General features: G+C 41.2%; 1 protein-coding gene and 2 long non-coding RNA genes across 5 annotated transcripts; 2 read left to right on the top strand and 1 right to left on the bottom strand.

The window, feature by feature from the left end:
* Nucleotides 1–14,320: 14,320 nt before the first annotated feature.
* Nucleotides 14,321–66,070, top strand: LOC128851962 (protein ELYS-like). Its single transcript, XM_054064279.1, has 13 exons — nucleotides 14,321–14,430; nucleotides 46,112–46,201; nucleotides 46,365–46,499; nucleotides 46,781–46,876; nucleotides 47,176–47,269; nucleotides 47,855–47,978; nucleotides 48,087–48,143; nucleotides 49,197–49,343; nucleotides 49,834–50,021; nucleotides 50,195–50,339; nucleotides 58,990–59,188; nucleotides 61,901–62,020; nucleotides 64,568–66,070. The coding sequence occupies exons 1-13, from the start codon at nucleotides 14,337–14,339 to the stop codon at nucleotides 64,816–64,818; spliced, it is 1,740 nt and encodes a 579-aa protein (XP_053920254.1). The 5' UTR covers nucleotides 14,321–14,336; the 3' UTR covers nucleotides 64,819–66,070.
* Nucleotides 32,976–36,857, top strand: LOC128851966 (uncharacterized). Its single transcript, XR_008449497.1, has 3 exons — nucleotides 32,976–35,013; nucleotides 35,884–36,114; nucleotides 36,685–36,857. It is a non-coding gene; the product is annotated as an uncharacterized LOC128851966 (long non-coding RNA).
* Nucleotides 40,967–44,082, bottom strand: LOC128851965 (uncharacterized). 3 transcript variants are annotated; one of them, XR_008449495.1, is made up of 4 exons: nucleotides 43,666–44,082; nucleotides 42,334–42,450; nucleotides 42,031–42,124; nucleotides 40,967–41,809 (listed from the first exon to the last, which is right to left on the bottom strand). It is a non-coding gene; the product is annotated as an uncharacterized LOC128851965 (long non-coding RNA). The 3 variants fall into 3 exon arrangements; XR_008449494.1 differs by lacking the exon at nucleotides 43,666–44,082 and adding an exon at nucleotides 43,410–43,629; XR_008449496.1 differs by lacking the exon at nucleotides 43,666–44,082 and adding an exon at nucleotides 43,099–43,357.
* Nucleotides 66,071–71,696: the final 5,626 nt, after the last annotated feature.

The raw sequence follows: 71,696 nt of genomic DNA, 5'->3' as shown, positions 1-71,696 counted from the left end.
ATTGCTAGCTCATTTTGTTTATGACAAACCCACATTATGATATACTAACAATTCATTTCCACTTCAAATAAAAGAAAACATTATTTTGCCTCTTTGAACAATAATAGCAGATATGAAACATTACATATTAATAGTCAAGCATTTCCTGGAATAGTAAATTAATTGTTTTTCCTGTGATCTTACTGTTGTAAATAATGTTACAGTTATTTATAGATGTATAGACGTATAGATGTATTAGAGTTACTATGGAGTGTTGTGTGTTACAAAAGTTTTTTTTTTGTAAATATTATGCAGTGGAGATGTAAAACAGTTGTTTTGTATCTTCTTAATGTTTCTTAATTTTCATAGGATCTGGGAAAAGAGATCTAGAGAAGGTCCTGAAAGATTAACTAGTGCACTATCCTGCCATCATGCACCATCAAGAACCCCTTTGTCATTTATGACTAGTTTCTCTAGCCTCTAGCAACAGGGGTTCTACAGTCACCTTGCACAAGCTATTCCAGTGCTCAATCTTTACCACTAGAAAGCTTTCCCTCATCACTGGATGAAATGATCTGCAGTTTAATTCTAGTACTTCTTGTGCTACCTGCCATAGAAATGAAAAACAGGGAGAGGGGATTTGGGGGTTTTGTTGTTTCTGGGTTTTTTTCTTTTTTTTTTTTTTAGACATATGCATTTGTTACTCTTTGCACATCACAGTGTGGTGTTACCTGATGTTGAGCCAGTCCCCACATTTTTGTTAGCTGGTTTGTTTGTAAAGGCCAGGAAGAAGGGAAAATGACACCGAAGGAAGAGGATTATATGCATAGGGCATGCAAGAAGAGATTAAAAGGTGCTGATAGGAACTAAAGCTGAACTGAAGTTATTGAGAGAAGAGTTGAAACAAACAAAATATGAATCAGTGCAAGTTGAAGAAAGACCAGCCCAAACACTATGGACTTCTTAGCTCTTTGTATGTTAGAAAGGTGTATAGTTGTCTGTGAAGTACATTGCTGCCCTAATATGACTGTGCTGCACTAAGACTTGAGCTTATTGTCACACTTCTTATTCCTATGGTTTGTTGCTCTACATGGATGTGGCAGTCTGAATTTCCTTTTTCCATTGATTTTTCTGTCTGGTAGATTTTGTCTCCCAATTACCTCTTTGCTCATTTTTGTCCTCAAAGGTCATGTACAACTATGTAAAGAATGGTATGATTTTAATATTCGTAGGAAACCTGGACAAATCACTATTCTGAGGTGTTAATGGTTGATGTAGCCTCCCTGAGGTTTATTGCATTGCATGTCCCTAGTTACAGCATCACCTTTCCAATCATTGCTGTTAGCTAAGTGCTGCTTATGGAAAGGCTATTCTTATGGAAACACCATCCACAGCACTCCAGAACCTTTTGTGTTTCCCTTGCCCTGTGTATGGTTCACCATTTAAGAACTTTAAGCATGAGTATTTTGGTTTTGAGCTCATGCTCAACACGTCTAGAATGGAACAAGATGTACTCAACAGATCACCCAGTGTGACTGGGGAAGCGTGGAGGAGCAGTGACAGCCCACAGGAGACAGGGAGAAGGTGTAGAACAGGGAAGACAGATGTATGTCAGTTTAGAGCTCCTTCTGTCTTCTGGACTTCTGGGGATTTGGCTGTTTTGACAAATGACTTGATGCCACAATCTTCACTGAATGCAGCTAATTTTCTGAACTCTCTTGTTAGAAGAACAGTTAATGAAACATTTAAATGATTCATGTTGGATTGAGTTTACGTAATGAAAAACTTTGGAATTCAAAGTGTCCAAAACTTCAAGATGGGTAGAATGGGCTGATGGGAGCACTGAAATAACTGTAAATATTAAAAAGAAATGGAATAAAGAGGTTTTCGATTTCTTGCCATCAAAGGTATTCTGATTATCTGCAGAAAGGTTTGCATGGCTTTCAGTAAGCCTCTAATTTCTTCACTGCATGTTCAGCTAAATTTTCAGGGAAGAAGTGTTCTCATGTATTCTAAAATTACATTCAATAGCTTTGTCACTAGGTGGCACTTTTGTTTTAATTTGTCTTGTATTTAGTAGCTATGGAAAGAAAATGAACTTGTAGTATAACTGATTAGAGTAAGCATGATTAGTAGATCTAAAAAGGATATTTTCATGCCTATAGCTGATAAATAATAGTAAATAATTAAAATAGCATCTTAATTAATAGAATTCTGACAGCCCAAATACGGTGGATAAGTATAACTCCAGTTTTCTGTATGGCACAGAGACATTAAGAGACAGTAGGACATGAAGGCCAAAATCCCATAGTATTTCACATTTTAATAAATAGACATCAAAGCTATTGAAAGCCACAGTCAAGGCCTCAAGCACATCTGCTCACAATGGGAGGCTTGGCTCAAGGTCAATTTGGGCACAGTGCAGTTGTGTGGCTCTGAATCAGGGAGCTAGAAGAGGAAGAGTTGGGGGAGACCTCTTTAAAAAGTGGATTTTTTAACTTGAAATATTACCAGAATATTTATTTCTTTGGTTTTTTTACCCATTCTTTAGCTGATTCACTCCTTTCATTGTCCTTTATACAACAGAATTTTTAATTATGGACTTACTTTCCATCATAGAATCATAGAATGATTTTGCTTGGAAGGAATCTCAAAGATCCAGGTTGCAGAAGGCAAAGGCAGGGACTGGGAGATCAAAGAACCGCTCACCGTAGCAGTGAATCAGGTTTGAGACCATCTAAAGAATCTGAAGATGTGCAGCTCCATGGGATCTGATGAGATGCTTCCGTGGTCCCAAAGGAACTGGTGGATGAAGTTGCTAAGCTACTACCCACCATTTTTGAGAAGTCGTGGCAGGCTAGTGAAGTTCCCTGTGGCTGAAAACGGGAAACATAACTCCCAAATTTGAAAAAAAGGAGAAGAAAAGGAAACTCAGGAAACTGCGGGCTTGTCAATCTCACCTCTGGGCACGCTAAGATGATGGACCAGATCCTCCTGGAAACTCTGCGGCACATGAAAAATAAGGAGGTGGTTGGTAACAGCCAACATGGTTTCACTAAGAGAAAAATTTGGTGGTCTTCTACAATGGAGCTACAGCACAGGTGGATAAGGGAAGAGGAATAAACATCATCTTCCTGGACTGCATCAAAAGAAGTGTGACCAGCGGGTCGAGGGAGGTGATTCTGTCCCTCTACTCTGCTCTCATGAGATGTCATCTGGAGTACCGCATTCAGTTCTGGAGTCCTTAGCAAGTTCCAACCCACCTGACATGGATAGGGACACTTTCCACTAAACCAGGTTGCTCAAAGCTCTCTCCAAACAGCCTTGTACGTACTGATATTGGGGATTGCCCCTACCCACGTACAGGACCTTGCACTTGGCCTTGTATTTCATGAGGTTTGCATGCGCCCACCTCTTGAGCTCATCCAGGTCCCTCTGAATGGCATCCCTTCCCTCCAATGTGTCAACTGCACCACAAAGCTTTATGTTGTTGGCAAACTTGCTGAAGGTACACTGAATCTGTCAATGTCACTGACAAAGAACAGTATTGGCCCCAATATCGACCCCTGAGGATGTCACTTTTCATTAGTCTCCACTTGGACATCAAACTGTTGACCACAACACTTTGAGTGCAACTATCCAGCCAATTCCTTATTCATTAAGTGATCCATCTGTCATATCCATGCCTCTCCAATTTAGAGACAAGAGTGTTGGTGGAACAGTGTTAAATGAGTCCAGATAGGCGACATCAGTAGAATCAGTAAGGAAGAATCAGTTTGGAGTATTGTTGTCCATTGATTAGAAAACAAGAAAGCTGCTCCTTTTGCAACTCTTTCTTCTGAATTCTTATATTACTCTGTGTAATACAACGGAAACTCATCTCAGTTCACCTCCAGGCATTACTTAATGCAAAAACGTTGGTAAAATAAATAACTTGTATCCTCATAAATACAGTTGACATTGACATATAAACATTTTTGCACTCTGTTTTTATTGATTATTTTTAAATTTTCTACAGAATGTGCTGTATTTGGTACTCCTTTTAGAGCTGAAGCTGCTAGATACATAGGACTGGGTAGGAAGGTCACCTTTATATGTTGAAAGCACGTTTCTGTCTCTTGTGGTTGCAGGGAGAGATGCTGAAAAACATGACCTATGGCCATCCTAGAGGCTTACAAGCTATCATTAGTACTTGTAAGCAGTTTTTCTGAACAAAAATCCTCCTGATATTAAAGCTTTTTCATTATTTTCAGAGATCTGACTCACAGCTGTCATGTGTGTGGCACTGACAATACTATGTAAACCTTCAGACAAGATGAAGGGCAAATCTCTTGAGCTAAAAATGCGGGCCATATGTTCCACCAGAACTTAAATTCAGCAAAATCTGACCTAAGGTTCTTGCTTTTCTTTTTTTTCTATAGCATAGACTGTTGTAAATTATTTAAGTCACTGATGTTGGTTCCTCAAAGGTTAATGTGCACTGCTGAAATACTCCAGACCTGAGAGTGGCCTCAGTAGACAGGATGATATACCAGGAGTTTGTGTTACTTTCCTGTTCCAGAAGTGAACTCTTTCTATCAAAAGTATCCAGATCTATAGATATACATAAAATTATCCTGGGAGAAGCACACTTGGAAAAGAAACAGGTAGAGTAATTCTGCAATTAAAACTGGGATTTGAAAGAGCTGATTCTTTGGAGCATGTCATTTTTTCATTCTTTGCTTCAAGACTGCCACTTATAATGCCTCTCTACAGTTCTTTGCTCTGGCCTGACTGTAGTAATCATCATCACCATCATCATCATCGTAATCATCATCATCATTATCATCTACTATAATTTCCTAATGATAAAACTGTTTTCAGCTGCTGGTTTTGTGCTTTGATGGATGGAGAGTATCCCTATTGTTGTGTTTCACAATGCACTTACAACACTGTGATGACCATTTACATTACTTTAGGGCAGACAAGATTAAAGAGAAACAACTCATGTTTCCTAAATGCATTGCCTGAACACAAGGCATACCTACGGTAAAATGACACATCTGCCTGGTAAAGGGCACACTTATTTTTCAGTGAATTGCTTTCAGAACCTTATTACTTGTAGTCACATGTGGCATCAATGCAGCCTATTTTTTGGTGTATGGTTTGTTGCACTGCAAAAGGCTCCTTTATAACACTTCTAACACATGATGTTTGATACATTCAATCACAAATCTAGATTATAGCCTATGAACTTAATGGAAAGGATTTAGTATGCTGTTAAGAATGTAATTTCTCAGTAATACTGCTACAGGATAACAAGTCATTATGAATGGACTAGGCTTAACTGTTGGACTTGACCTCATATGGGGGACATTCCCCCATAGTTGAAAAAAGCTGTATCTGCACCCAAGTTGGGTCATCTCTGAGTACAGTTCACTTCACTACCTCGTATCAGTTTTATTCTTGTTTTCTTCATCTCTAATTACAGCATTGCAAAATGTTTTAAGGCTAATTGGATGGGCAGAAAAGTGCTTTTGATGAGGTAAAAAAGACAGAGGTGCAATAAAATAGGAGTAAAAAATAGAGATGCAATTATGTTTCCTTAAGATAGATTGCAGGAAGAAAAGAAACAAGTACATTTTCTAGGCGATCATAAACTAGGCAATTCTATTACATGTGAATGAAAGGAAACCGACAGATCAATTAGAGGATAATTGAACAAGTTTTTTATGTGCATGTGTTGGCTCCTTTTTCAGAAAAATAAAATAGCTAGTCCTTGTTTTGGGGTGTGTGTATAGGGTAAGAATGTATAGTACACTGTCAATATTAAACTCGACCGCTAGCACTTTACTGGAGTATAATGCCGAGATGGATAGTGGACTTATGTTTCAGATACTATGATCATATTTGTAAATAATAGGTCTGCTGTTTTGTTCAGCATTGCTCATGTATCTTCTTTGTAATGTGCAGTCAACAGACATTTCTGACTGGTTGAGATCATTCCATTATCCATGCCATTAATGTGTAGTATATGAAATGTTCCCCGTTAATTAAAGGCTTTTCTAGGCATTGTAGAAACAGAAAAGAGGTTATGGCAATTTGTAAAATGAATGTATAATGCAATTTTGTAACAGCTGTGGACCAATTTTTCTTTGAGACACTACCTGTTAGATTTATAAGCATATGAAAAGTACGAAGAAAAAAAGTCTCTAACTAAAGACTAAGTATCCAGAGAGATGTTAGTCAAATTAGTGTGCCTGATAACCCTTCTAGTTAGGGTACTGTAAGAGCTTTTGCTGCTGTGTCTGCAGTTACTACAGTAAGGCAGAAAGTAAACAAACATAAAACAAAGTGGATTTTTGGACGTTCAGTGTTTTCAGACTGCAAAGATTTCTAATGAACTTTATGACTCTTAATTCAGTATATTAAGAGAGTATTCATTTGATATGAAGTTGGTTTTCTTAACTTTTGAGCTCAGGTTTATTTTAAAAAGTTTTGATTTTTTTCAGGTCAGTAGACAAATCAGACTATTGAAAAATATAATCTTTTTTCCCTAAATTAGTTTTTTTAAAAATTTTGATGACATTAATTAATTTCTTATGATTAAATGCAGATTTACTTGTACAAGGATTCTAAATTTAAAAAATTGGAATGTCTTTATTCATAACCATAATTTTTTAATTTTTAGTCTCTTTAGCTAAGGCAATTGGATGAATTTGACCCTTCTACTCCTTAAAAGATAAAATAATAAAGGAGCACCTGGCTGTCTACTTTTTAGTGTAGGAAATATTTGGCATTCTGAAAATGCCATCCAAGTCTTGAACTCTAAGCAGCACGACAAATGGTTCCTCGAGGGATGGCAGCCATCGAGCAAAAGGGCTGTCCCAAGAAAGTTTCTTGTTTATACAGGAAGTGTGATGTTTATGGTATAGATTACATTCTTTAGTCTTTTAGGGTCAGCTCTCCAGGATCTGCTCCTCTGGGTTCCATGGAAACAACACGTCATGGCTGACTAAAAAATGAAAGCACAATGTCTTATCGCTCTCACAGACCTTGAAACACTTTTGCTACTGAAAAGTGCAGTTACTCAGAAATGTAGCTTTCTGAGAAGAGAACTGATGCTATTCCAGCTGAACTCAGGACTAAGTGTCAAGTGAGCAAATGTGGCATACATATGAGCCCTCTAAGGGGTAACAAGAAATCCTGGATTTTCAGTCACAACATAGCATTATAAATGCCAAACATCTCTGAATGTAGTACCACAAAGCAGCTACTCATTGATGGGAGTTAACATCTCACTTGTGACTTATCTCACAGCCTGCTTGAGAACAGCTTTCACTCAAGGCAAAGGCGGCATAGGCACTGATGCTATAGGCAGCAGACTTTTGGCAAAGAGGAAATAAACCCCACACATGGGTAATATGTGTGGAAAGTCAGATTCTCAGTGTGTCTGTCAGGTCTCAGCTTTGACTACATAGGTTTTTATTTGGTAAATAGGATTCTGAAGATATTGTGGTCTCTGATAAACTTCTCCTCCACTCTATATTACATGCTGTTGTAGGAATGCAAACCTAGATAACCACATTAAACAACTTTTCAAACTTCTATGCTTTTATCATCGTCTTGTCTCCTGGCAGCAGCACCTTCACCTCAAAGACCATTTTTTGTGTTATCAGAAATGTTCTTTATACCAGAAAGGCTAAGTTGCTTTCCCCTCACTATATGAGTTTACAGAGAATGTAAACAATGTAGCAGAAATATTTGTATGAGAGGATTAAATAAGTATCTGCTGGAATTATTATTTACTAAAGATGAAATGGGAGCTTTGTGGACTTCTAACATCAGGCAAGGAGAAGAAGCTGGAGGATATGCTGGTGCTAAGCAGTATATGTAGGAAGACTGGCCCTTCCAGTACAATGTTAAACTGTAGAAAAGATTAAAATTTATGGCTCAAGGGAAGACTGGTGAAATATCTTACACAAAAGAATTACTGATGAGAAAAAAGAACAGGGATAGACTGGGAGAGCTAAATATACTCTGGCAGTTGAAGCATGCAAACATTGAATATATCAAACAAGAGGGGAAAATGAAGTACTTCTGACTTTTGGACTTTTAATTATTTCATAAACACTAGAAAAAGCAATGCATTAAAAGAGAGGAAATGCAAAGGCCTAATTCTGTCCATTAGCACTGTAAGGTAGTATATATAAATACATAATATATAGAGAAAATGAAAGACTAGTGATACAAACAATACTTTGCTGATGGATATTGAAAGTTCAAGGAAGCATAAGGAGCGCTGCCATTTGTGATTACTTTGGCACTTTTTTTGAGGCCTATAGATGCCGGTTTGAACTATCTGAGCTATATTTCAGCCAGGGCAACATTTACATTCTCCTCTTCTATCTTTTACTTGTCGTTTCTTCTGAAGAATTTTCCGTTTCTTTTCTGTCTGTAAAACAGCCTTGGGATGTTGCAAGTATCAGATGGCTGTCATGGCCTCTTGACCCTGAGGGTCTGAGCATTTCAGATGTGGCTGAAATGATCCATACACATTAAGCAAAAAAGTTCCATCTGGAGTGGACTCAGAAGTAAAGTATTAGGACTATAGAAGCAGCCGATGCAGAGTTGAACAGCTCGTGACTCTCTACAGGGAAATGGAAATTCTGTCCCTGTTCAAGTAGTCAGCTAATTCACCAGGCCCTTTAGCGGGGCCAGAGATTCTCTCTGCAGGATATAATCCCATACCTACTCTGTGCTCCAGAGCTGCCAAGTGACATCAACAGAAAGATTTGTAAGAGCTCTGCTGTATCAGAGGAAAGGGCTGCTGGCTGTGTTCCTGTAAGTGATCCTGAGCTAGATCTGTGAGCTCTGCCATGCCTGGGTGGTGCCATGGGTTGTACAGTCTGCTGCAAAGGCCCTACATGGGGTCTAGGAAAAATATAGTGCTCTTCCAGAGCAAATTAGCCCTGCTGAATAGCAAGGCTAAATACTCTGGGTACAGCATAGTCCTCATGCAACAGAATTCTCGCTCTTTTTGTTTTGTTCTGGTGCTTCTTCAGAGTTTAGGTGCTTATTCATGGTGCTAAATTGCACCATATGAGCATGCCTACAAATCAGAACCTTCCCCACTGCCTACACAAGTAGGAGAGGAGCTTGATAAGTGTCTCTCTTCATTCCTCGGTGGCTTTATCAGTTTTCTTTCTCAACATGAACTTTCATCATTACTTATTCAGCAGAGCTTCTATCTTTCATCTGACCTTGGCTGAGGACGTTGGATGTTCATTTAGCTGAATGAGCATTTGTTAGCTGTTACAGAACATCTCAGTGCAAGAAACATTTTGAAGAATTCAGAAAGGCATGAATTTAATCTGTTCCTGAGTGATGTAGCATATGTCCTAAGATATGCATTTTTTATATCTTCTGTTCTTGGAAGCCCAGTTTGTATTTGGAAATTAAGAAATTTATATCAATGGCTATGTACCGGACTACAGAGGCACTAGGTCTATCTCACCAGGATAGATTAATAGGACTCTAAAGTAAAATTTAAAAGCTGTGAGTAAACACTTCATTAGATATAGTATAACTTTTATCTAAACTCAAAGTCTCCATGTCTCCCTGAGGTATTTTATATATGTGACCTAAGAGAACATCCATATCTGAAAAACTAAAGTCAGAGATCTTCCTTTGTGGATGGGATGTCTGTTAAATACTTTTCTGATCCTTAAAGCATCATTGAAAGTAATGTCACGTGTCGAGACTACCTTATCTTCAAAAGCATGAAGAAATTTTGAATAAAAAAAAACAGAGTCCTTGGGCTTGAAACTAGGACCAGGTCTTGAGTCAGGTTGAAGGGAAAGGGTTAATCCTGAGTTCTTACCCTGACACAGGCTAAACCTGAGCTATACTTCCCAAATGTGGGAACTTGGAAGTGCTTATCAATCCCTCAGCTCTGATGCATTATGTACTTTGCCTATTCTTATGCTCGAAGAAGTTTCTATGTCAAACAAACAAAAAAAAAATATGAGGGTTGTAATAATTTAATGAGATTTAGCAGCACTGACATTAGTTTTAGAGAATACAATTGTGAAACAGATGTTTTTGAGAGCTTTTGGGTGAACTTATTTCACTAAGCCTGGTTAAAAATAATGAAGTCCAGAAATGTAACATTTATGACAGTATTAGATAGAAATTCTAAAGATTTATTTGATTACAAGACTATGTGAGTTATCAAGTGATTAATTTTTGAGCTTCATTGGAACAGGGGGTTAGTCTGGAAAAACTCATCACGGAGGTGTTCTCATTCAATACTCTAAAAACTACATTTCAGATAGTGTTTTTAGCACTACTTCAACGTCTTGTTTAAAACTGTTTGCCTTGCAAATAACCACCTCAGTAAAAAGCACTGAAGCATAAATTATTGGTCCTTAAACTATTTGAATCTAGGCATCTTTCTTAAGTACATTATGCATTAATATCAAACTGTAATTTTTTCAAAGACTTTTTTAAGCTTTTGGACATCATTTTGCTTTTCATAGCAAATTAGTGCAAATACTTGAGCAAAGAGCAACAGCCATGTGACTGAAACAGCTGTAACTTCAAGGTATGCTACACTTTGCAGCTATTTAGTTTGCTCAATGAAAGTAATTATCCCCTCATCTTCCTTTTTTTTATCGGGGCCACACTGTTAACACCACCTGTCTCCATCTCTGTCTTCTCTGTATTTCCCCTGTCTTCCATAGAAGTCCACCGGTTCGGTCTGCACATTTCAGCTTTGGAAATTACTTTGTAATTCTAAACAAAAATTGTGTCTCTTGTCAAAAAGTCCCCATCTTTTCTCAGTCCTGCAAAGAGAGTTTTGTTTTTTAAGAAAGCTCTGTTATTGTAGTGCTAAAAAAAGAAAATCCTTTTGAGTAACTTCTCTCCCAGAAGAATAGCAGAAGCAATTGCATGAACATTGGGAAAAATATTGACACCTCTCTCTACCGATTTCCCCTCATTCTCTGCACAATCCTGTGGCTTGCAGCATATCTGACATTGTAGTGACCTTTGTACAGGCACAGAGGACCCAGCAGTGTAAGCACTGAATTACGTTCATGAACATGATAGTAAGAGATGAGAAAGATAATACAAAAACAATTGGATGCCAGTACTGGAAATCAAATTTATTCCAAAGGGTATATTTGTTTGCTTTGTTATCTTTATATAAATCTACATGTAAGAAAACATACATAAAATCCCAAACCAGGCTTATTTTTCAAAACAAGCAATGGATTATATGTTGGCTGTAGTTCTTCCTGTCACATAAGACCTCTGGACAAAGAGCAGCTCTAAGAAGCCCTGAATAAGAAGTCTTGGATAGGTGTAGGTTTTTGGTTTCCTGTTTGGTTTTGTAAAAGAAGTGGGAGCTCTTGCATTTGCCAACCATAAGTTATGCAGCCTGCTTTTTTTCTGAAGTCTTTCTGATCACGAGATAAGAACCCAGATGGCAATTCTTAGCGAGATAATTTAATTCTCACCACTTACATGTCTGTTTCTCTTTCAAATTCCTGTGAATTATAGATTGTACAATTAGTCTGTTTGAACATTCCCCAGCTACAAGCTACAAAAAAGCTGTGTTTCCAATAACGAATCACATTTTATTTGCCAAATGTGGGATCATAGACCAATTAGAACTAAGTATTTACTTAGAAAGGAGTAGTTGTATTCATCCAGCAATCTAGTTGCATATAAATAGAGGAAAATGCAAACTTCCTTACCTTTTTACCACCTGTTGCTCCCTCGGTTCCAAGATTTCTTTCTTTGAGAGTGAAAGAAGCAGACAGTTACAAATTTAAAATATCAGAGTTGTTTGTTCTTTTCTAAATCAAATCTTATTTGACAATAATAGGGGTAGATAGGTCATAGATAGACCCATTTAACAGTTCCAAGTCTTGTCCTCGCCATCACCAAAGAGCAAGCACTGCCCACCCCGTGGGAATGCTGTATGAAGTGCTGACAGTCAGAACTAAGATAAAGACACCTTTTATAAAACTTTCGGAGCTGGTTCATGTAAGAGTATAATCAAGCCATGACATCTGCCTAGAGATTGTTGAGACATCTGCCATGCAGAGAAATATCTGGCAGAATGAAATTCCCCTATGTCCATAAACCTCATCCCAGTAGTAACTGACACCACCAGTAACTCACCACTTCTGTGTTGAAACATCTACCACCACATCCTGGTAGAGATGAGGGAGAGCCTGGGAATACCTCTGTCCTCCAACCACACAGAGTCGGATGTGGAGCCCCATCTGCCTAAAGGCTTCCCCAGCTGCAGCACAGCCCTGCCATGGGCAGAGTGGCTGCCCTTGCCTGTCACTACACAGACAGGAACATCAGGTATGAATTGACACAGGTTTTCAACAAGCGTGGAAAAAAATAAGTAACTGATAGTTTTATTTATCTTGGTCCTAGGTACAGGCGCTCATCTAAAAGGCAATGCTGCCCTCTGTTCTGTCTTCAGCAACTCACTCATGCATGGCTGTCGCCACAGACCCAGTTACTCCCACCACAGCTTGGGGCTTTTAATTGGCCTCAAGTCAAATGATGTGGAATAAAAGAAAGCAAAGCTGGCTCCTGCAAGAAGCTGCGCACCCTCAGTTCCTAATGAGCTTCAGAGACTTAGAGAAGGCGTTTTGCATTCACTAAGGAAAAAGTAATATACTGCAAGTTATTGTAATTAGTTCTTCAAGTCCTAGTCTTCATCCACTGCTTTTTCAATATATAACGCAGGTATTAACATTTAAATAATAATCAATATATTCACCTTTTATATTTCAAATTTGCTATAGTTTAAACCCTCAAGTCCTCATCCTAGTTGCCACTGACATGGAAAGTAGATTATTCCCTTCTTTCTTACCCTTACAGTGAGCTTTTACTATTGAAGCCATCAAACAAGGAAAATGGACTCCAAAGAGTTCAAACTCTAGGTTAAGATAGGTTTGTATATTGTAGCAACTGATGAATCTGCAATATTTACATGGTTAACAATGTCAAAATAGATTATATGTTAAATAGTATTTTCTCTTTAATACTACATTTTGTATTAGTAGCAGCCAACATAAGAAATTAAAACCTGATGAAACAGATTTCATTATCAGTTTAGAAGATAATGCTTATTTTATCTTTATTTTGTTGTGTTAACTTATTGATTAGTTCAATACAGAAATTTCAAGGCAACTATGAGTCCTATGTAATCAGTCTTTACAAAACTGTATGGGAAACATGTTTTAAAGTGAAAATGTACTAACAATATATTATCTCCACATTTTTAATACCTGACTATTTTTTAAAAGAAATTATAGAATTAACAGGAAATAAAGATCACCCCTTATTCATATTAGACCCAACTCCAACACCAGTAATACCATTGACTGTTAAATAGCTCCACAAATACTTTTCTTGCACTTGGTGGAAGTACTTACGTAGGCAAATACTGCTGGGCCCTCATAAAAGAGGGAAAATCCCGGCTTCTCTGATTCAAAGGTTTATTATTAACAAACCCCTCCGTTGCTCAAACCCCACAAAATGGTTTCAACTGAACAGCCACACCATTAGTCGGAGGAAAGCACACATGTGATAAAGAAAGGGAATGACAAAGCTCACTGACGTGTTGATACACAGCTGATAAGGAAAACAAAAACTCACTGGTAAAAAAAAAGAGTTGAGTTTTAGTTGAAGTCAGAAGCAGCATCTGGTCTCTTTTCTCACCAAGAAGATGTTTGCAATGATGCTGAAGATATTTCCAGTTCTAGTCATCCCTACAGGTAAGAATAACAAACTGATTGAAATAGCACTGGAATAAAGGAACCTGCTGAAATAAGGGAGAGGGTGAACCTGACTGGTAAACTTGGAGAAAGATTAATTTCAGGATGGAAAGAAAATCATGGCTCTAATGCTATGCCGTTCTGTGGAAACAAGCAAGCTGACCACTGACTGCTAAGAGTTGCTTGCTTGAGAACAGAATTTTGGCTTTGGTAAATTAATACTTTGCTTTAGAGCCAGAAAGAGGCAGAGAGCTCTCACGTAGAGTGTTCAGGTCTTTCAAGAGCTTCAGGGTTCAGTTTTCTCACATTTGGCTTTTGGCTTCCCTTGATAATAGCCCTGGGAAATGCTGCCTTTGTCCCACTCTCACCAACAAATTTTTGGGAATGCTTAACTTCAAGCATGAAACAATCCTTTGGATTACCCTGAAGTTAAGTGATGATGTAATACTTTGTTGAACCTAGGAATTATATAGTATATTGAAGATTATGCATTATTTATGTTTCAAGGACATTTAATTGTGCAAAACTTTATTTTTAATGTATACAGAAGCAGACATTTTAAGTCTAATGCACCACAGTGATGAACAGCCTCTGCATCCACTAAAGAAAATGGAAGTCAAGTTTCCACATTTTCTTTTTGAAATGGAATTATCTTGTTTGGGTGGGTGAGAAATATTTTAAATAGTTACTCCTGGTGTTTCAATGTTACCGCTCTTACTCACACATGAACCTCACAGATTTTTTGCCTTAGAAAGGAAAAGTAATGCACTGTTAGCACCGATACTTTTTAAAACAATGTCTTGTAATTTTAAAGCCCTGGATTTAAGACTAGGAGTGGGTCTGTACTGATAGGCAACTGGTTCTGGGGGTTCTGTAGTGGCGAGGAAAAGATCAGCAAACGTGGACTTCAGGAGCGTTAAAAACTGCATGGGACTTCAGTGAAAGTAGGCAATCCCCAATTAACTGCAATGGCTTTCTTCAGAGCAAGGAAACGATCTTACTGTAATATTTATCAGTAAAGGACGTAGATCAACCATTTTTAGAATCCCCTTCAGACTAGCCCTTTTCACTCAGTTACCTCTTACACATGTGCTTTTTTTGCACAATGTATGAAAGGGGATTATGAGTTTGAAAGTGTCAACAGTGAACTAATGCAAAGCAAAACTCCCGTGATAGGGGAACCGGTTCTGCAGGGGCCAGTTTGCTTCACTTCCAGTCAAAAACCCCACCTTACAATTAGTGATGGCTTTAAGATGTCTCACTGGACAATGGGCGTTTGGTTGGTTTGGGCTTTATATTTTTACTAGACCAAAGCCTACTTCAACTAAAGAGATTTCTTCAAAATACGCAGCTTCGTGGAAAATAGAACGCTTTGTGGACTCGTTTCTGCTAAAATTAATTTTTTCTGGAAAAGTTTATAACAGCCAGCCTCTGTGGCACCCCTGACTCCAAAACTAGAGAATGAGAATGGAAATACGTGAGGCAGATGACTGGGAAATGGATATTTTCAGTAGAATGACACAGTTTTGAAAGACCATAGCTTTATTCAGCAAATAACAGGAAATAAATAAGTGTAAACCTGGAAGTATTATGGTGGCAAGAAACTCTCATCCTCTGGCCAGCTTCAATTGATAAAGCTGAGAACAGTGAACTGAGATATCAAAAATAATATTACACAGCTTTTGTATTAGATCTCAGTAAGGAATAAGCTACTCTAAACGCACAGGAGAAGCAGGACTTGCAGCCAGCTCTGGGATCCCCTCTTTCCCCAAGGCAGGTTTGACACATTTAGGTCAGTCTCCAGCCATTCCTGTGAGATTGTCTGCACATATAATGTAAATCTTGCTGTAGTTTAAACCCTCAAGTTCTCATACCAGCCACCACCAATGTGGAAAGCAGATTATTCCTTTCTTCCTTACAGTGAGCTTTTACTATTGAAGCCATCAAACAATGAAAACAGATCCTGAAGAGTTCAGGCTATAGGGTCAGATAGATTTGTATATTGTAACAACTGAGGAATCTGCAACATTTACACGGTTAAAAATGTCAAAATACATTATATTTCATTTTTAAACAATATTTTCTCTCGTAGAGCTGATAATTTGAGCAAAATACTCTTTTGGCACTACTGGAGGCTTAGCTTAAGCTCTCAAAAGCAGCACCTAAGCGTAGGAAGTACAAATATTTCATTGAGAAGAAAATTTTGTATGTTCTGCCTCTATCATTCATATATGCAATAAGCGCACATGAAAATTACTACAGCATATAAAGCTCTGACTTGTATTTCCCATCACATTCAATAGAAATGTATTATCATTCAGAATCTCAAGACAGTAGCTTTAAAACCCGAGTCGATGGTTTAGCAAAACCCTGTCATCTAGACTTATTTTTCTGACAGCTCTAGCCTTGCTGCCACATGTCCCCATTGCTATGGAGAACAGAAACAGATAAATACTGTAAGATGGTGCCTGATTCCTTTCATTAACATGGCAGCGTGGCCAAGACAGATTGGAATATTATGCGAAAGAGCTCACAAGTTATGTTTGCTCCCTCTCTGCTTTAAGCACAACAGAAAGGGTCTATAAAGTTATCACAGAATTTCTTACAATCCACATAGTAAAAGCAGTTCCCAAAAGCTTAGTTTAAGGTTTCCAATGCAAAAGCATTAGAAAAGAACAGCTTCTGCATCTAAGCCCTAAAAAACCTAACCAAAGGCAAAGTAATTAGCAAAAGAAAGGCTGCTGGGTTGCAGCTGGGGGGAACCTGACAGTGCCAGTGAGTCCACAGAGACAACACTGTAGGAGAAGGTGATCCTCAGTGAGTATCAGACATTAAAGGAATAATTGGTAAAAAAAAAGGACAAGAAGGGTGTAAAAGAGGGCTTGAGACAGCTGCGAGTGAGAGTGCAACGTGCAGGAGAGCTCTGTGAGTATGGAAGAAAGATTCGGTTTGCCACAGGCTCTGAAAGAGAAGACAAGTCTCTGCAAGCGAGGACAGGTGTGTTTTTAGGAACTTTGCTTTTTCAGAATGTTATTTGTTGTAAGGGCACAGGTATTCTGTGGGATTTCTCTGCTTGTTAGCTTTTGCCCACTCCCAGCTTGTTATCACTCAAATTTCCACACAAAGCCCAAGGGAAACTGTACCAACAAGAAGAATGATTGGACACATCACACAGGTTTCTTTGTTAACTGTTGCACAGCTCTCACGGTTGGTCCTCGCTGATCTCTCCTCACCACACAGCGGTGTTGTGGTGACCATCCCTGAGAAGATAGTGAATGTCACTACAGGTGGAAACGCAACCCTCCTCTGTACATACACAAGTTCTGAGCCGCTGGGAAATTTCTTTATTCAATGGAGCTTTTACAGTGCCCAGGAGAGCCAGCTGCATACCCTAAGATATTTATTTAATATTAATATGAAGTTATATTTAAGATATCCTTCAGGCCTCACAGAGTCCTGTTAGGTTCGACAGTCTTATTCTCACTATAGATAGATCAGTGAGGTGGGTAACGTTGGTGCTCCCACCCTAAAGAGAAGGGGCTGGGGTGCAATGACATTTAGGGGCAGATGCAGAGTTATCTAGGCTATTGGCTCCCACTGGCATGCCTGAACTCCTTTAGAAACTTATGAGAAAGTACAGAAGGGATTCAGATGCTTGGACTTGGAGCAAGTCACACAGGAAGGGTGAAGCAGATCAAAGACCAGGTGTCCCAAAACCACACAAGTGCTCCAGCTCCCTTTGCTCTTGTCTGGCAGGTATTTCCTTCCATTGTAAAGGCTGTTTTCCTGGCGAGACACCCTTGCCTATGACAATGTGTTCCCTCATGGAAGGATCAAATGAGAGCTGCTTGACTCAGTCGCTGTTGTGGCTCTTGGGCAGCTCACTAAGAGGAGCACTGCCCAGCAATAGGCTATCAGCGCAAAGTGAGCAGTGAATATTTTGGCAGGAATCTCCAGAAATTTGTCAGAGCAGGAAATCTGCCATAGCAAACTTGTGCTGGTACTTCATAGAATCCCACGGGTGTCTTTGTGGTAGCAGAACAATTGCAGATCAAAGGCAAACACTCCCTGTCCTTTCTGAGACCCTAAAAGGCAGCAGAGCCAAACAGGAACTCCCTCCAGGAGTCTGAAGAGACCACGAGGTAGGTCACAGTATCAGCACGGAGACAGCACCAGGACTGTGAAGGACATCAAGCAGTACACAGCTAGCCTGAGCCTCTCACACAGCTGTAAAGACTTGTAGAGCAGCCTGAGGTGCCTGGGAGGAGTCAGGGATGGGATGTGTATCTCTCATACATACTGACACTACTGCCCAGACTTCAAGAACTACCCATGAATCCTATTTTTCAGTGAGGAAACAAACCCATGAATCTCACACCCAGCATAATGTGGAGGGTATGAGTTCCCTTCAACTCAGTCCTAACAGGTGTCAAGCAAGCAATACCACCTTCCTTTATGAGAAGAAATGCTGATTAGATGTGTCACTGCATCCTTGAAGGTGACTGATTTTTTTCCATGCCCTGGTGTCGGGCTTGTGCCTGCTGGACAATCAGTCCATTTTCTCTCACATGGTTTTCATCCTGCTGCTAACCTTATTTGCCTAGAAGTTCAGCCCTCCTGCCTGGTGTTACACCCGAGAGCTGATGTAAAGAGATTAGACTGCCACAGTTCGCACTGGTGATATTCCTGTCACGTTCACCAATTTCCTAATAACATTGTGTTAGGAAGTTTGCCATTGCTGATAAAGTGTTACACCTTCTGCTTGATTTATCAATTATAGCAGGATTAGACTGTCGGCAATTTGCAGAATGTATTGTATGTAGCATATTTGGCATTGAACAGCAACAGCAGCTTGTAAGAAACAGCCTTTCAATGTGGGACAGAACTGCTCGCCCTCCTGTGGTGTCTCATAGCCACGGATAAAGACTGTGTCAATGCTAAGTACACTGGGCCCATCCCAAATTCTGACTCTAGCTGAATGCCTGACCAACACCTTGACTGAATAATTGTATGAATAGCTGTTACTCATCGATTTTTTTTTTTTCAAGTCAAAACTATTGTATTAAGTGAAGAATTATTCAGGAAAGGGCAGTAGCTGCAGGTTTCCTAAGCTGTACACAGCACAATAGATTATATCCACTACATTGCGGTACATCATAAAATTGTAATCACTTGTTCAGGTGGGAAGTACAGCACTGAGACAGGATCAAGCCCATCCTCTCCAGATTTGGTTAGAGTCTCTCCCTGTTTCACTTGTGTCAAATTTTCCATGCTGAAGATATTTTCTGGTCACAAGCAAGAGAAATAAGCAGATTGGAGTTGCGAGTATTTTAGAGGGAGAATGAGACAGTCTCAGGAGATCCAGGAGAGGAAAAACATTTGTAGACTGCGACCAATGAGAAAGCAACCCCAGAGGATTACAATCAGAAAATACTGTAAGTGGTTCAGAGTATGCTTAACAAGAACTGATGTGAGGCTACCAAATGTCAGGGAAAGCTTACAGATCAATCCCTTGAGCACTCATGCCTGGTTTCTGCAGCTCCCACTGCAGGCAACAGGAAATCTGTGCCTGTAAGGACTGTAAGAAACACCATTGGTAAAACCTGCATCTGGTTTTCTCCCTATATGAAACCAATTTCATGGTAAATTCACTTTCACACCACAACACATGACCATTTTTAATGGATGATTCACATTTTCATTAAATAAAGTCAGTTAAATTGGGAAAACCATGGTTTAGTGACTAATCCTGCTCTCCTTGATCCCAAGGTAAAATTCCCTCTGGCCACAGTGCCAGTCATCCTCGGCCTGTGTGCTGGGCGAGGCCAGGAGGACATCCTTGGCTCCTCTGAGCCTGCTAGTGTGTCCAGAGGGTAAAAATGCTTTTAGCAGCCCATGCAGTCCTGTACCCTCCTTGACTCTGTACCCTCGTTCCACAACATGGTACCATTTTGAACCTATTCACAATAAAATCGTTGTAATGAAAACACTGGGGAGAAAGGACTGTGCCTGCTTGGGGAAAATACAACTCAAAAAATTACAGCTGAACATGACATTGGATTTTCAGCCTCCCTCTGAACCCACAGCAATCCAAGGTTACTATTTCTATGACTTTTCTGAGCTTCAGGAAGGACAGAGGGCCTGAAACCATGCGTGTTTTTCTCCCACAAGTTTAAACAAAACATAATCTCTCTTTCTACAACGCTGGCTTTGCCCTGGTCGCTTGGCACGTAGCTGCAGTTAAGTTTCACATTTTGTTCCAAGTAGGAAATATATGCACACCAATGGAGAGATGCCAGCTTTGGCTTTAATTGTTTAGATTAAAGAATACTAAAATGCAAGTAAAAAATATATTAAATATCCTCGTAAAATGACAAAACCAATGGACCTGAACAGACCGGCACCATAGCTTACCGAATACCAGAACAGTAGCATTCACTTTAAACGGGATAAAATTATTTAATTTTATGAGCTATTTAGATTCTTCTAAAACATCAGTAATAAATAAACAAATAAACACAGAAGCAAATATTTCCTTATATACAGCACATACTGTCCCTGAAAAAGTTTGCTGATCGCCTTTTTTTTCAGTAACTGGATAACATTTTCAACTTACATTTTTTAAAGTAGAAAATTCTGCCAAATATTTTGAAGATAGGATTCTTACAACTTGAGGGGAGGAATGTTCATTCTAATAAAGAATCATAGTAGTGTTTGGGTGGGAAGGGACCTTAAAGATCACCCAGTTCCAACCCCCCGCCATGGGCCAGGACACCTCCTGCTCGATCAGCCTGGTCAACCCATTCAACCTCGCCCTGAAATAATGTTTATTTACATAATAGGAGCTGTGGCCCTTTCTCTCTCCAAATAACGGAGCAAACCATAGAACATTAGAATTAAGGTAAATTTATGTCATTAAGATGCTTTTAGCTTGAAGCATTAATGAATGCGAGCCCTAAATTACTAGACTTTAAGACATAATGTTTAATAAGCACTGAGGCCATAGGTAGCCTTTTGAATAAGAAAGTCAGTATTTTACCCTGCCGCTTACATTACAGATTTTGCAGTGTTTTGAGCTACATGAGCTCAGGCACAGCTCCGTCTGGAGTGAAATCAATAAGATCAGGATCAGGATCAGGATCTAAGTGTCAACTTAGAAAGGAACTACCTTGAAAGTGATCATAGCTGATTTTCTTAATTTGTTAAATAAAAGGAGTTAGTAACAGCCTAAATTTTTTGTGTCAGAACTCATAAGGATCTTCTATGTATGCTTAGAGCTAAAAATAAAAATCATATTTTACTGTCTGGCAAAGTCTTGAGCTTCTTAGAGCAAATGCTATGAGGTTTGGCAGAGGAGCTTCCCTATAATTCTTAACAGAAATAAATAGCCATATTCCTTAGGTCCAAGAGCTCTCTCCAAAACGCTGTTTGCTGTACATGTTATATACTGATAAATGTCTGTACTGCAAATGAAATTTTGTTATAATTATTTCAGTGTTTCTTTTTATTTGCACCATCTGGGGTCAGAATTTGCAAGTAAATATACTTGTGCTTTGAATTCACAAAGTGAAGTTTCAGTACTGCTCATTTTGCATTCCTGCTTTTTGATGTAGCTTCTGCTTTACAGAAGGGGTTTCCTACAGATGAAAAGCCTGGAGAAATTTGCAACTCAGTTATTTCAGTTATAACAATCTCTTACCCAGCTGTCATTCTCACTCTTCTGCACTTTTGTTAGCAAACTGAGACCAAAATATATCCCATGCTAGCAATTGCTCAAAACATATAGCTGTATCATAATGATATCTGAACATAAAAGTTGAATGCTGTAATCAATGGCATGACAGTATAGTGAAACACCCAACCTGTCTATGACTCACATTTCCGATGTTGTGAAAATTTCTGTTTGTTGAGAGCTTTGAGCAGTTACTGTCTCACAGTTTCTTTTAAGAGAAGAAAATATTTTCCTTCTATAAAACTTAATCTGGCCACAATTTTTTTAAGATCTGCTGTCAGAGTGGGATATATTGGATGCTTTTTTTCGGGGGAAAAAAAAAAAAAAAAAGTAAAATAAAGTTTAAAAAAATAAACAGGGCTAACCTGTTAAAACCAGTTATTTTTTTCTTCTAACACAAACCACTACTTTTCAGGGCATGGCCCAACCAAGTCACTTTGAATTGCTATAAAACTTCGCTGTCAGGTTTCTATTGCCTTAATCTAAATATGCAGATCTTGCTATTTGCTGGAAACAGCATATTAAGTGAAGACATCCAGTGTAAAATACCTGTCTCCTAAGCAAAAGTGACTGATGAGGCAGTCAAAATTCATATGCTTGCTTTCTTTTAACTTCATTTGATCTCAGTTGGGGCAATGAATTCTAAAATGTAGCTAACTTGTACATTATTTGTTTTAAATTGTCACTTTTTACTAAATTGAAATTTTCACATTTTTTTTACTGGAATAAAAAGGAGAATAGGGTCACCTTATTTATCTTCTTTATACAGTGTATACCTTTGCACCAATTCAGATCTAAATTAGAAAACCACAGCTACATATAACTTTTTACACATTATGTCAATAAAACAAGTGAAAAAATATGTTTGGTTGCCCAAGTTCATTCTGTTCTCTCTGATATTGCCTGAAAATGTAGTGCACCTGATCTCGTTCCCACTACACCACCTCTATTTAAGTCAACCCTCTTTTGGTCTGTTTCAGATGAGGAATTGAACACTCAATGTAGTTAATCTCCTAGATAAAACAATAGAAAGCATTACATAAACATATGAATAAAAAGTAAATAATATATGTGCTTATTTACATGTGTCTATATGTAGGCATGCCTCAAAAAATACATCACATGAATATGCATAGAAACTTAGGAATCTTTTCTTAAGAACAAGGGTGTGTTTATCCTGAATGTCAGTAAATATATTATTTTTTAAAATCACAGTGTATAGTTTAAAACTGACTCCATAAGGAATATGGTTTCCTAAAAACATTTTTCACAGATGCACAATGAACTAAACTACCTCATCTTCCAGCTCTAGAAAACACATGGCAATCAAGACCTATGCTAATCATGCGCAAGAAAATGGATTGCTTCACACATATGCACATGCTACTGACGGAGTCGACGGGAGACAAGCACATCCGATGATGATCAACAAGTCTCAATTTATTGATACGATAGGCATGCTTTTATAATAGCAGTAATAAGGCTCATACATATTGCAAAAGTAAGGCTCATCATTGGTCTGATACAGAGTGTCAGCCCTGCCTCTATTGCTACATTCCTAGGATGTTTGTGGTTTTTCTAGGTCCTGTTTTTATCTCCTGTTATCGCCTAACTTCTTGCTCAAGGAGACTGTGGCCTTGTACGAGGCTGCTATTATTTCACCAGCTGTATTTTTTCACGTCCCTTCTCCTCAAGCCACGTCTCTACAAAAACTCTCCACATGCTACTCTTCCTAATTTTCCTCTGAAGAAACCGAGCTATTGGAAAGGTCCGTTATGTAGTGGGTATTTCCAACTCAGAGTGGGAGGTTTGTCTTAAGAATGTCATTGACACTGTTGACACCATCAGAGGCTTTGCAACCTCCTGTTTGTTAGGGGTTTATTTACTTTGCAAACCTCTGAATGGATCCAAATACGATATTTACTCGAGACATCTAAGTGAATCCTCAATGAATCATTCCTTCAGCCTCTCTAGGATAACCCAGCTCTGCATTTCGGAAGGAAAACACAAGTGAATAATCAGCTGTGTTTCCCATCATTATGATACTGTCTTTCATTGTACTTCCACATAAAGATCTGAGCCCTGTTTTACTGAAGATTTACCCAGTGTAATACAATAATATGTAATTTCTGTCATTTTACTCATAAGTAGTTAGCCTTTCTTTTCATTACAAAGCTCTTTTGTATTCAGTTGCCTTTTTTTTCATTTAATGCAAAAATGAAAGATAAAACAAACAACATAGTGCTACCAAAAGTCTGAAATGCCTCTACCTACTCAGGAAATACAGTGAACATACTCTGCTGTCCTCCTTCATCTTGCAAGAAATAACTTCATTTATTTATTTTACCAGGATTAAAGGCTATTTATGGGGGTTTTTTTGCATTTCTGCCTTACTGCATAAATAAATTCCTCTGAACATAGAATAAAATTTCCTCTTTGAGGTCAGAGCCATGCTATTACACATATCTCTACTGTCTAAATTCTTAGAGTCATGGTTATTTCTAATTCCTCCTAAAATAGTGTATGCCTCTGTAGCATTAATATCTGTTACCCACCTTTAAAAAAATTCTCATTGATTACATCCATTCAAGCACTGGCTGCAAAATGTAGCAAGCTTTATCTTTGAAATGCTACCTCAAAACAGGCTTAAAGAAATGGTACTTTCTCTTGGAATCTTTCACAATGTATCTTTCTGTTTCCCAAATAACCGGTTACAAAACCCAACCCACCTCCCGTCTTTCTTCTCTTTACCGCTTTTATATTTGTTGTTTCCTCTTCCCAATCCTTTCTCTTTTCCTTTGTCTTCTTCACTTTTGGGATAACTTTTGCTGATCAGATTCTGCCCCAATTCAAGCCTTGAATGGCCCTGCCACTTTTTAATCAGGATACAGAGCACGAGCGTCATAAAACCTGCAAAAAAACCAGCCTGCACTGCAAAGTGATATCCATTGAATAAAATCCAGCTGCTGGGGAAGAGAAGTGGGGTTCAAAAATAGCTCTTCTTTTTGTTTCTGCAGCAAAGGTTACTTTCTTAGATTCTGCACCGAAGATGTGCGTCAAATATGTCCTCCTGTCCTTCGATCTGGTTGCAGTACTTAGATACCTGCTTAACCTTAAGCACACAGTTATTCAACAGAGTGCTTTACTTAAATTGGTACTGTCCTACTTTTGCATAAACATTCTTAATTACTTGAGGTGAATTACAAGCGCATATATGGGTACCGGCTGAGATTCCATGTACTTATATTTTTGGGAACTGCCATTTCTTTGATCCAATGGGTCCTTTCCAACCCTGTGATTCCGTGATTCTGTGATTCTTACCACAATTACTTTAAAGGAAAATTACAAAATGAAAAAAATTGTCATTTTATATTACAGCCTATGAATTATTAAACTGTAATTACAGTATCTTTAAGTTTTTTAATCACTCAAGTCAACCCATAGAGTCTTAAGCGCTATATACTTTTTGAATATTTCATTTATTGATGGTTCAAATTAGCACTAAGCCAGTCTTCCCTAGCGCTTTATGAATTAAGAGCGTTCGTACCAGAAATGATCAGCAGGGCTAAATTTGTCATTGTTAAATCCTTTATGTATTGTGCCTATCACTGAGAAAACAGCATGATGCTGCTTCACAGGGAAAGTTGCAGACAATTCTCATGCAGGGAAAAGAGGTGGTGCCATAAAATTTTCTATTATTCGTCTCTCTCGTGCAGGGACAGAAAATGTCCTGACTAGAAAGTGATACATTCTACCAGCTTTTGTCAGAATTGGGTTATATACTGAATATGTTTTGATCTTCACAGAAAAATGTCACCTTCACTTTCCTCCTTAATATCTAGTAAGTAGCACTCTGGCTACCTACAGATCAAACAGAGAAGCTTCTTTTTCCAGGAAAGTCAACTAAAGCTGGCTTCAGACCATGCAAGGCTTAAAAACAGATAAAATAAGAATTCCAAAACCTCAAGCTTAAGATTTCTCTTGATCCTGGTTTTGTATCAGCTTTATCTGCTAGACCTGTCCATTTCTGTTGCAAACCCTTCCATTTCCTTCAATTCTTGACTCTCTCTACCCAGCTGAAAGTCGGAGCACTGCTTGACCTGCTGTTAGAGAGAGTGAGCTGCAACAAAGACAGTTCTATTTCCCCTGGTGAAATCTGTGTCAAAATACTGGCTTCAGGAGGAGATAGGGCTTCACCTTTAGCATGACAATCTTCTCCTTCACCACAGAAGAAATCCTGTAACTGTTAATGGTTTGATGTCTTCTAGTGGATGACCCTCACAGTTCAAGCACTTCCTAGTACTTAGAACTATAATCACATGTACTTCCTTTGCTATCTTTTGTGTAATATTATTTCCAGTCAGTGACCAGCAATCCAAATGCTCCCAATAGGCAACGTTGCAATATTTAAAATATAATGCATTTATTAATACCTTATAGATATCCTCAAAGGTTAAGACTTTGCAGGCAGGGCTGAAGCAAGGAATAAAGCAGAGCAGAAAGCTATTGAATCCAGCCTTGAGGAGAAGGTGAGAAAGAGCATTTAATGCAACAGGGAATAGTTCAGAGATCTTTGTGCTGTGAGCTATGCTGCTCACAAAGGTCTAAGATACGCTCCCTTTGAAATTCAACCGTGCAGCCAGTCCTGAAAACAATTAGATCAAAAAGTGTAAGGTTATCTCAGCCAATTTTAGATTTGCTAGGCTGAGTGACCGAGAGTCGTAGAAGAGGCTTTCCCTGAAATCTCCAAGACATACTTCCCAAAGACTGATCAAGTAAAAGCTGTGGGATTCACTTCTTCTCTCATGTTTTGTTATGAGAAAAATGAAAGATGCAATATGACACAGAATCTGGAGTTCAATCAAAAATCCAAGAAAGAAGTCAATGCAAGATTTTACATTCAACCTTCCTCCACAAAAAAATCTCCACTGTAAAAGTAGTATTTAGAGTTCTGTCTTGCTGATGCTCAGTAATGGAGCAGTTCATTACTCAAACCACCACATCTGCATGAGAAAATGTTTTACTTGCTCAGCCACAACACAACCAGTCCAAGCAGCAGCCCACTTCACATCCCTGATACAGTAATCGAGACAGGCTGAGCTCAGCTGAGTAAGATAGTAGTTATTGAAATCTTAACTTTTCAGCTCTGCTTGTGAGGTATGAAATAAATCTGAAGCTGTTTCACCAGACTGTGAGCAGAAGCAGCATTTCCGGAATTAACAGGATATTGGATTTTTTTTCCACAAAGTGAAAATCATTATTACAAAATAAAATGCCTTCCTTCTGTCCAAATATTAACTAAAGGCTTCACGAATTACAGAACTTAATATTATACCAAATGCACAGTTCCAAGGAATTAGTTATATAATGGATTTGAAGAAGATGATACAGTTTAAGGTAAGAGTATCTATAACAATTACATGCTTGTGAAAAAGAACACCGAGTTTCTTTCACTTCAGGAAAAAATTGAAAAAAATTCTTCAAGACTGTACAGACAAGATTTTCTTGGTTTCATTAGAAGAATAAATTCTACAGATGAAGGAGTTTAAGTGTCTGTAGGATTGCTTAAAACTTTGTAAAAACAGAATTAAAAAGGAAGGAAGAATGTTGGGACACAGAAATAAATATTCCTCTAACTCCTCCCTTACTTACATACAATATCTCTCTAGCTTCATTCACTAGGGCACTTGCACACAAGCCAGTCTGGGATAATGACATAACACAAAATGTAAATGCGGTGTCATCATCCGTTCAAACTAGGAGACAAGAAGAAAAGAAACACTGCAGATCAGGCCACATACAAGAGTCTTAATCAGTTCTTCTAACTCCTCCATGCAATGCCCTTATTTATATTATGTAGCATATGCTTGAGGTGACAGAGACAGCCCTACTCTGACGATGTTTAATGGAGCAGGATCCCTTCCAAGAAGGACAGGTTTCTCATCTTCCCTGTTCTGTGGAAGGATACCAGCTTCTCTCAGCTACTGATCCTTTTCAATCCACATGTGTTTTTTCCATTTTTGTTTAAAAATGGACAACATGAAGAAGAAACATATTTAATTTACCAAAGAAACTTTTTAAATGTGCACTGAAGTTTGACCTGAGTATTCTTTTAAGTTTGGTTCATCTGCTAAGGGATAAAACCAATTATTCATACAGCTTTACTCAAACCAGTTCTGTTGTCACCATAATGCATGATTCACTTCCAAAAATGAAAAACAAGTATTTTTTCCCAATTCCAAAGACCTCACATAACCCCCACATTTCATGACCAGCATGCACATGTCTGATTCCTGACTGATTCCCAGGATAATAAAATACATCTGTTTTACATGGTGACTAAGTGCTCTGAATAACAAAGACTTTCAGCCCAGTAAAGTGACCAAACAATCAGTCACCAGAAGAACAATTTTCAGACAATAATTACACCATCTCTGATCTTCCAGATCTCAGTTCCCAACTTACACAATCCCCAAACCCACTCAGTACCCCCACTACCTATTTTTTTCTGCCTCCATCTTCTTGTTTTCATCTCATCACTATCCCTTGATGCCACTCACTACTCAGCCTCCATCAAGAAGATGTAACTGCACAGCCAGAGAGGGAACTTGAAGCAGAGCCTTGACTGGAAGTCCACAGATGTTTACTGGAACTTTTTAAAGAAATGTTTAGGAGCAAAAATGTTGAACTAAATATGAACTAGAAGAAAACTGGTTTATGCCTGTTGTTTTCTTTCACTTCTACTAACCCACTGCCTTCTGTCCCAATCCTAAATTCTTCCTCCTACCTTAACATGTATATATCTTTAACACCGTCTGACTATAAACAAGACCCTGGTTCCTACTTATCTTGGTAATAGGCCTCTCTGTGTCAGACTTGGCAATGTGATTACATAGCTGAAAGCCCATCCACATTTTTCAGGTACATCTGTTTCTCCAATAAGGTCCATCAGATCATCTTACAAATCTCACTTCCTTTACATCATCCTATCATTATGTACAATATGTAAACAAGACACAGAATCAGGAACCAAAAAACTTCCTTCTGCCTCTCACCGGACATAAGGAGAGAAATTTCTCTTGCATCATAGTCATCAGCTGCAATAGTGAAGAGAATTCCTGTGACATGGAAGAGAATTGCTGTGACATATTCAGGGTGTAGCTCATAGAAACGGTGTGATTCTGAACACCTTCTGACTTGGAGGACATGGATCCTATTTCCTCTTTTGCAGATGGGTGCTTTGATCTCAAGATTGTTACCCATCACCACTACTATAAGAAGCAACAGTGAAGCCCAGTTTGTGACCAGGGAACTTCTAAGGTGAATTTATCTCTACAGGTAGGGTCTTAAAATATAAATTTTTCCCAGTCCTTTGATATAAGTTCTTCAATATAAGTTCTTCATGCACATGTAAGACTTTTTGCAGGTGAATAGACTTGTTAAACCTAAGCCTTGCTGGGGGGCTCTCAGCTTCAATCAGGACAGAGGGGCTTGTTCTCTTTATCATCCTTCCCGTACCTATTATACTTTAAAGAAGCTATTTACTGAGCAAGACAATTAAGGTGGATTGATTAAAGGTTGTTCGATTTTAGATTACTAATACTGAAACACTCAATTCCATCCACAGACATTAAATCCAACTGAATTTAAGGCTCCAGAATCAGGGCCTGATTTGTCAGGATTGTTTACATAAATTATAATACTAATTATAAACAAAAAGCTGTCCATTAGTAAATGCACAGAATGCATCCCTCTGAAACCATGATCTACTATCGTCAATTCTCATAGCCTGAATTGAAGTTCTTTCAATATTTAGTGTTCCTCTGAAAGCTGGAATCCTGATGAGAGAACTGCTTCCATAAAAAAAGTTCACAAGTAGTGCCTAGCATTTAGAGGTTTCAGGTAAACATGTAAAGAAAACATGAAAAGGGTTGTAAATTAACCAGATTCAAAACAAAGAAAACATTTTAGATTTTAGAACTAGCCTCAGTATTTTGATGTTATTTTTCCCTTGTGTTAAGAAACAAAGGAATCACGTGCCCTATTTTCAGCCTGGCCTAATCTGCCATTTGTCTGGATTATGAAAAAGTACACCATTCTAAGTGGTGCCCTTGAAAATCATGCTTCTCACAAGCTTGAATTTTCTACCCTAGGTAGCCAAGGACTTCCTGCATACCTAAGAATCCCTTCAGGAAATTTGATGCTTTCAAGCTGAAACAGACTCCAGAAAGATCAAAGAAATTGAGAAAACTGAAGATTGAGACGCTGATGAAGGGAGACATTACTGAAAGACACAAGGCATTCTTTCTTACTTGTAGAAAATACGTCACATCTGATATTTTTAAATGCCACTTTCCACTTTGGCTTAATTCAATCCTATCGCTCAGGGAACACAACACTTAATAACACAGAAATTTGCAGAAGGGCAAACAGCTCCGAGACGGGTTCCAGACACACCGCCCCTTTTTCTTCTTCAAATTGCATCCATGCTAAGCCAAACCTAACACACAGTCGTGAGTGAATCAAGTTTTCCATACGTGAAGAGTTGATCAAGACATTCAGCTAGATGAACTGCTTAGCAAAAAACATGCTAGGAACATAGACATTGTCCCCTTCTGAAAGCAGACAAATAGTGATCGTATCCGCTTGTATCACTCCAATGGCACAACCAATTCCCACAGCTGACTCGGTGACACCTTTCAAGAGTAGCTCCTTCTCAGCAGATTCAGGAGAAAAGAACACTCTTATCACACAAAATGGGTAGAAAACCCCCAAACTCAACCACCAGGAAATGCAAATCAAGATTCCAACATAAAACATTCACACTGTTACAGTTCTCTCAAGAAATTGCATGACCTCTCTTCTCTGGCGAGAGTGCGTTCTCTGGATGTAAGCAAAGTAGGGCTCTATGATTTTCCCCGCAGAGGAAGGAAGAGCCTTCCTTCCCTACAGCAGATCAACCCAACACGGATATCAGAACAAACCTCCATTAATGCTGTTGTCTTCATCAACATCATCACTGAAACTTTCTATCGTCTGACACCCGAGTAATTTCATATTGCTGTTCTGCCCTGCCCAGGGGAAGTTTCCATCCCTGAGATCTAAACGGAACCTTTCTTCACAGCGTGCCAAACCCTGGGGAAAATATAAAAGAGGAGAGAAAAGGTCATGTTGAGATATGTGTAAAATTCTACGGGTTGTTTCCAAATGGTACAGACAAAGTGCCCAGGAAGATTCAGCAAAGGACTTTCTATTTTAAGTCCACTCTGAATTTTGTTGGTAAACATTTTCCCCGCCATCTTAACTGCTACTCACTTAGAGAAAATGACCGTTTTCATCTTTTCACACCCATGTACCTCTTACCTCATACATGACTTGTCCTGATGCCACGCATCTTCGTTTACCAAAGGTTAACTGCAACAGCCGGAAACTCAAGACACCACCTCCCCTGAAAAAGGTACAAGTGAGGAAATCTGATTACAAAGCTGCTTTATAGTCCTCGTTATCATTTAATTAGGTCTAGGCTCAAGTTTCCTGAACGGCATCAGTCTCCTGCACAGCCAAGTAAACAAAGCAAAGAGACGCTTATCAACTGGATGTTGACAAATATAGTACAAAGAAAATTAATCCAGTGCCTCACTGTAAGTTTTCATTCACCTTTTTGGCGTAGACTGAACAGCCCACAAGTAGCAAGAGCTGCCAGGATCATTCTCAGGCTCTTGAAAGGTAACACCACAGACAGGAATCCTTCCTCCGTTGAGCTGAGAGTTGTGCCTACAGGTTTAAGAAGGAAAAGAAAGGAACAAGAACGAAGAAAAAAGGTGAGCCTCTGGCCTTAACTCTTTGTCAAAGGGCACAAGCGTCTTCTGAGAAAGAGCGCCTGACGTGCTTAGCCTCAAAGTACAGAAGGTCACACCAACATCCCAAAGAAGGGAGTCGAGGAAGATACACACATTTCCTGGTTTCACTGAATACTACCGACAGAACAAAGTGTCTTATAAAAATCGGCTCTATTGCATCCTAACTGCTTGACATAGGCACAAGCAGCACGCTGTCCACAACTGCTCACTCCAAAGGCACAAGAAGGAAAAGAATCTTAGTGCCCTGCGGAGGAGGTGGTTTGCTTAATCCATCTCTGACTTCAGAGTTAGTTCAGAAGAGGATTTCTAAACATTCCAGGATTAGACTCAAAACTTCAGTCCCCAAAAGACTCCTCTTTACATTAACACACTCCCTTTGGCAAAAAATGGAGAGCCTGCACCTGCCGGCATGGCCAAGCAGGAAGACCCACTTACTCCCTTGTCAAAGTTCCCATATTCCACAGTGAGAGGGTGCCATTGCAAAAGCCCACAACGAGCTGTTCTGTCTTCTGATCTCATGTGGTATTTAATGTTATATTGTGGACCCTTAAACAAGGGCTACCTTACTGCTAGTTTATCCAACTTTAACAGCTCCTGGACTGTCTTTCTGGGGCACTGCCGGTTCTCCTGTGCCTCATCTCAGAATCGGAAGGAATCACCAATCATAACAGAACCACCTGGGAACTTCAGCAGACTGCTCCGCTTAATCCCTCTCTGACTTCAGAGATAGTTCAGAAGAGGATTTCTAAACATTCCAGGATTAGACTCAAAACTTCAGTCCCTGAAAGAGTTCTCTTTACATTAACACACTCCCTTCGGCAAAAAACGGAGAGCCTGCACCTGCAGGCACGGCCAAGCAGGAAGGCCCACTTACTCCCTCATCAAAGGAATGGTTTTCAGCTCATAGAGGTGAGATCGAGATGAGATCTCAGCAGGAAACGTCCCCCCGTGAGGCAGGGGAGGCGCTGGCCCAGGCTGCCCAGAGAAGCGGCGGCTGCGCGGCCCCCGGGGCGGTTCCCGGCCGGCTCGGTGGGGCTCGCAGCAACCTCTCCGCTGCCATCGCCTCAAGCCCGGGCTCCGGCCCGCGCTTCTCCTCCCCGCGTGGCCCGGACGCTGCGCGAGCAGCGCGAGCTTTTTTTTTGTTTTGTTTTGTTTTCTACGTCGCACAACAAGCCCACAGGAGTAAGAGGGGGGAGATCGGGGGGGAACTCACACACAGCCACAGGGCTGGGGTTTTTTCCTTTTTTTTTTTTTTTTTTTTTTTGTTTTGTTTTCTACATCCCACAACAAGCGCACAATGAGCTGATTGGTTCTGCTGATGAAGTACAGCATTGATACTGCGCTTCTAGAAGAGTTCTGTAATCGGAAACAGAGATGTCTCCCTTCTTCCATCACAGTGTCTCTGATTCGTGGAACTTCAGCAGTGGCATCTTCGAGATCTATACACACAAAAACACACACAAAAAATGAAGATGTTATGTTATTTAGGTGGCGTTTTAAACACTGACATGAAAACATCTATAATCCAATTCTCCTGTCCCAGCCAAGTACCCATTTATGTAAGGCTTTTTTTTTGCTGTTTCCATTTTGTAGGCGTTCAAAGCACCCAGGAACTCTCTGATGGGACAGGTATTCTCACTGCTATTTCAACGCCAGGTAGAAGAATAACCTTCAGAGAGAACTTTTCTTGGACTGTGTACATCAGGAGTGTGGGCCTCAGGATGAAGCCCTTTGAAGTGACATCAACTCCTGAAGCCGCTGTTGGAATAGCCAAAACAGTGTATGCAGTCTGAATACACACATTAGAGATCTCGCTCATCTCAATGCATGAGTTCGGAGAAGTCGGGTTTCTTTTCAGAAACAAGCCTACACTTTGCCCGAGTCACTTAACAGAAGCAGAAGTACATTCCCAAGATACAGGGCACCTCTGACTTTAAGCCACTCCCATCTTTAAGCTGTTCAGAACTCCACGATGTCAAATCGCCATCTGGAATCACTAGTCATAAATGCCCGCACACAAGTGCCTTCAAAGGGGGGTGCAGGTTGTTTGTTTAAAAGACACACCTTTTGCTACTTTCAAATTCAAGTTTATAAACTGCAAGCTTACCCAATGTTTCTATTTCCTTCTGCCCCCAAGAGAAATTATGTAAACAAAGGTCAACCAGAAAAACGCGCCCAACATCTGTAGCCACTGCTGCCACTCCAGAGAAGCACTGCAGACTCTCGTGGAGGTACTGAGTGCTCGCATCTCCTTCTCCAACATTAGTTATAGGTTCAATAGCAATCACCTAATCAAACGAAAAGTACAGGTTAATATTTAGGCTCCTTGACAGCTAAACAGAAACCATTCAAAAGTTACGGCAATACAGAAAAGCCTCTCTTGCATCGAGACCCTCCAGAGCTTTTCCTGAAACTGGCTTATGCACATCTGACAAAATAAAAGCTTTGTTTCTCCCATGAACAAGTACGTACCCTTCCTGGAAGAGCAACGGCTTTAACCACTCGTGATCTTTCAAGGTCAAACAAACAGAGAACATTTCCAACACCAATCAGCAGCGCAGGTCTCTCCCACGAGGAAGACTCCTTGACCACACGGACAGTGGGAGGCCGTCCATGCAGCCCACTGAAACGGTAGGCAGAGAGCCGCTCGCCTGTCATAGAGTTCACCACCTCAAAGTGAGGACCACGTGCCAACCACGCCAGGCCACTGGTCCCTGGAAAAGAGAAGAAAACTGCCTGAAGCAAATTTCCAAAAGAAAAACAAGAAAAAGCAGGGCCTACTGCCTCGGTAACGCTGGACAAGAACTCTTTCTGCATGTGCTCTTAGGATGGTCAGAGAGCTTGAGCTGGTACCAATAAACACAGCCCTAAACAAGACCGTTCCTTGCTTGAAAGCTGCCTTTGATTTCATTAAAAAGCGAGGAGGGCTCACTGACACAGGGGGGTTAAGTAGATTCTTTTAATCGCACAGGACTGGTGCAAGTTGTTGTAATTTCAAAGTTTCACTTGACTAATTTTTTCACATGAGCACTTTGAATTGCTAAAACATCCTTTGCCTTCTCTCTCCACCTGAGGCATCTCAGCAGCACCCACCTGACACACCTGAGACTGGGACCTTGTGCTTCAGGAAACCCCCAGGCAAGGATTACTTCGTACCAAGACCAGAGTGAAAGGGAAATGCTCACCTCCAGAAATCTTCCCCCACAGCACAGAACCTCGGGTCGGATCATCTTCCCCGAGCGCCTCAACAGTCCCCTCTGGGAACTTCAGCAGACTGCTCGGCGCCGGCGCCGTTAGGAATTGCATTCTGCACTCTAAAGGAAGAAAAAATGGGAAAAGAGACTCTGCCAGACATAAACGCATCTGAGATTGACACAAGTTTCATCAGTATGCAGAGAAAAATCTCCTCTACGGGACCTGTAGCTCTTTTCCTTACAAAAACAGCTCTTGGGACATTTTGTGATCTCGGAGCAGAGCAAAAGGAGAAGTCTTTGCTTTTGCAGTGCATATGACAGCATCGAGCAGTGACACAGAGCTATGGACAAGATAAGGAAGAGGAGAAAAATGATACACTGGGTTCAAGTTTACTCACATAGGTTACTAAGGACGGGGTCTGAGAAAAATCATCTCTGAAAAAGCTTTCCAGGAACAGGTACAAGCTTCCACTTGTCCTTCCCCTTGATTTGATACTTTATTATTTATTGTCACTTGTCTTCTAGTAGATGTCACATATCGTTTATGTCCTGTTCACTTTTGGCATGTTCCTTTTCAACATTAAGCTGCACTAAGTCCTTAACTACCTTCATTCTCCACTGCTTCCAGAAAATGGACTGTGGATATTTCCACGTTGCTGGCAATATGGACTTTCAAAGCTCATACTTAGAAAGGAGTTTTCCATACACTTCTCAAGCAAACGTAGCACAGATTTTAAAACACTGCGGATTCTACACTTAAAACCCATCTTCCTTATTCCAGTCCCCTCCTTCCTCCTGCCGGTCCCTATCACATCTCTGCAGGGCTGACAAAACTTCCCAGGCCTTTCAGACAGCTTCGACACTTCAGTAGCTGTTCCATACAGAGTTCACATTGCAGGAGGGCAAGACAGACGCGTTGCACAAAAACGCAAGAGCTGGGCTGACTGACAAGAATCAATGAGGGACTAAATAAGAGATATTCCAGACACAGGGAAATGCAAACTACTTCAGAGAACTACGATTTGTACGTTCAATGGGTTCTTAAAAAAGCCTCTCGAGAAGCAGACAGGGTTATCTGAGAGGATTTAATAATCTCTTCAGAGACCCAGCAGGGGGTGGAGTGAGCAACGCTGGGTCCTTTCTTTCCCACTAGGGCAGAAACACCTTGCCCCCAATGTTTCAGCCAGTTACCCAGCCACCAGCGACAGGTATTCTCTCACATCACTATCCTCTGATTCCACAGGGGCTGTCTCTGCCCCGCTTGGCTGAGCCAGCAACAGTTCATAACGTCACTCCGGAACTAATGCTCTCTTTCACAACACTTGCAGTACCTGGACAACAGACGCAGGTGCTCAGTATCCCCATACAGAACAGATACACAGCCTTCCAAACAGAGCAAGTCAGGAGTGAACCAGCCGCTTCCAGCGTCCACACCGTTTGCACTACACGCAGCTGGCCCAGGCTCTGTAGCTGCTCTAAACCTGCAGCTGACAACTTACTGTGGAGAAGACACCAAATTAACAGAGGCTGGATTAACTTGGTTTCACTGCCTTAACAAGGTAAACACCAGGCAAATCATCACCCTGGCATCTTTTATTTCAGTAATCATTCCTTATGACTACAAAATGGAACCAGGAACCTATAATGTAGTCAGTAGAGAGAATATTCTGTCTTCTGATCTCATGTGGTATTTAATGTTATATTGTGGACCCTTAACCAAGGGCTACCTTACTGCTAGTTTATCCAACTTTAACAGCTCCTGGACTGTCTTACTGGGGCACTGCCGGTTCTCCTGTGCCTCATCTCAGGATCCGAAGGAGTCCCAATCCAGACAGGGGTGGGATGGTACAATAAAACATGTGTTCCTGTACATGGGTCAGAGAGATTCATTGGAGCAGTCTGTGCAGCTAACTCCATTATGGGTGAAGTTTGTGACGCTGTTCCTTCTCCCCAGTCTCCCCCCAAACAAAGAAGTCCATGGACGCTTACATTTCTGCCCAACTTAGAAAAATGTGTCACCACCAAGTGTTTATTTTATTGAAGATACATCTGTTGGATGAAACATGTTGGTTGAGTTGTGGTGCATGGGCTTGGTTTTCTTACCTATGTTCTCTCCTCCTCTCATGCAGGTTTTTTGGAGAGCCTGGAGTAGAAGCTCAAGTGGAAAACGGCACAGGCTGCATTGGTGTCAGTGTAGAACCCCACATAGGGGACAGTGGAAAAAGGCTGCGTTATCTCAGGGAGCTGTTAAAGGAGCATTTGTTTAGTGTCTTTCACGTTTCAGCTATCTTTTTAAACATAAAGGCACATTCTCCCTCCGGATCTGCAATTTTAAGATGTATTAATTATTCTGAAGTACATTAATGGGTATTAGGTGTTGAGTTTTCTTCCTTTTAGGCAACAGTCTCTCCAGCTCTCTCAAAAATCCCAGATTTTTGAATTCTGCTTCAAGTCTCAGTTCCCATCAGATGGGAGAAAAAGGGTTATTAGGTAGAGGAGGGATCAGAGAGAACATTGCTCACTGAGGGACCACAACGTTCAGCTGTCGGCAGCAGGCTGTTCTAGACAAGCCTCAGCACGCTGCCTCTTGTGCAGGGAGACTCCTGTAGGGAAGACAGAGCAGGGACGCGCACGGGGCGGGGTTCGAGGCTGCGCGGGCCGGGCTCGGCACCGCCTCCTCTCCCTCGCAGCGCTCGGCCGGGGCCGGGGGCACTCCCGGCAGAGAGTGCCCTCTTCGGGCTTCTTTGCCCGCCGTGCTTGTTCCCCACGGCTGTCTGCGCTCAGAAAGCTCCCGTCGCCAGGGATTCGCTGCGTGGCCTCTTAAAAACGAAGCGCTGCTTCTTCGTTCCTGACCCTTTTGTCCACCTCGGCGCTTGCAGCTCTCTCCTCCCCACAGACGGGGTCAGAACGAAGCCCTTGCTCTGAAATGGCCTCGGGCTGCGCCGGGGCGGGTTCATACCGGGCACCAGGAAAGATTTCTTCACCCAAAGGGCTCTCGGGCACGGGCACTTGCTGCCCAGGGCGGCGGTGGAGCCCCCGTCCCTCGACATGTCTGGAAGGTGGAGAGATGAGGCGCTGAGGGCTCTGGTTCACTGGAGGGCAAGGGACGGTTGGATCCGATGATCTCAACGGTGTCTTCCAACCAAACAGTTCTATGAAGTGCTCAGTCTCAACCAGTAACTGTGAAAAAGAGTTAAAAGGAAGCACCGAGGTTATGTTAAAAAGGCCTGAAGCAATTCTGCTGTGAGGAGAGGCTGAGAGAGCTGGGGTTCTTCAGCCTGGAGAAGGCTCCAGGCAGACCTTAGAGCAGCTTCCAGTACCTGAAGAGGGGTACAGGAAAGATTCTCGCAAGGACAGCGGGGGTGGTGGCGGGAAGGGAATGGCTTTAAATTGGGAAGGGGAAGAGGTAGGTTAGTCATTATGAAGAAATTGTTCACACGGAGGCTGGTGAGGCCTTAGCACAGCTTGCCCAGGGAAGCTGTGGATGCTCCCTCTCGGGTGGTGTTAAAGACCAGACTGGACAGGGACTTGAGCAGCCTGATCTACTGGGAGGTGTCCCTGCCCGAGGCAGGGGGGTTTAGAAGAAAACAACTCAATTTCTTCTCAAACAGTTAAATAAGTTTCGCATTCTCCATTCTCTCCTCCTTTTTCAAGTTAATCAGGGATCCAAACCCTAACTTGTGACGATGCAGGGATGCAAAGAAGGGGCAAACAAGATGGAACAGCTTCCCCTGCCTTCCACAACAGCTTTGTTCTTGCTCCTCCTCCAGCAATGGTCTGTTCCTCTCTAGACAGTCAATCCCAGATTGGGCTTCAACAGGAGACAGGGCCATTTTACGCTCCCAAGAGTGGACCTGAACCAATGCCAGTTGCACAAAACTGGCAGGATACTAGTGCAAATATGCGTGGGGCTGGGCAGGATGAGCAGAAAAGGCTCTCCGATAATGACAGCAGTGCAACAGAAAACTTGGGAAAGATCCATCTCTCCACATGCTCAAGAAAGAGACAGGAAAATCTCACCCCCTCAAGCGAGCTGGTGCAAGTCACACAACAAACTCCGAAGCTCAGTAAGCACATAACACCTGCAGAAACAAGGAGTGTTGGACAACATTCCGTACTCTCCCAGTTATCTTATGAGCAGCTTAAGTTATTCAAGGAGCGGTAGTTGGAAAGGTACAGCCGAGTACACATTTTCTTCCTTAGATCGTGCATAACTTTTGTTCTACAAAATAATTATTGTGTACAGAAATCTCCAGCGCTACCAAGGTACTGTACTTTGAGCTTCTGTTCAAAGTCCTTTCACTTCATAAGCATCACCATCTCACAGGCTACATTACAAAAGAACCAAAATCCAAAGTGCAGCGGACCATCAGATACGTTTGATAACATTAAATCCCTTGTTAGGCTGGGTTTATGGGGATTCGGGGCCTTTTGGTTTGATTTTGAGTGACACAATGAACAAGAAAGACAAGAAATGACATCTGACCTCAATTAAAGCTTATCACTATTAAAAGCAATTAAATAGCTACCCAAACTATAGTTCCTTGCATGAGGATTCTGGCCAGGTGCTAGGTAAGAAGGAGAATCTTTCCAAGTTAGACTTGTCTGGTCTACCATCATATCCAAAACGAGGTCTAAAGAAGCCGGGCTTGTCACCGTATCCAGCACTAGGACCCAGCAGTTGCTGATCTGATAAGGGACACTGGAATGCAGAGTGTTCTTCATAAACTGTTACTCCCCTAGAGAGAGATAAAGACCCCCAAGCTGAAACAAAACAAAAAACCTTACAGGAGTAAGAGGGGGAAGATGGGGGGGGGGGGGCGGAACTCACACACAGCCACAGGGCTGGGGTTTTTTCCTTTTTTTTTTTTGGTTTTTTTTTGGTTTTTTGTTTTGTTTTCCACGTTCTCTTTTCTACTTTTCTATTTTTCTTTTTTTTTCCGTTTTCTTTTCTGTTTTTCTTTCTATATTTCATATTTTCTTTCTTCTATATATATATTTTTTTTATGTATTTTAAAATCTTGTCATCTGCAGCCTTTCACTTCAAAGGTCCCAGGTAAATCTACCTGTTTGCTGGCTTAGTGGACGTTTGAGATTGAAAGGTTTCAGAGTTGCATTTTTAAGATTAATCAAAACAGAGGCTCAATATAACCAAAACCCAATTTGCAAGTCTTACAAACGTTTAAAGCGCTTTAAACACACACACGCATACACACACACACAAAACCACTCTTTTGAGAGCTAGCTTAATATACCTATACAATATTGTTTACGACCGGTCAATAAGAACAGCATGATGGCATGAATATTTAAACTACACACGGCACCGGACACACACAACACTCAAAACATGCACATATATCACAAAATAAGGTTTGTATCAATTGTTTAACAGGTAACAGTCCTTGGTTGTTACAGCATTTTCGTGGCATCTTCTTCCTCCTCTGATTCCTCGCTATTATTTTCTGGTGTTGGATTTCAACATCTAACTGTTTTTCTACCTTGTAACGTTTTATACAATTTGTAATGTCTCTCCAAGCTTTCGTTAGTTTCTTGGCAGTTTTATCATCATCTATAAGTGCCTCCCACGGGACGTTCCCAAATTTGTGCCATTCACTTTCCTCAAATATCTCATTCGGATCCTTAAAACATCCCTTAGTTCTTCCTAAGGCAATGAGGCCCGCAAGTTGTTTGAGATATTGTGAGTCAAGTCCTCGCTTCTCTAAGAAGCTCTGTAATATTTCATAAGCCATTTCTCTATCCATTTCTGGTCAGAGAAAAAGCCCCTTATAAATTTATAAAGTCTTACGTGTAGCCCTGTTCCGTCTTATCTCTCCAAAGCCTTATGATGTCGGGCGGCGGATCCCTTTTTGACGATTCAGGCGTTCGGACTAGAGTGCGAAATCATAAGCTAACGAAATCATAAGCTCTTAATCTTCGCCTTCTGGTCACTGTATCCTGGCACTTTCCCCGACTTTTACAAACAATCTCCATAATTTCTCCACTCGTCTATTAAGCCCTTAATTGGACCTACTCCCCGCTTTTCTAAAAAGCGTAAAATTTCAAATGCTACCTCTCGTTCCATTGCGCACTTAACGGACCCTCTTACGTTAGCCGGTCCTCAAGTAGTGCAGCCTTTCCTTTATACGAGTAGGTAGTCCCCTTACTCGGCCGGCGAACCTCCTCCTTAGGTATCCGGGTTCAGGCGCGGATCGCACGTACTGATTCAGTGTTGCCGATCTTCCGCCCCCTGGTCGCTGCTTACCAGTGCTTCGCCGAGCTCGCCATCCGGTGGAAACAGGGATTGGGGGTCCCTGTTCGGGCGCCACTTGCGACGGGCGAGGGAAGCAAGCGGACGACTCAATATGAGTGATAAAGCAAGCTTCGACTTTATTGATAACAGTTGCGGTTTATGTATCTTTCACTACATTCTACTTAGTCATTCCCTAAATTTGATTGGTTTGGTTATACATTTGTAAAACAATCATTGGTTACTATTGCATTCATTTAACATTTGTCAAAGGGCACAGCGTCAAACAAAGGGCAAACAGCTCCGAGACGGGTTCCAGACACACCGCCCCTTTTTCTTCTTCAAATTGCATCCATGCTAAGCCAAACCAAACACACAGTCATGAGTTAATTTAAGTTTTCCATACGTGAAGAGTTGATCAAGACATTCAGCTAGATGAACTGCTTAGCAAAAAACATGCTAGGAACATAGACATTGTCCCCTTCTGAAAGCAGACAAATAGTGATCGTATCCGCTTGTATCACTCCAATGGCACAACCAATTCCCACAGCTGACTCAGTGACACCTTTCAAGAGTAGCTCCTTCTCAGCAGATTCAGGAGAAAAGAACACTCTTATCACACAAAATGGGTAGAAAACCCCCAAACTCAACCACCAGGAAATGCAAATCAAGATTCCAACATAAAACATTCACACTGTTACAGTTCTCTCAAGAAATTGCATGACCTCTCTTCTCTGGCGAGAGTGCGTTCTCTGGATGTAAGCAAAGTAGGGCTCTATGATTTTCCCCGCAGAGGAAGGAAGAGCCTTCCTTCCCTCCAGCAGATCAACCCAACACGGACATCAGAACAAACCTCCATTAATGCTGTTGTCTTCATCAACATCGTCACTGAAACTTTCTGTCATCTGACACCCGAGTAATTTCATATTGCTGTTCTGCCCTGCCCAGGGGAAGTTTCCATCCCTGAGATCTAAACGGAACCTTTCTTCACAGCGTGCCAAACCCTGGGGAAAATATAAAAGAGGAGAGAAAAGGTCATGTTGAGATATGTGTAAAATTCTACGGGTTGTTTCCAAATGGTACAGACAAAGTGCCCAGGAAGATTCAGCAAAGGACTTTCTATTTTAAGTCCACTCTGAATTTTGTTGGTAAACATTTTCCCCGCCATCTTAACTGCTACTCACTTAGAGAAAATGACCGTTTTCATCTTTTCACACCCATGTACCTCTTACTTCATACATGACTTGTCCTGATGCCACGCATCTTCGTTTACCAAAAAGGTTAACTGCAACAGCCGGAAACTCAAGACACCACCTCCCCTGAAAAAGGTACAAGTGAGGAAATCTGATTACAAAGCTGCTTTATAGTCCTCGTTATCATTTAATTAGGTCTAGGCTCAAGTTTCCTGAACGGCATCAGTCTCCTGCACAGCCAAGTAAACAAAGCAAAGAGACGCTTATCAACTGGATGTTGACAAATATAGTACAAAGAAAATTAATCCAGTGCCTCACTGTAAGTTTTCATTCACCTTTTTGGTGTAGACTGAACAGCCCACAAGTAGCAAGAGTTGCCAGGATCATTCTCAGGCTCTTGAAAGGTAACACCACAGACAGGAATCCTTCCTCCGTTGAGCTGAGAGTTGTGCCTACAGGTTTAAGAAGGAAAAGGAAGGAACAAGAACGAAGAAAAAAGGTGAGCCTCTGGCCTTAACTCTTTGTCAAAGGGCACAAGCGTCTTCTGAGAAAGAGCGCCTGACGTGCTTAGCCTCAAAGTACAGAAGGTCACACCAACATCCCAAAGAAGGGAGTCGAGGAAGATACACACATTTCCTGGTTTCACTGAATACTACCGACAGAACAAAGTGTCTTATAAAAATCGGCTCTATTGCATCCTAACTGCTTGACATAGGCACAAGCAGCACGCTGTCCACAACTGCTCACTCCAAAGGCACAAGAAGGAAAAGAATCTTAGTGCCCTGTGGAGGAGGTCGTTTGCTTAATCCATCTCTGACTTCAGAGTTAGTTCAGAAGAGGATTTCTAAACATTCCAGGATTAGACTCAAAACTTCAGTCCCCAAAAGACTCCTCTTTACATTAACACACTCCCTTTGGCAAAAAATGGAGAGCCTGCACCTGCCGGCATGGCCAAGCAGGAAGACCCACTTACTCCCTTGTCAAAGTTCCCATATTCCACAGTGAGAGGGTGCCATTGCAAAAGCCCACAACGAGCTGTTCTGTCTTCTGATCTCATGTGGTATTTAATGTTATATTGTGGACCCTTAAACAAGGGCTACCTTACTGCTAGTTTATCCAACTTTAACAGCTCCTGGACTGTCTTTCTGGGGTACTGCCGGTTCTCCTGTGCTTCATCTCAGAATCCGAAGGAGTCCCAATCATAACAGAACCACCCGGGAACTTCAGCAGACTGCTCCGCTTAATCCCTCTCTGACTTCAGAGATAGTTCAGAAGAGGATTTCTAAACATTCCAGGATTAGACTCAAAACTTCAGTCCCTGAAAGAGTTCTCTTTACATTAACACACTCCCTTCGGCAAAAAACGGAGAGCCTGCACCTGCAGGCACGGCCAAGCAGGAAGGCCCACTTACTCCCTCGTCAAAGGAATGGTTTTCAGCTCATAGAGGTGAGATCGAGATGAGATCTCAGCAGGAAACGTCCCCCCGTGAGGCAGGGGAGGCGCTGGCCCAGGCTGCCCAGAGAAGCGGCGGCTGCGCGGTCCCCGGGGCGGTTCCCGGCCGGCTCGGTGGGGCTCGCAGCAACCTCTCCGCTGCCATCGCCTCAAGCCCCGGCTCCGGCCCGCGCTTCCCCTCCCCGCGTGGCCCGGACGCTGCGCGAGCCGCTTACCGCGCACGGGGCGGGGTTCGAGGCTGCGCGGGCCGGGCTCGGCGCCGCCTCCTCTCCCTCGCAGCGCTCGGCCGGGGCCGGGGGCACTCCCGGCAGAGAGTGCCCTCTTCGGGCTTCTTTGCCCGCCGTGCTTGTTCCCCACGGCTGTCTGCGCTCAGAAAGCTCCCGTCGCCAGGGATTCGCTGCGTGGCCTCTTAAAAACGAAGCGCTGCTTCTTCATTCCTGACCCTCTTGTCCACCTCGGCGCTTGCAGCTCTCTCCTCCCCACAGACGGGGATCAGAACGAAGCCCTTGCTCTGAAATGGCCTCGGGCTGCGCCAGGGCGGGTTCAGACTGGGCACCAGGAAAGATTTCTTCACCCAAAGGGCTCTCGGGCACGGGCACTTGCTGCCCAGGGCGGCGGTGGAGCCCCCGTCCCTCGACACGTCTGGAAGGTGGAGAGATGAGGCGCTGAGGGCTCTGGTTCACTGGAGGGCAAGGGACCATCAGATACGTTTGATAACATTAAATCCCTTGTTAGGCTGGGTTTATGGGGATTCGGGGCCTTTTGGTTTGATTTTGAGTGACACAATGAACAAGAAAGACAAGAAATGACATCTGACCTCAATTAAAGCTTATCACTATTAAAAGCAATTAAATAGCTACCCAAACTATAGTTCCTTGCATGAGGATTCTGGCCAGGTGCTAGGTAAGAAGGAGAATCTTTCCAAGTTAGACTTGTCTGGTCTACCATCATATCCAAAACGAGGTCTAAAGAAGCCGGGCTTGTCACCGTATCCAGCACTAGGACCCAGCAGTTGCTGATCTGATAAGGGACACTGGAATGCAGAGTGTTCTTCATAAACTGTTACTCCCCTAGAGAGAGATAAAGACCCCCAAGCTGAAACAAAACAAAAAACCTTACAGGAGTAAGAGGGGGAAGATGGGGGGGGGGGGGGGGGGGGGGGGGGGGGGGGGGGGGCAACTCACACACAGCCACAGGGCTGGGGTTTTTTCTTTTTTTTTTTTTTTTGGTTTTTTTTTGGTTTTTTTGTTTTGTTTTCCACGTTCTCTTTTCTACTTTTCTATTTTTCTTTTTTTTTCCGTTTTCTTTTCTGTTTTTCTTTCTATATTTCATATTTTCTTTCTTCTATATATATATTTTTTTTATGTATTTTAAAATCTTGTCATCTGCAGCCTTTCACTTCAAAGGTCCCAGGTAAATCTACCTGTTTGCTGGCTTAGTGGACGTTTGAGATTGAAAGGTTTCAGAGTTGCATTTTTAAGATTAATCAAAACAGAGGCTCAATATAACCATCATGCCTGCACCTGCCGGCATGGCCAAGCAGGAAGACCCACTTACTCCCTTGTCAAAGTTCCCATATTCCACAGTGAGAGGGTGCCATTGCAAAAGCCCACAACGATATTCGAGATCTATACACACAAAAACACACAAAAAATGATGATGTTATGTTATTTAGGTGGCGTTTTAAACACTGACATGAAAACATCTATAATCCAATTCTCCTGTCCCAGCCAAGTACCCATTTATGTAAGGCTTTTTTTGGCTGTTTCCATTTTGTAGGCGTTCAAAGCACCGAGGAACTCTCTGATGGGACAGGTATTCTCACTGCTATTTCAACGCCAGGTAGAAGAGTAACCTTCAGAGAGAACTTTTCTTGGACTGTGTACATCAGGAGTGTGGGCCTCAGGATGAAGCCCTTTGAAGTGACATCAACTCCTGAAGCCGCTGTTGGAATAGCCAAAACAGTGTATGCAGTCTGAATACACACATTAGAGATCTCGCTCATCTCAATGCATGAGTTCGGAGAAGTCGGGTTTCTTTTCAGAAACAAGCCTACACTTTGCCCGAGTCACTTAACAGAAGCAGAAGTACATTCCCAAGAAACAGGGCACCTCTGACTTTAAGCCACTCCCATCTTTAAGCTGTTCAGAACTCCACGATGTCAAATCGCCATCTGGAATCACTAGTCATAAATGCCCGCACACAAGTGTCTTCAAAGGGGGGGTGCAGGTTGTTTGTTTAAAAGACACACCCTTTGCTACTTTCAAATTCAAGTTTATAAACCGCAAGCTTACCCAATGTTTCTATTTCCTTCTGCCCCCAAGAGAAATTATGTAAACAAAGGTCAACCAGAAAAACGCGCCCAACATCTGTAGCCACTGCTGCCACTCCAGAGAAGCACTGCAGACTCTCGTGGAGGTACTGAGTGCTCGCATCTCCTTCTCCAACATTAGTTATAGGTTCAATAGCAATCACCTAATCAAACGAAAAGTACAGGTTAATATTTAGGCTCCTTGACAGCTAAACAGAAACCATTCAAAAGTTACGGCAATACAGAAAAGCCTCTCTTGCATCGAGACCCTCCAGAGCTTTTCCTGAAACTGGCTTATGCACATCTGAAATTGGTGATTCATTTGTTTTTTTTGTTCTCTTGTCTTACAGAGAAGCCAAATACTGCAGAAAATATACATTTTGTCCGTGAGTGTGCGTGGAACAGAGTGCTCAACACCGCAGAAGAATTTAACCAACTGTGTGAGTAGTAGCAAAGTCATTCTACGAATATAAAGTCATTCTTTGTTACTGAGCTTATTCAGTGAGTACACCTGAATATCAGGATTCCTGATATTGCACGCGTGTACTTTGAAAGTCTGAAATTGCTCTAGAGGCTAATGATTTCATTTATCTTCTTGAAAAGGTGTTCCGCTCTTTGATGGCTCTTTCATTGACGAAGAGAAATACCAGTCTCTTTATGACTGCCAGTTCTATTTGTGCAACCTTAGCACCATCTTAAACTGTTTGCCAAGAGAAGTAAAAGGCCTTTCTGAAGAAGGTTTGTCTAACAGAACTACCAAATCTGTTATAGTAGGATTTGGAATGATGCATGGGTTGTATGTAATTGTGGAAGGAGAATTTGTTGGGGTTGCTTTTTGTTTCGGTGGTGATTGTGGGTTTTTTCTTCAGGTTGGAGAGTGGTACAGAGTGAAAAATGCAAAGAGAGATTGCTACTGTCTTATTTTTACTCTTTCCATTTAGGGCAAGGAAGGTGGCTTTACAAAAAGGAAAGGAATTGCATAACCAAAGTCATCGTGTGCCTTTTTTCCTGTTTTCCAGACTTGACAAATAAGCGGGTGCTAGCCGGCCACCACTTCTTATATTCACGAATGGTCATGTGGTTCCATGACTCTGGTCTCTTTCCAGGGGGCTTAGGTGAGAAATACTTGTTTATTTGGAAGGATTATAAATTCTATTGTCAGCCTTAATTGTCTTACAAATGCTCTCTTGACGTGTTTAAAAAACATCCCCTTTGAGAAGGTTTTGGTAGTGAACTTCAGCTTACGCTGCGTGTTCTGAATGCTGCATTGACTGTCAACTGTCATTGGCTTCTTTGGGAGTTGGAGGCCTGTGCTTCTTAAGGCTTAGCTTGTAGGATCTTCTTTTTAGTCGAAAAAATCAGTTTAAAATGTGCTGTCAACGCTTGTAACTTGCTTTTACTTTCTTGCCTGTAGATGAGGGTCAGCGTTTGTCTAGACCTTTTTACAATTACCCTCTGCTTCAGAGACACTGCACAGCTCAGCGACAGAGGCTGATGCATTTGTCCAGGTAAGCCTTTCCGTACAACTCTGGCACACCTCCACTGCAAGTCCAGAAGGAGAAGTGAACGGCTCTTCTCTCCACAGTTGTGTTTGCTATACTTAATGCATTTGCCAGGGATCCTCTTGGCTTCGGTGATGCACGTGTTGTGTTGAACACCGAGGTTACTTTCCTGTGTTAAGATGTTGACACACACTCTCTGCTTAGTGCCCCGTGGTGGTGGTGCTGCTGTCTTGTAGCACACTCAATTCCCTGGCTAATCTGTGTCATGTATTACACCGAAAAAGGTCCTGTGATAGGACAAGATCAGTCATTCCCAGTTCAGCAGAGCATGGCGTTCTCAGAATGCCAGTTGTTTGGGACTCAGATGAAGGCGGTGTGCTTTTAGAGAAAGTCATCTCTGTTATTGGCTCGCAGTAGGTGGCAGTGATTGTTTTGGCCTGAAGGTCTGCTCGACAGTCCGTTTGTGTAATTCTGTAGGACCAGCAGCATCATACGTAGTCGGCACACCCGAAACGTGTTGCACTGAGAGGCTGGAATTAGTGTTTTCCCAATGTTTTACTCAGCCCAAATCCTTGCTCCCTTTTCTTTCAGAGGAAAATGGGATTTGGCTGGCCTGATGATTGACAGGATGGTTTCGGACTTGGGAGAGCGAGTGCAGAATCTGTGGTGCACAGACGAAGAACAAACTGGGAAATATCCCCCTCCCAGTTTAGAGGTGAGTGCTGTGTTCCCTGAAAATGCCACCCCTCCCCCACAACCCCACCCAAACGCCAGAGATTGATGGAGGACAGGAGTTTTTAAGGAAGTTTGTGTTTCCATTCAGGCCCTGCTGCAACTCTACCTGCTAGAAGACATTGAAGAAATCGACAAGCACACAATTGTATCCTTTCTGGTGCTTTTTATTACACCTCCAGAATATGCAGAAAAGTGGTCTTAAACGTTTCTCATCCTGGTCGTTAAGAAGATGTTTTAATTTATGCTTCAAATGCAATGCAGGTGAAAATATTTAGTTTAGGATGAAGTTGTAGACAGAAGCACTGTTTTGCTTCTTTGTACTGTGAATTTGTTGTCACTTATTCAGTGTTTTGCTGCCAAGTTTCTTCTGATCTAAGATTATTTTACTAAGAAATGGCAACAGTCAAAAGCCCCTTTTGTTCTTCTCAAAATTAAACACAGGTTTTGCTTTTTTGAAAGCGCCCTTGCCTGTGTAAATGGCTCCTTACTAGAATGGTGCACTAAAATGTGCTGCTTCCGAGCAAAAGAATTTCCAGCAGTGGTTTAAGTGGTTTAAGCTGGTGAGACAGAGAGTTGCCACCGTTGTTTGTTGCCTACCCCGAGAGGGGAGCCTGGAGAGCGAGGGCTTTGAAAACGGTGTAGGCCAGAGCTGCCTTCTTAGAATGTGTCCCTAAACGCAGGGGTCGGAATGAGAAAGCGGCCTCGCCAGTGAGCGGTGTGCATCCTGGTTTAGAGCCAGTGTTAATCCTTCAGAGCTCAGTTGTATTGTAAGCACGTCATCATTGACCTTGGTTTATCTGCTCTGGCAGTGAGGAAGGAAACCAACTGTAGAATTTGTTTGCTTTAAAAAACAAAGCGTTGGATGTTCAACTGATTTGCGTGTCCAGCTGGGAGCTCCCCCAACTAAACAGGGGGCCTGAGTTTCTGACGGCAGTATTTAAATATCGAAAGCTGACCTTTCCTGATGCCTTACAGAAATCAAAGGGTATTTCTTTCTGGTTATTTAATCAGAACGCAATTTTGTGCTTAGGACCTGGCTGTCTTCAGCTGAGAACAGCTTCAAATGGCCAGGCTAAGACAGCAGTATTTTCTGCTTCCTACCCCTTTTCTGTTCTTATTTTGTCATGTTTTTCCAAACATAATGGGTTACATTGTGGTGTTACAAATGTTTTAGCCTTAGTTCGATGGTTGATATCAGACAATGTACTTGCTGCTGGATATCGGGCAGGCCGTGCCAGATAACAGAGAAAGACTACTGCACTCCTTCTGCGCAGCCTTTGCTATCCCGAAGGGGTTCGTTCAGCTCATTCAAGGGTTTTGGCTGCTGGATCACAATGATTATGAAGTAAGTATGTTCCGGTTCAGTTAGACATACCTTCCAAGTAGCAAGCTGTCATCTAGGAAATGACGTTAAAACATTGGTGCTTGGCTAGTAACAGGTGCTAAACCGTGAGAAGCTTCTTTGTAGTCCTGCAGCAATACATTACGGTTTGAAATGTTGTTTCAATTACTGGATGGGCAATAGATTAAAACAGAGAAGAAATCAACTGGAAGAATGCTTGACAGCTAAATTTTCAAAGCCATCCGCTTAGGTTGTTTTCAGCAGACCAGCCGAGCGCTTTCTCAAAAGCAGGGTTTTAGGTACTTTCAAGCTAAACACTTGGATCATAGCCGCAAGATTTGAGGCAGAAGACTGCAAAAGTGGCTTTTCAACCTAATCCACGTTCTTTGTGATGCTGAAGGTTATTCTTGCCTGTCAGAACGTTAATAGAATCTGTTTGTGCTGCCTGGGTGTGTGCATGGATCTATCTAAACCTGATCTCTACCTTCCACAGAATTCGCTGGTCCTGCTCTGTCACCCAGCTACAGCCAGAAGCGCGTCGTGGCTGCGTCAGAGGGCTATTCAGTCCCTCATGTGCCAAGGACGGCACAGGAGAGCCCTCACGTACATACGTGTGACGAGGCCATTGATCACCAGCTCCAGAGAAGCGCATCTTTACCTCTCTGTGTTCTTGTCCAACAGGTAAAGAAATATATCGCAGCATTTTGGCCTTCAAATATTGCAAACAGTGGAGAACCAGTAATACTAATTCCAATCCCCTCAATTTCCCTTGAACTTGGAATACAATAATTTTGTGGCCTCTTTCAGGTTCTACTCTTACTATTCTTTTCCATCTCAAACCCCATGAATTCCAGGTGCATGGCAGATGCGTGGAACCTGTTGCAGCAATACTCCTCAGATTACAATAGAGAAGAGCTGCTGCTGCACATGTTTAAAACCTGTTTGGAGATGGGACTTGCGGAGGGCTTCCTGGAGCTGCCTTTCGCAGACACTGAGCTCGTAAGTGTGGACAAGACAAACAAAACTCTTGGAAAAGCACAGGGGCAGAATCATAATAAATTTATGAAATGTGTTGCTTCTGTTAGGCGTGTTTGGATATTGGACATATTGGATTTTACTGCTATTAATTATGAATACAAGGTCTAACATAAAAAAAAAAATTAAAAAAAAAAGAGAGAGTAATCCTATAGTTCAGTACCCAAGAGTGGGAAAGGAGAGACAAAGAGATGGTTATAAACCACGTTCTAGCCTGACACAGTGAGACGAGGTTCAGCTCAATCACTTTACTCAGGACAAGTGGATGCATGTTCAAATATAGACGTTTTCTTACTCTTGGTTGGAAAATCATACAATCAAAGTGTTGGTATGCAACAGTGAGTAGTGAGTTAACATTAAGACAACATGCCTGCCCACAACACTTTGTCTGGGAAGCAGTTTTTAGCTAATAAAATCACCATTTTAGAGCACCCTATTCACCAGACCTGGCTGCCTGTGATTTCTAACTCGTTCCAAAGATCAAGTCATTGCAAAAGCAAAACCAATGCAGATCCTCAACAGCCTTTCAGAAAATGATCGGTGGAACCTCGGTAGCATTGTATGCAGCTCTGATCCTGATCAGGATCAGGACTGGTGCCAGCGTTAAGTTAACACCCCAGAGCACCCAGCAGCAGATTTTACCTTGCTTCAAGGTGAGGCAGTGCTGTGCATTATTCTGCTGCCTCCCAGCACTGGCTCTGGGAAGCCGGCTGGTGTCTTCTGTTGTTTGTTCTGGTGTTCTCACATCCTGTTCCTCATTGCCCACCTCACACAACGCTGGTGCAGGTGCCTGACAGTTAAAAGTCACGGCAGTTACACCGAAGAGGATGAAATACCGCAAGCAGGCTGTTCAGAGACAGTGTGATGAAAAGGGAGGCAGCAAACAGCAGAACAGCAGGTGTTCGCAGCCCTGTTTTGGAGACAGGGTGGCTATGTATAGTGTGCGAATAGAAATCTTGTTATTAATTGGAGCTTAACCCTGAGAAGTTTCTCCAGTGGAAGTAATTCCCCTCATTTAAACTAAGTAAGGTAAATATCAACTCACAGAAAATAGAATGACATTCATATTTTAAACTTTTTCTTCTTGTCGTTTAGCCCTTAGCAACACGATTTTAATAATAAATTTAATTTTTAAATTCTAACTCCCAGCCAAGGACCTTGAGAACTTTCCAATACTGAACTATCTCTCTGTCACCTAGACAAACTAGGGCAAACACTGCTCATTCAGCTCACACAGGGTAAAAGCACATCACAGCCTGGCCTGGTTCATAAGGTGAACTCTCAGCTCCTGCAAAGAGCTATATCTGTGCTTCATTTCATGCTCTGAGTCACTTGGCTGGCCTCAGCATGAAGCACCTAAGTAAATGTTTGAAAGCTTGAAGCTTGCTATTGACTTTGCATAGGCAAGGCTACAGCGTTGCAAAGCCAAGTACAAGTCCTGAACCTCCCCGTGGCCACACCTTGAGTCTCCAGCCCAGGCCACTCACTGTGACTGAGTCCGAGTGACCCTCTCCCTGGATGCCAATGGCAGACTGTGGGCTGCCCGTGGTTATGGCTGGTGCTGAGGTGACACGCTGCAGGGAGAAGATAAAACACGCTGAAGATAAAACACGCTGATACACAGCCAATAGAGAAAACACAGAGGAAAGTGGAGGCATGTCAAAAATGATCAGGTTGTAACTGGTGTGTTGGGACCAAATATTAGACTACAGTCTTAGTTTGCCTAATTTTAGGTAAAACTTAGAAATAACATTGTATCACATCTCACTTTTGATCTCACTCTTCTGCAAAATCTACTGAACACGAGGCATAGAATCATAGAATCATAGAATCATAGAATAGTTTGGGTTGGAAGGGACCTTAAAGATCATCCAGTTCCAACCCCCTGCGATGGACAGGGACACCTGCCCTTGTGAACAGCACCGATGGTACTGATGGGGAGCCGTGTTGAGAAGAGGCTCTTTGATTTTGGGGGAACACTTAAAGTCTCATTTAACTCTCAGATCAGCACATTTTTACTCAAATACAGAGTTCCTCATGTCATGGTATTCTGAGTATGGGTGAAAAGTCAGTCAGTCATTGTCAAAAGATGGTGTATGTGACAGATGCACGGGGAAGATGTACCTGGAGATACAAGGTAAGAAAAAAATACCCACAATCTTAAGGGGAAAAAAAGAGCTAAAGTGCTTCTACTGCTTCTACTAGATTTATGTTTTTGTGAGACCTATAACCATGTTCTGGATTAAAATCTTAAAGCCAGCTGAATCAGATGCATCATGCAGAATTTTTAATTCACCCTATTTTTTATTGCATTTTCCTCTATCAAAATTATTTTGGATGTAGCTATTGTTTTTTTCCCCACAGCTATTCTAGGTGGCTGAACTAGCATCTTCAGGAATATTCTACCCAAATATTCTACCATCTGAAAGGCATGCCCACACACCAGGAGCCTCTGGGCTGAATGTGACCAAGTCTGGATAGCCCAGATTTGGGTCTGCAATATTTACACAGCAAAACTTCCTCATCCTGGAATTCCTTTCTAGAATATAACAACATTTTGAGATGTGATGGATACAACGGAACACTAAACTGACTGGTGAACTGGCTTCCTCTCAGCTGCCAGTTCAATGTCCCGGCCATAATCTATTCCAAACTCTCTGACTGCAGTAGGATTCCTGTCTTACCATGAGGTACAGGATACAACCCAGTGTGAAGGAGGTCTAATAATAACTAATGCAGAGCAGTTACCCCAAAAGCACTGAGAAAGCATGTGTTTGCTTGATGCACTGTAGAAATTAGTCACTAACAGTTCAGCCACAAGGATGATACTGTGAGAACTTAAAACAGCTGCTCCTCAAAAGCATTTTGCACCAGTTAAAGCTGCTGAATGATTAATCCTTTAAAGGCTTCTGCCATCCATCCCTCTCTTCTACTACCAACACGCAATTGTGACAAGCGGCTTATAGCCATTATTAACATCCTCAGTTACCCATGCAAAAATCCCAGTCATGCCGGACATAACAACCCTAAAAGATGAGCAGAGTTCCAACAAAAACGTGTGAAAAGCAGCTGTGGATGAAAAAGGGGGCTCAGGCACAAGACACATGTCAAAGAAAACAACACACGTGAACATTCGCTTTCTTACCTAGCCAAGCTCAGAATCCGAGTCTTGGGCTTTAATTGACCCTTTGACCGTGCAGCATTTGTTCTCTAATGAGATGGTAAGATGGTTAAGGGAGTGATGAACACTTGTTTCCCTTGCTATTTTATAAATTCTGTCTGTACTCAGAATCAAAAAGACATAATGATATCCAACAAGTGAACCTGTTAAAATCCTCCTTTGCATTTATTGTTGAGAAGGAGACTTTAACGGTTCTTTTTCTAGTAGCTTCAGGAAATGTCAGACAGAAAACGATGAAACAACCCAATGACAGAACCCTCTGAATGCCTGAGCTTTACAGCTCTCCAGGCAAAGACTGTGAATCAGATGCTGAAACCACAGCCTAGAGGAACATCATCCAAGAGGATGCTGTATCTTTGCATCTGCTGGGGAGGGGAAGTGAGCAGTGGCTGGGAGAGGGAAGACGGGTACTGAAAAAGAAGTCACGTCCTGAAATTGCCTCCTAGTCAGGAAATTAAGACTGTGGAGATTGAGTGGGACATTTTGTAACACATCTTCAAGTACATCCCATCTTACAATTTTGATATCCAGATGTACAAGGCATGTTTCTAGCAATGTGATGCAATGACACCAGTAGAAAGGAGGCAGGAAGAATGTTGACCTGGACAAACGAGTCTATCCAAAGACATCTGAAAAATATGTAATTAATCAAATTCTAGTACGTATTTGTCCTGCCCCAAGAAGAAAGGAAGCAGATGGAGGCAGGTTTCTTCTAATTTACTGCCTGCTTTTTCACGCACCCCCTCCACTCCTTATGGAAGATCTTTCTATAGAAGTTGTATAAAGAAAACCTGTAGGTGGGTTCCTCTCTCGCTGCCGAACATCTGGCAGCCTTTGAAAATCCTCAACTCAGCATTAGCTCTGCCAACTGTTTCCTCTTCAGGCAAAAACCTTCCTCACTACCACACTAGAAATGGAGAAGCCTTCCCACAAGTCAGGTTACAGGAGAAGAAAAGCACATGTGACTTCAGATCCTTCAGAACTGGTGACAAATAACCTTGTCTCCAGCATCTGAAGTGCATTGAGATTATCAAGGTTCTCTTCCAAAGGAGTATGATCATTCCCAACTCCCCGTTCTGTTTGTAACCCAGCTCCCCCAAATAGGTGCATGAATAGTTTACCCGACTGCCTTGGAAGTCTGTGAGCCCATATCCTTTTCTTGGTTGCAGCAGAAACTATGGCTGTGGAAATACAGACTAACTACACCACTGCCTTAGAAAGGAGAGAAGGAAGGCTGCTGATTTAGGCACTGCCTGGCCCACAGGTTGAACAACCAACAAAACTGCAATCCTTTCTAAAGCCAGCAAGATGTTTTCTGGGCAATTTACCTGTTTTGCAGAACTTGTTTTTTCAGCCTGTGGAGTTACTAAGGGCAGCATTTTTAGGAGTGGTGTTCTCCACTTCTTTTTCTGTCAGTTGTTTTATTAGTCATCCCAGGCAGCTTCTCCCATGAAATGTGAAAAGGCACCATTATATAATAATGTGCATGATTAAACTAACTGGTAATGAGAAGCGCTGACCATTGCTGCATCCTTAATACTGTTTTAACTCCGGTAAACCATCAACTTAACTAGACCTGCTCATGATTTTGCTTGAGGACATAAAAAGCTTATTTTTTCAAGAGAAGCACAGCAGATTTCTTTCCTTTTCTTTTTTTTTTACATTCAAGATGTTGCACTTTAAATACACTTATCACATCAAATTAAAAAGGCTGCCAGGAAGTCTACCATTCACTAAATTTACCATTTTCCCATACAGACATTTTAGGTAACAAGGAGAGAAATGTCAATGAGATGTGTATCTGTAGGAGGGAATATTAGCTTTCTGTTCGCCCTCTCCCCCAAAATTCTTCTATATCTTCAACAGAAAAATAGTTTACTTTTGAAAAGAACAAAAACATTTTTGCTAAGATTTTCATTTCAGCTTTTTGAAAGGCACAAACACGGGCTTTTCAAGGGCAGTATAAAACTACTTTGAACAAGGGTTTAAAACCCCCATTTTTAATGTATTATTTAAAATGGGCTATGAATTCACAGCCAGTTAATTGAAACATGTTCCTCTTAAATGAAATTTCCTGTGTAAGCAACCCAATCACACCCCTGGGACAAGATATGCACTCAGTAATTAATCACAACGTTACTCAGTCTTTTTGGTGTTTACCCCCTTCCTTCAGGCAATGAACTCCAGAGCTGGTGAGATAAGCATCACGCAGGAGCAGAAGAACAGAGAACAGGCAAAAGCCTGCAGAGGAACTGAATGCGTTTCCTTAAGATGTTCCACTGCTTTTATCTTCATAGTTGAAAAAAACAACCAAGAAAGATTCTGCTTAAATCCATGAAGAGAACAAGCATTCTCTGCTGTGTTGACACCTGCCTTGGATTTAACAGTGTACACAAAATACTTTCTCCGCATGCATTCAGACAGGAAGAGAGAACACAGAGGATTAATTTTTCAGGGTGTTGGATGAAGGCTTAGAGACATAATTCACTCTGAAGGAGCACTTGCTCCTCTGTATAGTGTTTCTGGCATGCCCTGACTGCATTTAAGACTCATGGCAGTAACAGTCCTATTTCCCAGGAACATGTGCTATAGTTATGCTAGCACTCAGTGGGCAGCTTCTGCTACTGTTCACTCTCACATAAATCCCACATTGCTCTGAGACAGACTCAGTAGAATTTAGGTCCTTTTTTTTTCAGGCATTTTAGTAGGCTACAATGGCCCTGCCTCTCTCTGTATGCTGCTGGCATGCATTACTTCATTTAAGTCATTGTACAACTTCATTTCACATTAGTGCGAAGAGCTGATGAAACCTCTTTCCCTGCCCCACTCAAACAGATCCAATTGATGGAGAGGAGATGCAAATCCAGCTCATCGTTGCTGAGATCTATATAGGAATGTCAGCTTAAGAGGAGGCTGAAATCAGACATCACAGTTCTTGTAACTTCGGACTCTTGCAAGGAAGAGTGTATAACACTCTTGTTGCTCATACTGGATAAATGTAGAATGAGACAAGTGTGGCCAGTGTGGTTTTGGAATTACAGGTAGATAAATTTTCAGATGACAGATTTGCTTAAACCAAACTTGCTATCTTGAACATTTGCCTTTCTTGGGGAATACAAGGATGCATATCCAGACTCTAGTTTTACAACAGAGGTCCATCTCTAGACATTTCTAAGCAAAAAATCAGTTTACATACAAACAATGGAAACTGGAGAGTCTACCCAGCTGCCCAGAAGACTTTCTAACCTCGCCTGCTGCTGTGCTAACCTGGACCTCTTACATTCCCTCACTGTAACACCAGCTTTCCACATGCTGGCAATGCAGTAGCGTAGCTTGTGTATTCAGAGCCCTGCATCAATTGTACCTGGTATTTGTAATCGTGGGGCAGGGAAAGCTAAGGTCTGGCTGGAAAGTAGGCAAAAATGCACTTGGGATGGGGCCAAGCTGCAGTACAGAGCTGCTGGTGCTGTGCAGTCTGGGTTCTGACCTTCATTTCAAAGCCTTATCTTTTCATAAACCAGCTGTGCTCTGGCAGTTTTGGGGTGTAGCTTGCCTTAAGTTAATAAAGGCTTTCAGATAACATTGCTTAAAGACTTTAGTCAACACAGTATCAGGGTGGACAAATAGAATTAAGAATAAATATTCTTAATTCAAAATGCAATCAGTTGATCTGCAAAGTAAAGCAAATCATACTTCTTGCCTGGAGATGTGTAGTGTTCCTAAAGGCAAGGAAGTCTGACCAAAAGGAAATTTTGATAGTAGTCAAGTGTGAATGGTGTTTCATTCACACTTTCATTCAGGAGTTTAAGGAGCTTTTTCCTACAAGTATTCTCCAGCTATTCTCATTAAAATACATGCTGTCAGTCCAACTCAATAAATATAATACATTTACGCTGCTGATTCTGGAATACCATCAATAGGAACAACGTGAGATCTCTTTGGGTCCCAACCCATAGTTCTATATGTTTATGTCTCGCCCATTTGCAAAAATGACCGAGTATGCTGGAACTGTTTCCTTTGCCTGGACAGCGGAGTTTGTGCAGTCAGACGCTGGTAAACATAGTGCCTATCCCAAATACTATCACTTTCACACAACACTGTCATTCACACCTGAGAAAAATAATTAACATTCCGTAGTTTTCCACATTAGCTTTGTTCTTTCAGATCTTGGTTTCCCAGCAGAGCTAGACTGGACAGAGCGTGTGTACTCCTTGAAAACCAATATATTTACCCACAGCAGGTGAGATACTGCCATTCCTGAACAGACTCAAGGCCCAAGTCTCAGACAACCAGCCAGGCTCCACAATGAACACAATTCTACCTCTCCTTTCAGTCAATAGACAGCAGGTTCGGGCTTACAAGCTTATGAAGCCAATTTTGCTCCTACAGCGCCATTAAGTACAACTGATGCTACCGAAGTCAGTGACATCAGTTAACATTAAGAAGTAAATCTTTATTTGGGAGGAAATTTTGCATTCATTAGAGACATTGACTACATCTACAATTCTGAAAAACTTCTTTCACCATTTAGTAAAACCGGAACTTCTTGATCCCTTCTCCAAGCCCTGAGGCTAACAGTATTCTTGACTTCTACCTGCGGTATAAACTCAAAAAACCCAGGATAGTCCATGACACTGACTCTGACTCTTATTACAAAAACAAGGAGAACAGTGCGGCTGCTCTAACTGCATCTGTGATGATTCTGCTGGTGTTCTTGTACTGCATTTTTATTGCTTCTGAATTTACTGCGAACGGATCAGGCGCCTTGTTTGCTTAGACTGATGCCTTGTCAATTCCTTTCAATTGTTTGCTTGCTTCTGTCTTTGGAAAACTCTGCAGCCATCCATTTTTCACACTGGTAAATCATCAACTTCACTAGAGCTGCCCATAATTTGCTTCAGAATATAGAAAGCTTACTTTTTCAAGAGAAGCACAGCAGATTTCTTTCATATTTTTTTAACAGTTAAGATGGTGCACTTTAAAAACACTTGTCACATCAAATTAAAAAGGCCCATTCTTGTCACAATCATCTACTGAGTTGCTCAGTAATAATATCACAAACTATCATATTTCAATTAGAACCACAATTCATTGTGAGTGGCAGCATTTTGCCACAGAACTGTCATGTGATAGAAAATGGCATCACCTTTGTTTCCACAAATGCATCAGTCTGCAACTGAAGGACCCACAAAGAACTAGCTACTGTCCACTGACACAACTAAAAAACTCTCAATTCTGAAAAGCTTGTCTTTTAAGAACTATCAGGAATATATATTCAAATGTACCGTGTTTTCAGCTCTTTTTTCTTGGGTGAGGGGGCAAGGAAAGGGGTGATATTGCTCGGCTTAATCAACTATATGCCAATTATGAGTACCAAACAAAGCGGCAGGAAGATGTCTTGTTATTAAACTAACAACTGATTCTTTATCACAGATCTATTATTATTCAGGAGGCCAGTCTTACTCCTACAGAGAGTTTAAGAACAGGATAACAGCTGCAACAAATCCAGGGAATGCATCAATAACAATCTCCAACATGCAGCCCTCAGACACTGGTTCCTACACCTGTGAAGTTTTCAGCCCACAGGGCGAAGCTGGTCAGAGTCAAAAATCAGTGATTGTCAATGTGCTGGGTAAGTGCCTTTCCTCTCTGTTGCTGTAGTGCAGCTTTCTGCCCTTATTATGAAACAGGAGGCTCAAAATACACACGACTAGAAGGAATAAGAGAACTGTGACAACTGAGGCCCAAGACACAGAGAAAGGGCTCGGTGATGCCTGAGGCACAGGTTTTTCCAAGGGCTCTGGAGGCAGGCAGAGCCCGGGGTGCCCTCTAGCTTCCAGCCAAAGCAGAGCCCAAAGCTTCCAGCACCGCTTGGCAGCCACGCTTGCATGACTGACAGTCACATCTCATTCATCAGATTCACTTTGTGCTCTCAAAAAGCTACCTGATGCAAGCAGGTAAGCTGGTTGCTGGAATTACCCAACCTCACGATATTTTTTTATGTCGGAAAACAAAGCCCTTTTGGCTGGGAGTGAAAACTTCTCTCTGGAGCTGTTACTTTCATGATAAACCAGCCCCAGGAAAGGCTAAAACTTTACAAATTTTACCTAATGTTGGTAATTGTGACTTGCTTAAATCTAGGGAGAGGTAGCAGTACAGCCCAAGGGTTCCAGCTAACCTCTATTCCCCAAAACTCCAGAAACTTAGTATGTGTTGGATGGAAGTAGTGTAAGGTCTGTTTTGCATGGAAGAAAGCAACAGTTCAACCATGAATAGACAGCACAGAAAGGATGAAAAGCAGTGGAATGAGATATTTTACCTCCTAGTAAGATAAAAGTTTGTACTAACCCCATTTAATCACTACTTTTATATCGAAAATTCATACCTGGTCAGAATGACAAATCAAAGTCACATGAGAACATGATTTCCAACATCATTTTTCTCTCTGCCAGGGATAAGAAAAAGACACACATAAACTCAATCCCTGAAAAAATCAAAATACTACTGTTAATTCTCATCTAAAATTTCCCAAACAAGTAGTAAATCTTGGAGCAGTTGAGTAAGAGATTGTACTTTTCACATGAACCCAAGACTTTTCACATGAACCCAAGAAAGGTAGTTCATTTATGCACACAAAGTTGGGCTCTTGTTCACTGCTGTTATAGTTCCACTGAGGGTACGCTGAAGAACCTCAGCAGCATATCTGTAGGTAAGAAATGAAAAATAACAGGTGTAAGCGAAGACAGAATCGTTTCCTTTGTGTAATGTGAGGAAATGCTATCAAAACAGATACATTTTTTTAACAGAACTGCAGTTAATTTCTTTCCTCCACAGCTGCAACATACTGAAGAACTGGACCCTGGCCCCCCCCTTTAAGTGGAAAAGCTCCTACTGCCTCCCTAAAGAAAATGATTCCATGTGACAGAATGCTGTAATGATGAATAGCAATTGGCTCTAATTATAACTAAAATAATTGATAGTCTTCATCTCAACACCTCCATAATAATTTTTAGTATGCAAATGGAAAAAAAAGATAATAAAAATATATCCTAGGCCATGTACACATAGTTAACATTAGTCAAATCCTTACGGGAGTGCCTTTGGTCACAAGGCACTGTTCTCAGATGGAACTCTGTAGATGTGGTTCCATTCTTCACTTACAGCAGAATCATAGAGTAGTTTGGATTGGAAGGACGTTAAAACCCATCCAGTTCCAAACCCCCTGCCATAGGCAGGGACATCCCACTGGATCAGGCTGCCCAAGGCCCCATTCAGCCTAGCCTTGAACACTTCCAGGGATGGGGCAGCCACAACTTCCCCGGGCAACCTGTACCAGTGCCTCACCACTCTCGTCGTGAAGAAATTCCTTCTTATGTCTAGTCTAAATCTGCCCCTCTCCAGTTTATAGCCACTGCCCCTTGCCCTATCACTACAACCCTTCATAAAAAGTGCCTCCCTGACTCAAGGGGGAGGCTTGTAGCCCTGGGTTTGTGCTCACAATGTGTCTGTTCTCATTATTATTTTACAGTCAGACCGTCAACACCGTTCTGCAAAATAGAAGGAACGCCTGAAAAAGGCCATTTAATCTACCTCTTATGCAAATGTGATGAAGGATTCCCTCCCCCCACCTACCACTGGTACAAAGTAGATGAGAATACCCTCAAGCCTGTGATTGAACAACTTAGTACGTAACCCATACTGTGATTGAGATCTGGAATTCCACAGCACCAGCCATTTCAAACACCATATATCACATACAGTAGTTAAAGCCTATCCTATTCTGACAGTTGATGTCACAAAACCATCTTTATTTACTCAAATCGACTAGTAGCTGTGACAAGCAGAGCACGTTTTTACTATTTGTTTTAATAAAAACTGTGTTGACATGGTAAAGTCTTGTCTATGCTGCTACTTTAAGTTGTTAAAATGGGAGGAATGGTTATGCCTTTACATATCCATTCCCTCGGAATTTTGAGTGAACTCAGAGTAAGTCAATTTGTCATGCAGGTGCTGAGACCTGCATCCTGAAAACCTTCAGTACCTGTTACATTTTCATTTGTGAAGTTACATTGACAATCCTATCAGTGTGGGTAAAACCTCAGCCAGACAGATTTGCAGAGTAAGAGCTTACTTTTCATGTTCTAATACACTCCCGCAGAATCCACTGTAGTAATTTTCAAGGAAGGTAAATGGTTTTAATGTAAAGAATATTAAAAAAACCCGAATGAATAATCAGAGAACTGTTTCTGATTTCTTAAAAGCTCTCAGTATTACTAACTAAGGAAACCATTTGCCTCTATACAGTATACAAGGTGTAATCTGTACTTGCTCTCTTTTGTCACAGATCCAAATACTGGCATTCTTTACATTGGCAACTTCACCACCTTTGAAACCAGGTATTACCGGTGCATAGCCAGCAACGTCCTGGGGAACAGCACTTGTGAGCTGGACCTCACTGCAAAACGTAAGTTTAATGCATGAAAGTAATCACACATTTAATGTATGACAGGTACAGTATGCAGAAAAACACTGTAACATCTTTAAAATATATATATTTTTTTCAAGTAAGAACAGAATGGGCTTTGGAGAGCTCTGGAGTTTTCACTCAGTTGTGCCCAGAATTTATACTGACCTAGACAACTCATTTAACATCTCCAGCTTCATTTCTCACTGGGAGCAGGAACTGAACTTGGCTCTGACTGCAAAGCCTTTACTGAGAATGAACAGACACTGAGTTTAGAGCAATGTCTTCCAGCCAGCAGTCCCACCAAGGTCCCCCTGCCCCAGAATTTACAACCACCACTGAATTGTGGTAGTCCAAGAACTGGGGCACTGTAGATGTGACCAGTAGCTAAGAATACTGCAGCCATGGAAAAACACCTTATTCTGACTGCCCTCAAGCAGTGGTCAACCACATCTGCAGGCAGATTTTTCATGTAACCAGTAACGTTCTTGGTTCTTAACAAGAACCAAGCATAGGCTGTACGAGACAGGAGAGGTGCCCCTGAAATGGTCCCTACTTTACTCCATGGTCTATAAATTGAAAATTGCAGTCCAGAGCTAGAAGCTGTTCTGAAAAGGAAATAGAAGATATTGGGGCTCACAAACGATCAGAGCATACATTTTACATATCAGCTGAAATACAGACATAAAAGAACCCTGAATTTCAGAATTCTTTTTCAAGGACTGAAGAGCAAAGGATTTCAGCTACCACCAGTTAACAGCCTAACATTCCCTTAGATAAAGATAGGGTTTCTTGGGGTAGGGAGCTAACTGACATGAAAGGAGGCAGCAAAGGTCATAAAAGCATACTTTTCCCTTTCCTACAGAATCACTGGCCTCCCTCCTGGAAATACAGCTGCCAGTCAGTTTTTTTGTTCTTTGAATCTGATGCCTTCTCTCTGCTAAAGGCTCCTCCTCTAAAATTTCCATAGTTTTTTTGCTATAATAATACTTTTTAAAAAGGCAAGTAATCTTTTCTGGTTTTCCAGATTCAGATGGTAGGATCGTTGCAGGAACGTTAATTGGAGAAGTTCTGGCAGCTGCTGTCATTTGTGTTATTGTCTGGGTCTTAACCAAGAAGGCAAAGAATAAGAATTCATCAAGTAATGAGATGCAGTAAGAGTTCCATTTGCTTCCTTTAAAGACAATTACTTCTGTCAAGTTCTGCTGCTAATCCACAACTAAAGTTAAATGTAATTGCTGTGGGCGTTTTTTGAAGAGTAAATAATACAGATTTTGAGAAAACTTCTGGAGTGAGAATATTTGCTTTTGTGTGACTTTTAAGCTGTTGCTCTTTTAACAGAAGTGGCCGTTACTGTCTTCCCCACATTTACAGCCAGATACCACTTAAGAGTATCTAGAATAGTAAAGTATATGTTTTTTAAACAATGCAAACTAAAAATGAAAAGTTGGAAAATTACTTTTTTAATACTTAAAAGTTAACATGACTATTGGCAAGTGGAAGACTTAAAACAAGGAAGAGCAACTAAGGGTAGCCTCAGCAAATTTATTGTTGGGATTGTACATTACTGGATTTAAACACAGAAGGCTCAGTTCAGTATGATTTGAAATTACAGGACACATGTTTGGGATACTGTAAGGCATCTCAAATGGCAGGAGTCACCAGGTTGAGGCAATAGAATGGAACCCAGAAGATCCATTTTTGATCCTGCTCTGGAAATGTAATTTCCTCTGTGTTTGGTTGCTCATTTTTTTCCTTAACTTGCCAAATCTTCAGAACAGGGATAATCTTGCATGCTTTACAGACTGTATTTAGCTCCATGATGTTAAATGTTAAGTGAATACATACAGCTGAGGCCAGGAAAAGATATTATGTCATATGGACACTTCCCTGTAGCAGAGGTCTAAGACTTCCCAATATGGAATTCTGCTAAAATCCAGACCAGTGGCCAGTCCCTCATGCACCTGATTTCTGCTTTCAATCAATGTAGAATTAACACCTATTTTTGTGCTCAGATCCTAATAAATCTTACTATACTGAATTAATCCACTAGCATCTGATAATTTTTACATGTGAAAGCGCTTAAATATCAGGAGTCGGTTTATTATTGTTTTGATTAGATAAATGGAATTCATAACTGTTACTAAAAATATTTGTCTAGATTTCAGCCTTTTCATAGCTCTTTCCTGACTGCACTCTGTTTTTAAAGCACTTGAGTGGCACACCAGTTCAACATGGAATTTCTCAGGAAGCTCACGCTAAGCAGTCTGTTTTGCTGCCCCTTCTCAGACACTGATTGCCAGCACTTTGTTCCCCATTCTGCTTTCCTGGCCTAGCATTTAAACATAGTAAAATTCATTTTATTCTAACCAGGTCACTTAAACCAGTGATGTAGAAGCCTTCTCAGGTGTTCTTCTTGGAACAGATTCATAATAAGGGGGTTACTGTTTAAACAACAGTAATACAAAGACTCAATCTTTTGAAAGACTCTAGTGTAGACGGGATTTCAACATGTGAAATCACAATCCTCATCCTGTCTTCCTGCAGAGAAATGGCTCAGAAACAACCCAATGCAGAGTATGTTCAAGTACCCAATGAAGAAAACATTCCTGGGACCACCATTCCATCAAGCAACGCGACAAATGAATACCATGGTGTTGACGAAACAGCAGCTGCTGGAACACCTGAAAATGATGAGAAGCAAGAAGTGGAAAAAGAAGAAATGGCCTAGAGGTTTAATACAGTTTTCATTGTCAGCTTTGGACCCCCTTATACAAAAAGCATTGTCATTGAATTAACATAGAAGCACGACTAAAACTTAAATGGGCATTTATATTGTGAACCACTGGGCTGGAGATCAAAAAGGGTCTGTTACACATGCACTTTGTGAATAGCAGAACATTTGGCCTTTAAACAAGTTTAAACAAATTTATTATCTAGTTACAATTGTACATAAATACAAGTATAAAAATACTTTCATCCACACTTATCCAACCTATTTTGCAAAACTAATTAGGAAATGGGCTGAAGCATCTGACAAAGAAAAAGCTTTCCAAGTCAACTCTCAGTAATGCTGTATATATCCATACAGTTCTGAACCACAGCATCTTCTCCAGAAACAGTGTTGGCCAACCTCATGTTTCCTGTGCACCAAGAACAATCATCACGGCCAATACATGGCAGTTTTTAAAGGATCTAATTTTGTGTGTCCCAAGTAAAAAGAAGTTTCATCCATGTCATCAGAGTGCAGAAAGAGATGTTAAGACCCAGAACAATGAAATCTTTTGTGTCTGAACTCCTCTTAAAGCTAAAAAAAAACCAATCCTTGAAACTTTTACCCTATTGCTGTCTGATATGGAATATGTTTTGTTAACAATGACCTTCTTGGCTTTGAAGTCCCCAAGGCATCAGCATTCCAGAGTTATGTGTTTCAGCGGCTCTGGTTTTCAGTTCAATGGAATTAGTATTCAGATACCCAGTTCAGACATTGATTGACTGGCTTCAAGACAACGGGAGCTGGAAATCTAAATCCCTCGCAAGACTTGTTACAGTAGAGTAATAGATTCCTCATGACACACAGATACATCTGCTTTCAAACCACAGAAGTGAATACTGTCTACCACACAACACACTAGCTCAGATGATGCTTCCTCTGAGATGATTTGAATCTATTTCCAGGCAACTGCCCTACTCACTAAGCAACAAACTCATGCTACTTTTCTGCTGCTCTCTTTAGTCCAGCGTAACTTTGACTGTTTTCTATAGGTTAAAGCATTGAGAGGAAGGGTGACTGGTGCACCCATGCCAAGACCCAACAGCTCCAGTAATGAGCACTCTCTTGGAAAGGAGAAAAGAGAATCGAATCATATACACTCTGATCACTAGGCACCTCTTCTCTCTGGGTCTCATTTCTAAGGTTAAGCAAACTCAGCTCTCCAAAATGGCAGAGACATACTTTCTGAAGAGCTCAAGGACTGCAGGGCTCCAATAAATACAGGCACAAAACTGCAGCAGCTACCTTCTCAACTCCATGGAGCAGATACTCACTGACACAAGGAGGCACGGGCTTCGATCTCATGCACTGCAGGAAAATCTGTCTGGCTCAGGGATCTGGAACTTCGTGGCACACAAGTCTTTTATAGGATCATATAGGTTCATGTAGGATCATAAATCCTTTGGTGACTGTTCCTAGCCTGTAAGCATTAGTTATATGCAAGTCAACTTTAAAATAGATAAAAGAACACATCTGTGCCAAAATTTCCCGGTTCAGTTCCTACAGCTCTAAGTAGATTTATCAAAAAAGTGATCACAAAAGAAACCAACCAGTCAACCAAAACCACCAAAATAAAAGGACAAAGAAAAAAGATGTCAACATTCAAGCCATGAGGTCCTAAATAAGATTAAATTTGGATCATTATGCATAACTGCATTCATTGCCCTTTCTACACAGTTTTCCAGCTTTCAATATTTGTCTTCAACATGTGTGATCTAGAGTTTAGCCTCATTCCAGAGCAAAACAGCATTTATAGTGTTCTTGTAGCATCATTTTAGCTAAAACCTGCTTGTGCTGGACTCTGAGGGCTAAATCCTTACTAACACCTACACTGCCATGTTCTACCAAGTGGATCCTCGCACTCCTCTCTCTCCAGGGTATCCAGGGTGAACCTTAAGCCCTGACCTGCATGGAAGTCTTTTCTTAATCAGGCATCTCTTACTGAGTCTTGTGGCAATTTTGCTAAGCAAATTCCTCAAACTCACATCCTTGCCAAAGTTGTTTCCTAATGAGATAATGCAAATAAATTGGTCCAAGGGAGTCCACGACTCGGCTGAGAGTGGCACTAATTCTAAATAATTTCTTTTCTGACATTCCCAGGCTTTCTTTGACTCTTGCCCTTCATGGGAAAATGTAAAAAACTCTCTTCACTACACTGGTGTAGTTGTATTAGTTATTCTAAAGTCATCTACTGTATGTGTGTCTTAGCTACAATTTTCTTATTGTAACAGTTTTCGAACTTCCAAATCTCTGCAACAGCACTATTGTGATTGAAGAGGGGAATAGATTATGTGGTCATTATAATTATTTTAAGGTTTCCTTAATCTCACTTCCACAAATTTCTCTGCATGTATTCCTAGTATAACTTGCTACACTAAGATATGAACTTACGCTGGTATTGTAATCGCCTTGCATAGCCAATACAACTTCCTAGAAAGATCTTGCACTGTCTAGAAAAGTAGAAATTACTCAAGTTAGGTTAATGTTTTTACATGAAAAGAAAGAACAATTGAGCACAGGTTCTAGACTAATAATTCCTCTCATATTTCTAGCCACCAGTATGTAGTAAATAGTATTACAAAACAAAACAAAATGCAAAAAAATAGAAGCAAACTACATTGCTGGAGGTGAGGAGGAAAGTAAGGAAAATAACATTTATGTGGAGAATCTTAACATATTGAGATATTTCTGTAGGCCTCCTGGCAGATGTTTGTTCTCATTATGAAGTTCCTCTCATGTAAAACAGTTTATTAAAAAGGATAAGGCATTATTCCTAGCGTTCCACTGATGCTCTTGGCAAAGTACAAGCCAAATTAGGGATTGATCCACAGTGCATAGCTGAAAACCCTGCAGAGCTACAAAGATTGCAGAAACGTTTCAGAATTTGCCTCAGACGCTCCGACAGTCTTTGCTGTGTGGCTCATTTGTCTTCTGAGAGAGCAGGAATCATTAATATGGAAACCAGGTATCAGGCTGACAGTCAAGCCACTGTCTCCTAGGGAAGTTGATTTACAAAGCTACACAGCTGCAGCAGGTTTTTTGCCTCACAAAGATCAAGGATGAACACAGAACCCTAACTTCAGCTTGTCTCAACTGAAGGATTCAGTAGCACCTGCGCAATACACAAGACACATGTACTCAGTCAGATTCCTCCTTCAAGCAAGGTCTGCACGGCCAGAGCTTACTGTATAGGCGATGTTACTGCTCCTGCTCTCAATAGGCACTCTCAGTGAAATTCAAGCTGCACTTTGCTTTCTAGGATAGACTTAAAGCACTTGCTGAGAACATTTTTTATATGTTTCTGTCTTGCTTATGAAAATAAATTGCATTACCTTAATCCCTACAAATCAAACTGTAGAAACTGTCATCTACCATTTCAACCTTTCCTTGCAGCCAAAGAATAAACATGTTCTATTTCCGGACTGTGTAATGGATGGCAGGGTTTCATCTGACTTGTTCACATCCCAAGCAGAGAAGCTATTTAGAAAATATTGGTTTTGTTACATGTAAGTTTAATAAAGTTTTATAACACCAAAGACTGCTGTTCAAGAAAGTTCTTTATTTCAGAAAATTTCATCACCATGATTTGTGCAGAAGGGAGAACCTATTGCACTACTACCAAAAGTGATCTTACCGACATCAGAACAGAAGGTCACTTTTCAGACTCGGTCTTGTTCACTCTTCCTTCTAATAATTTAATACCAGGATGTGCTATGAGTAAACAAAGATTAAACCATGCTTCTTCTATAAAATAAGAAGCAAGCACCAGTGCTACAGAATGGGAGTCAAACACAACAGAAAAAGAAAACTACAGAAAAAGCAAGAGGAAATGAAATTAGATCCCAGAGAAGAACCCAGAGCCAACCATTACATAGGATCATATTTCCAGAGGCAACCCCGAAACTGTGCCTGCATTCTGCAAACAGTCCAGTGCACTTCATCAAATACATATATTTAGAGATTCAAAGAAAGAGGGTAACAATAGAAAAAAACAGAAAAGCTTTAAACACTCAGGAGTTCACTTGAATGGACAAAGAAGAGTAACAATGGATGCAATTAGCCAAGTAACTGAGCAAACTGGATTCTGCAGAGGGAGAGGTGGAGTTTAGAATCATCTGAGGGAAGAAAACTGGTAATCACAAAGAAGCCAAATTAAAAAAACACACAAAGCACAAAGGCTTTGGTGGTTAAAGCTGTTTTGGTCCCGTTGCTTCAAAGAACTAATCCTAAACTACATTCTGAAACAGAAGGAATGACTGCATTTATGCAGGTCATACTGTAAACTGAAATACAACCCTATGCAGTGCTACAGACTGGGGGAAGAGTGGCTGGAGAGCTGCACGGAAGAGAAGGACCTGGGGGTGCTGGTTGACAGCCGACTGAACATGAGCCAGCAGTGTGCCCAGGTGGCCAAGAAGGCCAATGGCATCTTGGCTTGTATCAGAAATGGGATCACCAGCAGGTCCAGGGAGGTTATTCTCCCTCTGTACTCAGCACTGGTGAGACCGCACCTTGGGTACTGTGTTCAGTTCTTGAGGAGAACCATTATACATTCTGAGGGCCTGAAAGGGTCAAAAGCAGAATGATGAAGCCAGAGGCCTTGAGAGCAGTGTTCTGTGGGGCCTGAAAGGGTCGATAACAGAAAACTGTGCTGATATTAAAAGCCGCTCCTCCTGGAAGGGAGGATGCGGACACAGAGGTTCCTGGCAATATAATGGGTTTCTCCCCATTCCAGGGCCCAAGCTAAATGTATACACTCCAGGAACACCTGCAGATTTAGTTAAGGATGTTATGTGAACTCTGGACAGACACGTAGACCCTTGTTTTGTAGAACTTGTAGAGCCTGCTTTCTCACGACAATAATAATAATAAAGTATGTAAACAGTGCATACAAGTACGATGTTATCTCAACCAGAAGAGTATAAAAACTCCGTTTGGAGAATAAAATGTTGCTACTTGCCACCAGAGCGGTAGTCCGTCTGTCGATTTAGGCGTCCCTGTGAGCTGGTCTCCGTCATTTGGTGCCGAAACCCGGGATACTCAGTTGCTAAAGGACAGGACGTCGCTCGTCTTCACGAGCCGCGGTTGGTAAGTTGGAAACGAGGGCGAGGACAAGGGTATTTTAGACAGATGACAAAAAAATGAGAATTGCTTCAAGTAACGAATGTAGTGTTTTTGCTAGCATGTTAATGTCTCTGCCTGGTGCTAGAGGAGTAAAGATTACTAGAAAACAGATTGATCGTTTTTTAAATTTTGTGATATATGTGCATGTCTTGAGTGTTGTGTGTGTTCGGTGCCGTGTGTAGTTTAAATATTCATACCATCATGCTGTTCTTATTGACCGGTTGTAAACAATTTGTATAAGTATATTAAACTAGCTCTCAAAAGAGTGGTTCTATGTGTGTATGTGTGTGTGTGTTTAAAGCGCTTTAAACATTTGTAAGACTTGCAAATTGGGTTTTGGTTATATTGAGCCTCTGTTTTGATTAATCTTTAAAATGCAACTCTGAAACCTTTCAATCTCAAACGTCCATTAAGCCGGCAAACAGGTAGATTTACCTGGGACCTTTGAAGTGAAAGGCTGCAGATGACAAGATTTTAAAATACATAGAGGAAAAAAAAAGAAAAAGAAAAAAAAAAGAAAAAAAAATAGAAAAAAGAAAGAAAATATGAAATACAGAAAGAAAAACAGAAAAGAAAACGGAAAAAGAAAAAATAGAAAAATAGAAAAAAGAACGTAGAAAACAAAACAAAACAAAACAAAAAAATGGAAAAAACCCCAGCCCTGTGGCTGTGTGTGAGTTCCCCCTCCCACCCCCTCCCACCCCCCCCTTACTCCTGATTTTGTTTGAAAGTGAAGGTTTTTTGTTTTGCTTCAGCTTGGGAGTTTCTATCTCTCTCTAGGGGAATAACAGTTTATGAAGAACACTCTGCATTCCAGTGTCCCTTATCAGATCAGCAACTGCTGGGTCCTAGTGCAGACAACTGTAAAGGGAATTTTAGCCAGATACTAATGAAGACATGATTTAAGAGTCCAAAAGGAGTATCCTCTGAGAGTAAAAAACTGCAAAGGAATAGAAAAGTTAATGCATTTGCAGCCTTCAGAATTCCCATATAGGTAAAAAACAGACAAAAGAAGCCAGGGGGTAAACCGTTAACATTAAAGAACCAAGGAAACCAGCAACCCAGCATGCAGCGGAGACGTGTGACAACAGTAAACGCTCCTGCTTGGATCTTCTTCACAGCCTCCTCAGTAATAAGAGATTGAAAAGCACACAAGGTTTCGCTCCAAGCTTTTGGTCCTATTGGTAGCGGTTTAAGTGCTTTGGTCAGTGGGTCATTTGAGTGTCACTTTGCAAAGTCTTTTTGTGTAACCTGGTGTTATTAATTCTGATTTTACTGGACAAATACAAGCTATGGTTTATATTCCTTTCCCACCTGTGTATATCACCCAAAGCAGTTGTGTTACTCAATTAATACCATTTCAAAGATTGTATTAGAGAAAATAGGCCTTCAAGTCGCACCTGGAAAAAATTCAAACCTGGAAATATTTTAAGTGGAAAATTTTGAATGCTACAATTGAACCCCAGCAAGCCAAATTGTAAATAGTAGTTAAAACAATTTACAAAAGCTAAACCTTATTTGGGTATAACTAATGCAGAACTAAGTCCATTATTTGATCTTCTTAAGGGAGGACATGGCTTTAACAGCACCTCGAGTGATGCACAACAAACTTCGGGTGGAATTGAAAAAGCCATTGCTCAGAAAAAAGCCCATAGACGACTTGATGGTCATCCAATATGTATGTTTTTGTTATTCTGTGTCAGGCATTTGCTGATCATAGACTTAAAGGACTGTTTCTTCACTATTCAGTTACATCCTAATGACACTCAAGGCTTTGCA

Source organism: Cuculus canorus, chromosome 4 (genome assembly GCF_017976375.1).
Source record: "Cuculus canorus isolate bCucCan1 chromosome 4, bCucCan1.pri, whole genome shotgun sequence".
In the NCBI taxonomy this organism is placed as follows: Eukaryota; Metazoa; Chordata; class Aves; order Cuculiformes; family Cuculidae; genus Cuculus; species Cuculus canorus.
The sequence above is the reverse complement of the archived record's forward strand: the minus strand, read 5'-3'. Positions and strand labels throughout refer to the sequence as shown.

Bases quoted from the DNA above. Each gene is read 5' to 3' on its own strand.
- LOC128851962 (XM_054064279.1), top strand. From the start codon at position 14,337: ATGCACCACAGTGATGAACAGCCTCTGCATCCACTAAAGAAAATGGAA. The intron at 46,500-46,780 runs GTTTGTCTAACA...CCTGTTTTCCAG, and splicing joins AAAAGGCCTTTCTGAAGAAG to ACTTGACAAATAAGCGGGTG. The intron at 47,270-47,854 runs GTAAGCCTTTCC...CTTTTCTTTCAG, and splicing joins AGGCTGATGCATTTGTCCAG to AGGAAAATGGGATTTGGCTG.